Consider the following 68,593-nt stretch of genomic DNA (forward strand, 5'->3'; position numbering starts at 1 on the left):
CCTTTTCAAATATGAACACCACTGCCCGGAAAAAGCCTACAACTTGCCATTTTTTTTAATGAATTGGACTTCGGATTATCGTAACAAATGCCCTGCACGTGGAAAGAAATGCAATAACTGTGTCATTGAAAATCATTTCGCGAAAGTTTGCCGAAATAACAAGGATCCTAGTTCATATCCGAAACCTAAACCGCGGGTCAATAATGTCGAAAAAGATGACCAAACTGACGATGTTATTCAAATCTCGGCTAAATTTGACCCTGATTTGGAATCAAACTACTCATCGGATGAGGATAATTGTGTTGCATCAGTATCTTCAGCAGATTTTATAACCCCTATAGAAGCAATCAATCTCCCAGTGGTATTCGGAAATACAACAACAATGTTCTGGTGGACTCGGGCAGTGTTTGCACGATAATAATTGAAACGCTGGCGAATTCCATCATTTCTCAAGACTCCAATTCGAAGTGGATACGCGAGGCGGCTCCCAAACAATTGAAGACTTTCTTTAATGAACTCATTCAAACACTAGGCATTCTACAAACGTCATTTCGAAGTAACAACTGGTACGCGAATCCAATTGAAATTCAAGTAGTGACAGATCGTTCACTATTGGGTAAAAATCTGTTCCCTGCCCACGGACTTTCAATTCATCAATCTTATAGCCCAAGGACACTTAATCATGTAGAACAAGAACACTGTTCAATCGAAAAACAAATTGCAACCGATTTTCCGGATTTAATCTCCAGAATTGGTAAGTTAAATTACATACAGTTCGCTCAAAATTTCAAAAAATTATACCCCATCACATCAAAAAGTTCGTCGTGTTCCTATAAACTTGCTACACAAAATATCTGATGATTTGAAGAAACTCTCAGATCAAGGACATATTGAGAAGTTACAGGAATGCTCTGATAAAGACTTTTTTCCCCAATCGTAATCACGGTTAAGAAGGACAAATCGGTCAAATTAGCTCTTGATTCCAAAGTCTTGAATAAAGCAATATATAAAAATAAGTATCAAATGCCGAACATAGACAGTCTTCTCGATTCTATTTCACAACACATCAACGGTTCCAATCAAGGTGATTATCTTTTTCTTTCAACAATTGATTTAAAGTGTGCGTATAGCCAACTGAAAAAGCATCCGAATACCACTCATTGTAATTTCAATATCATTTGTGGTGACTGGGCTGGTACGTATCGTTTTAAAACGGGACTTTTCGGTCTTACGGATATGCCGGCAGAGTTTCAAAAGGCCATGGATTACACTTTGGTTGGTTTGACCAATACATATTGTTTCCTTGACGACATAATTCTAGTTAGCAAAGGTCGTAAGGAATCGCATATCAAATACGTCTACAAATGTTTACAAAAATTGACGCTGATAATCTCCAAATAAACGTAAGCAAATGTCATTTTGAAAAACACCAGCTAAACTGGCTTGGCTTCACATGCTCCAAAAATGGTGTTAAACCTATAGAATCGAAAACAGCAGCTATAGCAGAAATCAAACGAATCGAAACAACTACGGTCTTTCTTTGGTAGTGTTCATCATTTAAGCAAATTTATTCCCAACCTGACAAAAATTTGTCATCCCTTTCGGCCTTTATTTAAAAAATGACAAATTTATTTGGACTGAAAATCACCAAATTTATTTTGAACATATTAAAACTGCAATTGCAAATGCTACGGAAAATGCTCATTTCAATCCGACATTGGAAACGCGAGTCAAATGCGAAGCATCTCGTCAAAGTCTAGGCAACGCGCTAGAGCAATTGGATTGTGAGGGGCGGAAAACGGTGGTTTTTGCATCTCGTTTTACTAAGAGCAACGAAGAACGCTAGAGCATAAATGAACTAGAATTGCATTGTGTGATTTGGGCCATCGAATATTTTAAAAATTATGTTTTTGGAAAAAGCTTTACAGGTTTGACAGATCATAGAGCACTCCTTTCTGTTTTAAAATCTCATCGTTCAAATAAACCCTATTATATTCGATTAACTCGGTGGATTGATCGTTTGTTACCCTTGACTTTAATATAGATCATATTCCTGGCACTAGGATGAGATTAGTTGATTATATTTTGCGCCAACCAAATCAGAAAACAAAAAACATCACTCAATATGACAAGGAATTCACAGTAGCAACAATTTCCCGAAATTGCGATGCAATTACCTTTTTATTTAGTCACTTGAATAAAATTCCATTCCAAAAGCAGAACAATACGAGCAAATGCAAGTTACAAGTAAACAAGACGCCCGTCCACTCTTGCAAATTTTCTAAAAGTAGCGCACATACTCCAAATGCCTCAAATAATTCACTCACTACTACAGCAAAAGTAAGTAATTACAATCCAAAATTCATTTCAAGCTTTAATTGTCATGCAAATCACTTGCTCAGAATAATACCGCACCCGCTCCGTGAATCCAGTCACAAAATTTAAAGTTAAATTCAGCCAATAATTCTTATATCAAAGTCAACCATATCACAATGTCTGCAAATGAGTCCTCTCAAATCAACCCCCTGCATCTCAGCAAACTCCCCGAGTAACATTCGGAACTCAATCGACAACGAATTTGAACACCAGCACGAGTGTCAACAATACCCAGACCTCATCATCACCTGACAATCGCGACATCAAACTTTCCCTGGAAGAGATCTTCGAAAACAACTTGAATCAGCTATTTACGAAGTCCTTCTTCACGATGCTCACCAGCAAGGATGCTGTTTTCAAGAAAATCCGGGAATGTGTAATCCAAGATGACGAAGCCATGTGCAAAGAGGTCAGTCCATATTTTAGCTCATTTTGGAAGGACCTCCATGTGAAGTCAGGCTGCCTCTGTGTCGACGAACGCGTCGCGATCCCGAATTCGATTCAAGAGGCTGTACTAGAGTCGATCCACATAATGCATCCCGGTATCTGGGGGATGATATCACTATCCCAATACGCATGGTGGCCATACTTGCACAGAGAAATTCTTGCTGAAACTTGTAATTGCGTCCCATGTACGCAAATTGGTGAGAATCTCAAACTTGGCATTCCTAAGTTCAAATGGCATCCGCACAAATTATGTCAAAAACCAATTGAGGAAATTCAAATTGAATTTGGGGGTCCGATATTGAAAGAAAAAGATAAAGAAATTTATTTTCTCACATGTATCGATTGTTATTCCAAATATCCTACAGTTAAAACTTTTGAAAAGGCTAATGGTGCAAATGTATTTAAATTCATACGTGAATATGCATATAATCATGGGAATCCACGAATAATACGTTCAGACCAAGCAACCTGCCTAGTAGGTAAACAAGTCAGAAATTACTGCAACGAAAAAAAATATTAACAATCTCGACTCTCCTTTAGACAACCATAGGGCCATTGGATTAGTGGAGCGAATGATCCAAACAAAAAAACGGCGTTTATCTTGCATCAAAGCTGAAAATAAAAAATTATTTTCTACTTCCAATGCAATTATACTGATTATTTCAGACCCCGTTTAACAAAACAGAAAACTACAAAGCTAACACCGTTTGAAGTTCATTTTGATCGTCCTTCAAATACTCCTTTAAAGAACATTAGTACAGTTTCAGTGACTGAATCTAACGAACCTACACCCCATGAACAACCTGGACCCTCATTGGTAAGTGTTCTTCTAAGACCAACACCAGACGAACAACCTGGATCGTCATTGGTATCCAACTGTCAATTACAGAATCCAGTTCGCAAGCGTGAACGGCCCCAATTCTATGGTTTTTCAGAGGCAGACATTTCTTCATCCAGCTCATTGGCCTCTTCCAGTTCAGCAAAGACAAAGAAACGAAAAACTAAAAAGCCAGACAAGAAAAGTTCGGCAAACGAACAATCGGTAGCAGCATTAATACAGAATGCAGAGCAATCCCGAATTCCATCTCCACCAAGGCCCGATATACAGATCGGACAAGTATCACCACCCGATTCTCGAATCCGATATTATGAATATGAGCAGGAGAGAGAGAAATGTCACTATGGAATGCCGAAAATGAAATTTGATGAAAAACTGTTAAAGCTAAAAACTGCTAAAACTTTACAAACTGTGAAGAAGTACTTCATTTTATTCATTTCAAGTATTCGCTCTGCGAATCCAATTTAATGTGTGTGCATGTGTGTGTGTTTATTTAATCGTTACATTTAATCCTCATTACCACATGCATAATTCTTCCAGGTATTCGCTCTGCGAATCCAGTTTTAGTTGTTTTTTTCAATTTAAATTGTTGCATTTGCTTCTCAATTTCAATACTACAGTATTCAACAGCATATCTGATGTTTGTGTTTTTATATTTATCAATCTGTATTTGCATTGCAAATCCATAAAATTATGCATTTTCGTTTACTCAATTTAACATTCGCGGCGCTTTTCCACCTAATGATTATGTCATTTCTAATGTTCATTTTCTCGCATAAGTTTGATTTAATTCTGTTGTTCTTTAAAACAATTGTAAATACATTTCATAATTATATATCGAAACTCTTATGTGTACTAAATTTTAAATTACCCTCTAATTTTAATATCCTTATCATGCATTTTATAACAAAGGTTATGATGACTTTTATTACTCACTTATAAAAATATTCGCGCTAGTCTGCTAAGTTATTCCATAGATTGTTCACACTATTTTTTTGTTAGTAATCATAATCTCGATTAATAATCTGAAATCAAGTTATCTCTGCAATCGCTCTTTAAATACACAAACTGAAATTAGCCTGGATTCGCCTTGCGATTCCAATTAGTAAACTCAGTAAAACTCGCTTAAACACGGATTTGCTCCACGATTCTATTGTAAAAATTGAGACAACGTATTTGCAATACGAATCCAATTCAATCAGCTACTCTCAGCTATAAGAGAGGGAAAGAACAATCAAAATTTCTCAGGCACCCAGTAACAATGGGCAAACCGAGCCATCATTTTTGGCAGGGGATATTAGACTTCATGAGACCCTCAACCAAAAACGGTCGTTTCAGATTAATTTTACTTAAAGGAGATTGATTCTCAAAGTGGTACGTAGCACATCCTTTAAAAAATCAAGAAGCAAATTTGGTCGCAAAATTTTTTTGTGGACTGTCGGGTTTTAACAATTTGAGTGCCTCGCAATTTTGCATATTGATAAGGGTTCAAATTTTATGTCAACTCTTTTCAAAAATTTGCATCGAATTGGGAAGTGATCGCGATCTACAACAGCCGTTAACGCCAAAGGAAACTCGCTGACTGAACAAAGAAATTAAACGATTGGGGAGCGTTTTAGCGAAGTGCTTAAGGGAACACCGCGATGCCGGGACTAAGTATCTTCATTTGATAATGAAGCATATCATAGTTTTGTTCACAAAGTAACAATCACAGTCCATATCATCTGCTGTTTGGTTCTCCTTGTGAATCACCTATTGGTTACCTGTACGAAACACCCCAAAATTAAAATTTTGGAATCCCAGGTGAATGATTTGGTACTCTGTATGACAAACTGCAGCTTTGCCACAAACTAGTACGATTAAATTTGGAGGAAGAGCAAGAGAGGAAAAACTTACAACGATCGGAAACAGTTTGGACCGAAGTACCAAATTGGGGACCTTGAAAAACCAAATCTTGCTTTTTTATCGAAAAAAACCAGGGCAAACAAGTTCAGATGTTTCTATTATGGGCCTCTTTTATATGAAAATAAACAAACGTTTTATCACTGCAGACTTGAAAACAAAAGCAACAAAAAGTGTATTACGACATACCCAACAAGTTTGAAGTTCGCTCAAAAGGAATACCAAAACCAAGCCTAAATAGCTGAGAGACCTAGTAATAGCGCTGAATCTTGGCAGAATCTAGTAATAGCGCGGACAACCAATACGAAAAAAATGACGTTAAACAGCACGCCGAAGGAGTCGTCTAGCAAATCAAAAACTGCAACAAAAAAGATAAAAGCAGGACGACATACTCAAAATGAAAATCAAAGAGGCTCAAAAAGGGTTAAACAAAGCTCTACGTGACCCATTGGCAGCTGATCTTAACCCAGCAGTTTAAAGGACTAATTTTTCGCGAAAAAAATGATCTGTTTGAGTAAAATACAATTGTTTTAGTAAAAGCCGCATTAACAAGATGACAGCAGGCAAAATATAATTTTGAAAATAAGGTAAAATCGTCTAGATTTTAAATATGGGAGAACAAATAATTGCACACAAAACTCATAACATGCTTTTTAAATATTTACTGGACACGTATTACATCACGAGAGTATCAGAATCACATTGAATTACTGCATGTTTCAGCTGCATAAACTTTCAGTGGCCTCCGGTAAAGTTCTGCTTTGGATGATGCAGTTTTGTTTCTAGGAAACTCGCATTTGATTACCACATAATGTCCACATACCTGTGAATTTTTTTGCAAATTGCAAAAGGGGATATCGGTATTTTTACCGGCATTGTGAAGTGAAGGGTATCCCTAAAGAACCACACAATTGAGAAAAGTACAAAAGTCGGAAACAGAAACTGAAACAAAAACAAAATTAACCAGTGCATTTCCTCAGGGCCGGAACAATTACGGTAAAAAAATCACGTATCCAATATCCTAGCAAACCCCATTGAAACAAAAAATCATCGGTAGCGTGTTTTTTTTCACAGAAGTAACACATGCGAATTGCAAATCTGAAGTTTTGCATTCAGAATCGGGCTCAAAGATTTGGCTTTGGGCACAATTGGAAACCAATTGGAAACATAACAAAACTTTTTAACCTATTTGAATTCTCGAATCAAAACACATCAGATGTGGTTACTGTGGGTGATCATCGCTATCTGATGGACGCGATCAATATTATAAGAAATTTTCCATACAAGGTCAGAGCCAAAAAGTCAAAATAAACCACCAACTGATGAGGAAAACTGACCATCAATATGTCTATTTTCATCAATTTAGTCTTGATGTAGCTTTTTGTAAACAACATAAACTATAACTACTCAGGATGTCAGCAAAACGGGTTTAGATGCGTTGTCTGTCCGAGCATTCAAAATTTTACATGAAATTGCTGACGAACTCTAGAATATGAGACATAGGATGAAAAAAAATTATCGACAAAACGTATTAGCACTATTGGGGAACGGTGCAGAAGTATTAGTCGAAATGACTACTCCAAATTCTTGTACAGAAGAAGTACTCACAATCTTAAGACAAAAATATGATCAAAGCTGCGTGCGCGAGAAGTTCCCAATATCCAAAGTTTTCTGTAGAAATTACACTTAGCTTTTTTCACTAAGCTTTTTTTTTACCTAGCTAATGGTTCTTGGATGGCATTTGCACAGAATGCGACGACAGTAGAGAAACTACCAATTTTGTCCTATCTTGAACAACCAAACATGGAATTCAACCAACCGAACATGAAATTCCAATTTTTAAAGAGGCATCTGATGGTTTAATTACATGCAAAACTACTAGAAGAAAGTCGGCTAGCACAAATGCCCCCAGCATAATCGAAGAACAGGAACAGGAAGAGAATTTTTCTTAGTTCAAGTGGAAAATATACACATGAAGAGCTGTTAGCCTTCAGGAGATACACAAGTGATTTGGATTGCTATTAAATTCCTTTGATTAAACTCTTAGAAAAAAATTGGATAGACCTCATTGTGAAAAAGGAAACTCTTCCATGACAAAATGTCAAGTCCTTATTGAAGGGCTGAGAACTTTGAAAGCTGCAATGGAATTTTAGTGGCTAACAGTTTGTTTTCTTCAAGATACTCAAGTAGACAATTGAGAGTTGTTAGCTTCTCAGATAATGCAATCAAGTTTTTTGAAACAACCAAAATACGGGAGTTCTTCAGCAGCTATGACAGCAACCAATTAAATGATTTGTTTAAAAGTATGGACAAACCAAGACAACCAAAAGCTCTCTGTATGGGAATTCAATCATTTTTGGAGGGGACAGACTTGATTTGAAATCAGTCAGAACAAGAATTTGCTATGTTCATGAGGCACAACGAAACATTTTCCAGAAGCTCTAAAGGCTTAGGTTTCTGTGACAAATTAAAGCGCAATATATTGCTAGAAAAAGACGGAAAATCTTTCCAATGGTCATATGGCAGTATAAGCATTAAAAATTTGAAAGCAATATTGAAAATTGTAGAAGATTTGGCAAAAAACAGACATTATTGAGCCAGCTAATTCATTCGGGGCTGCACCATGCGTTTTAGTCAAAAAATGTGAGAAAGATTTGACTAGTAGTAGTTAACAGTCTGTAAATAGACAACATGAGAAAGCAAGCTGGCCGCTGCGAAGAATTAACGAGTTGATGACTTGTTGGAGGGGAAAGTTTACATTTCAAATCTCGACTTTACGTCAGGTTTGCTTCAAAGGGACTTAGAGGAGGAATAACAAAATTTGAGAGCATTTATAACTCTTATAATTTTGTATAAGTGGAAGAGGTTGCAAATGGGTTAAAACTCAGCTCCAGGAAACTTCCAAAATTTGATGGAACTAAGCCTGGCGGGACTTTGATACAGGAAACTTTTGATATATTTTGACAACATAATCAATATGGAAGGTCTCTCAAAAAACATTTATCATGATCTGAACTTGTGTTTTGTTGTATCGAAGAAGGCAATCTGAAAATCAATGGCTCAGAATTCCGCGTCTTTTAGAAAGGGATTATTTTTCTAGCATCTTTCATTGGATCATAGAAAATTGTGGAAGTTGATCCAGAAAAGTTAACCGCAGTAACTAAAGTAAAACCTCCAGCTAATCTGAAAAAAGTCCGTACAAATTTGGGTCTTTTGTTGGACGAGTTTTACTGCAGTTTTGGGGCCGTTTCAAAGCAGATTACCCCACTGGACCGCATGCTGAACAAATCTGAAAATTTTGTTGGGACTAGTGAACTGTTGATCCACTTAAGTTAAAACTACAGGAGGCACCTAATTGGGTTTATGAAATAAAACCGTACCTTATACTTTAACAGCAGATACTTCTTTAACTGGAATAGGAGCGATCATTACCAAAAATAGAACTAGAGAAACAGAGTAAATGCCTATGCCAATGGACTCTGAATAATACTCAACAAAACTACTCAGGAGAGAGTTATATGCTATTGTTTATTTCACACACTTTTTTCGGAATTGTTTACTAGAAGAACAATTTTTTCACTGAAATCATGGTGCTCTTATGTGATTTTACAGCCCCATGGAACCCGACGATTGGCTGGTGAGATGGATTATGAAACTGGGACAATTTCATTTTAAAATTCATCACCAAGCAAGCAAGAAAATACCTTATGCCAATTGTCTATCTCGAGTTCCAGCGGTTGAGGATCCATCTCAAGTTGTAGAGAAAAAATTTCAAGTACTAGTTAAAAAACCCATACAAAACAGCTGGTTAAACCTTTTTGCAAACCATAGGAAGAGCTTCAAGAACATCACCAGAACTCGCGAGAAATAAAAGAATTGTTGCTGTGGGTGGAACAAAAGAATTGAAATGAAGGAAAAGAAAAGATTGGGGCGTCAAAAGCAACATAAAAATTGTGAACAGATTGGTTTTTTTTCTAAATTTTGTATATCGTCCAAGGGCTGCTCAGCGACAAAAACTGCTATAAGACAACTACCGAATCCAGCATATAGCTATAAAAAGACCATACATGGATGCCATTCTGCCAATCTTACACGAATACATTGCGCACTATTGTGTGCAGAAGACTCTTCGAAGAGTTCAAGAACGCTTCTAATGGGTTGAAATGAAAAGTGATATATACGGTTGGACAAGGAGCTGCGTTATAGGCTCTAGGATAAGTATCATAGCATATTACCCCACGGTACCGCATGTTGAACTAATCTGAAAAACTTGTTTGGACTAGAGAACTGTGGACCCACTTAAGTTAAAACTACAGGAAGCAATTAGTTGGATTTTTCAAATAAAACCGCCCCTTACACTTTAACAGCAGATACTTCTTTAAGGAGAGAAATATAAGCTATTGTTTATTTCACACACTCTTTTCGGAATTGTTTACTAGGAGGACAAATTTATCACTGAAATAGATCATGGTGCTCTTATGTGGTTTTACAGCTTCATGAAACCCAATGAAGCGCTGGTGAGATGGATTAGGAACTGGAACAATTTCATTTTAAAATCCATCACCAAGCAAGCAAGAAAATACTTTATTCCAATTGTCTACCTCAAATTCCAGCGGTTGAGGATCCATCTCAAATTGAAGAAAAAAGTTTCAAGTACTACTAAAAACAATACAAAACAGCTGGTCCAATGTTTTTGCAAATCATAGAGAAGAGCTTCAAAAACATCACCAGAACTCACGAGAAATAAAAGAATTGTTGCTGTGGGTGGAACAAAAGAATTGAATAAAAGAAATAGAAAAGATTGGGGCTTCAAAAACAACATAAAAAATTTCAAAAGATTGGTTTTTCTTCTAAAATTTGCATATCGTCCAAGGGTAGCTTAGCGATAAAAACTGATAGAAGACAACTACCGAACCCTGCATATAGTCGTACAACGATCATACGTGGATGTCATTCTGCCTCTCTTACACGAATACATTGCGCACTTTGGAGTGCAGAAGAGTTCAAAAACGCTTTTAATGGGTTTAAATGAAAAGTGATATATACGATTGGACAAGGAGCTGCGTTAAGAGCTCTATGATAAAAAAAAGTCTCAACAAACTGACAGGCACCTAATAACCGAGCGATCTCTTAAGCCTAATGGAAACCGAGCGATCTCTTTTGCCAGGCCATGTGGCGTTAGATATCATGGGAAACTTAACTGAAACCAATGCTTTCAGATATATCTTACACAATGAATTCTCAAAATGTTTCCAAGCAATTCTTAATTCTCAAAATGGTAAAAAACAGTTGCAATGCAGAATAATGAAGTAAAAACAGTTAATAAATTTTTTGAGGACTCTTGGGAGTCACGATTTGCGTGCCTTGCATAGTGATAGGGGTACAAATTTTGCGTCAAAGCTTTTCAAAAATGTGTGCAAGGAGTTAGGAACTGATCGCCGCTCTACAACAACGTATCACACCTAAGGAAAAGCGTTGATTGAACTAACAAATCGAACAATAGAGTTTTGCAAAGTACGTAGGAGAACACACACGACAACTGAAAAAAGTATCTTCAATTGATGACGATGGCTTATCGTAGTTCTGTTCGCAAAGTAACACTTCAATCCGTACTATTTTCTGTTCGGTTCTCCATGTTCGTTACCTACTGATTGCGTGTACGAAATAGTCCAAAATTATGTCTTCGCAACCCCAAGCGGTAATGCTGGTTGAGATCTGCATCTTTACCACAATCTAGTACGATTGCTGTGTAGCAAGAGAGACGAGACTCTACTAGGATTGAAAACAGTTTTGACGGAAATACGAAATTCGGGACCTGGTCTTGTTGTTTAGTCCAACAGTGAAACCAGGGCAATCGAAAGATATGAAATCGTTCTATAGTTGTCCTCTTGTTATGCGATAATGAAGAAAAGACTTACTTTCTATCCTTGAAGACTTGATAACAATAAAACAGCAACAGGTGCTTTACAATAGACTCATGAAAATCAAAGTTCGCACAAGGGTAAATCAAAAGCAATCTATTATGACTCAGAGACCTGCTAGCATGGACAGAATTGACGATTTTGATGAAATTAAAGACGAGCAAGATACTGCAGTAAGTGACGACGAAACAAAAACAGAAAAGATCCAAACTCAAGTCGAAAATGATCCAGAGGTAGAGCAATCCCATGAGAGTTTTTTGCAGCCCAAAGCTGGCATCGCGACATTGATGGATAAAAATACAGAAGCAGAACCTAGTAATAGCAGCGCAAAGCCAACCAACACCAACAAAGTAATTTAAACTGCACTTCGAAGGAGGCATTTAGTAAACAAAAAAACGTCAACATAAGGAAAACGCAACATTGGTTACACAAAACTGAGAGTGAAAGCCAAAGTAGCTCAAAGGGGGTTACACGAAGCTCTAGTAGACAAGAACGTCATGAAAAAGACCCGCCTGGAAATGCGGTCCAAGCCGAGTAACAGTCGAATAATCAGAAAAACCAGATACGCGACCCACTGCCGCCCTGTCCAAACGCAGCAAATTTAAGAACTAAATCTTGCATAAAGATCAAAACAAGGTCAAAATGATAACGTTCGAATATAAAGCAACTGCCTAAGTAGAAGCCACATTGACAAGATGACAGCAGACAAAGACTCAATTTTAGGTAAGATCTTAATTTTTGCATTCTCATGGAGTCCAGAAGAAGCAAAAAGTAGAAACTACAGCATACAATTCTGAAAATATTGTATGAACGTCTAGATTTTTTTTGTGGGAATAAAATACATGTCACAAAACCAAAAACATGGTTTTTTACTACCTACTGGAAACGTATTATATCACATGGGTATCAAAATCTAATTGAAATTCGCATGTTTCAAGCTTCATTCACTGTCAGTGGCTCAAAAAGGTCTCTCGAAAAACTTTTGTCGTGACCTGAACTTGTGTTTTGTTGTATGGAAGAAGCCGATCTGAAAATCAATGGCTCAAAATACCGCGTCTTGTAATAACGGATTATACTTTTAGCCCTCAGTGTATCATTGAATTGTGTGGAAGATGATCCAGAAAGGGTAACAGCAGTAACTAAAATAAATTCTCAAGCTAATCTGAAAGAAGTCTGTAAAATTTTTCGTCTTTTGTTTGTCGAGTTTTATTGCAGTTTCGAAGCAGTATCATAGCATATTACCCCACGGTACCGCATGTTGAACAAATCTGAAAAACTTGTTTGGACTAGAGAACTGTGGACCCACTTAAGTTAAAACTACAGGAAGCAATTAATTGGATTTTTCATATAAAACGGCCCCTTACACTTTAACAGCAGATACTTCTTTAAGGAGAGAAATATAAGCTATTGTTTATTTCACACACTACTTTCGGAATTGTTTACTAGGAGGACAAATTTATCACTGAAATAGATCATGGTGCTCTTATGTGGTTTTACAGCTTCATGAAACCCAATGGAGCGCTGGTGAGATGGATTAGGAAACTGGAACAATTTCATTTTAAAATCCATCACCAAGCAAGCAAGAAAATACTTTATGCCAATTGTCTATCTCAAATTCCAGCGGTTGAGGATCCATCTCAAATTGAAGAAAAAAGTTTCAAGTACTACTAAAAAAACATACAAAACAGCTGGTCCAATGTTTTTGCAAACCATAGAGAAGAGCTTCAGAAACATCAGCAGACCTCGCGATAAATAAAAGAATTGTTGCAGTGGGTGGAACAAAAGAATTGAAATGAAGGAAAAGAAAAGATTGGGGCGTCAAAAGCAACATAAAAATTGTGAACAGATTGGTTTTTTTTCTAAATTTTGTATATCGTCCAAGGGCTGCTCAGCGACAAAAACTGCTATAAGACAACTACCGAACCCAGCATATAGCCATAAAAAGACCATACATGGATGCCATTCTGCCAATCTTACACGAATACATTGCGCACTATTGTGTGCAGAAGACTCTTGGAAGAGTTCAAGAACGCTTCTAATGGGTTGAAATGAAAAGTGATATATACGGTTGGACAAGGAGCTGCGTTATAGGCTCTAGGATAAAAAAGTTTCAACAAATTGACAGGCGCCCACTAACAGTGTGGAAACTGAGCGATCCCTTTTGCCAGGCCATGTGGCGTTAGATATCATGGGAAATTTACTTGAAACCAATGTTTTCAGAATTAACTTACACAATGAATACTCAAAATGTTTCGAAGCAATTGTTAATTCTCGAAATGGTATTAAACAGTTGCTATGCAGAATAAAGAAGTAAAAAATTTTTTTTTGAGGACTCTCGGGAGTCCAGATTTGCGTGCCTTGCATATTGATAGGGGTACAAATTTTGCGTCAAATCTTTTCAATAAAGCGTGCAAGGATTTAGGAATTAATCGCCGCTCTACAACAACGTAACAACCCTAAGGAAAAGGGTTTATTCAACTAACAAATCGAAAAACAGAGCTAAGCAAAGTACCTAGGAGAAAACACACGACTTTTGAAGTAAGTATCTTCAATTGATAACAATGGCATATCGTAGTTGTGTTTGCAAAGTAACAATTACAGTCCGTATTATCTGTTTTCGGTTCTCCATGTTCGTTAATTACTGATTTCGTGTACAAAACATGCCAAAATTATGTATTTGCAACCCCAAGTGGTAACTCTGGTTAAAATCTACATCTTTACCACAATCTAGTGTGATTGCTGTGTAGCAAGAGAGACAAAGACCTTCTAGGATTGAAAACAATTTTGACCGAATTAGAAAACTCGGGACCTGGACTTTTTGTTTAATCCAACAGCAAAACCAGGGCAATCCAAAAATATCAAATCCTATATAGTTATCCTCTTGTTATGCGATAATGAAGAAGTGACTTACTTTTGATCCTTGAAGACTTGATAACAGTAAAACAGCAACAGGTGCATTAGGATAGACTCATGAAATTCAAAGTTCGCACAAAGGTGAATCAGAAGCAATCTAATATGACTCAGAGACCTGCTAGTGTTGACAGACATGACGATTTTGATAAAATTGAAGACGACAAGAGACTGCAGTAAGTGACGACGAAACAAAAACAGAAGAGATCCAAATTCAAGCAGAAAATGATCCAGAGGTAAAGCAATCCCATGAGAGTTTTTTGCAGCCCATAGCTGGCATTGCGACATTGATGGATGAAAATACAGAAGCAGAACCTAGTAATAGCAGAGCAAAGCCAACCAACACCAACAAAACAATTTAAACGGCACTTCGAAGGAGGCATTTAGTATAAAAAGAAACGTCAACAGAAGAAAACACAACAATGGCAACACAAAACTGAGAGTGAAAGCCAAAGTAGCTCAAAGGGGGTTACACGAAGCTCTAGTAGACAAGAACGTCATGAAAAAGACACGCCTGGAAATGCGTTCCAAACAGTTGAATAGTCAGAAAAACCAGATACGCGACCCACTTCCGGCCGATCCAAACGCAGCAAAATTAAGAACTAAATCTTGCCTGAAGATCAAAACAAGGTCAAAATGGTAACTTTTGAATAAAAAGCAACTGCTTTAGTAGAAGCCTCATTGACAAGATGACAGCAGACAAAGACTCCATTTTGGTTAATATCTTCGTTTTTGCATTCTCATGGAGTCCAGAAGAAGCGAAAAGTAGAAACTACAGCATACAATTCTGAAAATATTGTATGAACTTCTAGATTTTATTTGTGGGAATAAAATACATGTCACAAAACCAAAAACGTGCTTTTTTACTACGTACTGGAAATGTATTATATCACATGGGTATCAAAATCCAATTGAAATTCGCATGTTTCGAGCTACATTCACTGTCAGTGGCTCAAAAATTATACTCGTTTGAACGGTGCAGTTCGTGTTCTAGGAAATTCGCAATTGATCATCACCTAATACCCACCTACTTGTAAATCTTTTAGCAAATTGCAACGGGGAGGATCTACATTCTTAGCGGCATTCTGAAACGAAGGATTTAAGCTTAAAACCACAAAATTGAGACAATTACAAGAGTCGGAAACAGAAAGTGAAATAAAAACAAAATTAGCCAGTGCCTTTTGTAAGGGCCGGAAGAATTATGGTATAAGTTTTGCGTATCCAATTTCTTGATAAACCCCCCTGAACCAACATATCACCAGTAGCGTATTTATTATTGCAGAAGTAACACGTGGGAGGAAAATTTGGGAGTTTTGCACACAGAATCGGACTGAAATTTTTAGTATGGCACAGTTGGAAAACAATTGGATTGATAACAAAACCTTTTAACATAGCTGAATTCTCGAATCAAAACACATCAAATGTGATTGCTGTGGGTGACCATCACTATCTGAGGGGCGCAACCACTGATAAGTCAAATACAAAATCGAAGCAAAAAAATTAAAATAAGACTACCAATAATGAATAAAACTAACGATCAGAATGTTTATTTTATCAAATCAAGCTCGACATAACTTCTCGGAAAAAAATATACTGTTACTAATCAGTATGTCAGCAAAAGTGGTTAAGATGCGTTGTCTGTCCAAGCATTTAATAGTTTTTGTGCAATTATTGGCGATCACTTGGTTTTGAGATATAGGATGAAGAAAATTTATCGATAAAGTGTCTTCGCAACAAGAGAGAATGGTGACTCTCATTCTCTTTGTAAAAGTAAAGAAGGAGTCTTAAGGCTACATGCGGAGTCAGCAGGTGCAGTAATTTAATCACATCAGTACGCAAAAGTATCAGTCGAATTAACTACTCAAAACTATTTTACTGAGGAAGGACTGATAATCGTTAGAGAAAAAGATAGTCAAAGCAACGTTCGCTATATGCAACCAATATACAAAGATTTCTACTGATATCAAACGCTTACCAAATGCTACCCTCTGTTACCTCAGTTTTTTTTAATCTAGGCAAATGTTTTTGGATGGCATTTGGACTAAATGCGACGACAGTAAAAAATCACAATTGTTGTTTTTTTTTGAACCGACAAAACATAAAATTCCAATTGTTAGGCAGCTGGCTGATGGTTTAATTACACGAAACAAAGTAGAAGAAAGTCGACTAGCACAAATGCAACGGCATAGTTGAAGAAGAATGGCAGAAAGAGAGTTTTTCCTAGCTTCAAGTTGAACATATACAAATGAACAGCTGTTAGCCTTTGAGAGATACACAAGTGATTTGGATTGGCATTAACTTCCTTTGATTTAACTCATAGGAAAAAAATGGTTAGACTAAATTGTGAAAAAAAACTCAATAATGACAAATAAAAAAAAGTCCTTATTGAATGGCTGAAGTCTTTGAAGGCCGCACTGGAATATTATTGGCTGACATGTGTTTTTTTTAACCCAATCAAGTAACCAATCGAGAGTTGTTATCCTCTCAGACAATGCAATGAAATTTTTTGAAACGGTCAAATTAGACAAATCCGCCAGCGCCGATGACAAATAAGAGTAAGGAAAACGGAAACATCCGGAAGTTTGAGAATAAGGCCTCAAGCAACACTCGAGTGTACAGACTTGATTAGAAATCAGTCAGACCAAGTAGTTGCAATGTTCACGAAGCGCGATCAAGTAATTTTGAGAAGCTCAAACGAATAACTTTACCCATTAAATCATTTTTGGAAATTATTCATTGTCCAAAATTGCCCTACAGCCGATTAAGCCCTTAATTTAACTTAATTACATAGCCGTTCTGAAAAATCAACGGTTGCAACATACAACAAGTCATGAAAAAACTTGTTGGAGCGAAAAATTGTCGCGTATCCACATTTTAACAATCAAGCTGGGAGCTGCTAGCTAAAAAACAAAACAAAAATCAGATGGAAAGCGTCAATGGAATGTCTGGAATGGTGTCAAAATTCAAAATTGTGTCTTTTACATCTATTTTCGATAGCGTCATGGAATCAGAAGTAGGAGATTATGTGTATTGTCTGTCACAACTGTGCGAATTAAAAGCAGTAGTCCAACACGGAGTCTGCAGAATCTGCGAGTTCCAATAAGGTTTAAGAGCGTTAGTAGTTCTGGATTAACTCTATCCTACAACTTTAACCCAAAAACCGCATTTTATCATTCAGGAATGAAATCGGATGAAAGGAAGAGTAGAAAACAGCAAAAAGCTGCAGTTACTTCTCTACAAATACAGGAGCAACTGTCAAAATTTAAGAAAATAGTATGCTTAAAGGGCAAGCAAGTTGTTGAGTTAAAGCAACAAAAAGTCGTTGCTTAAGAGCAACGGGAAAAAAATTTTGTGTTCCAATCGAAATTTATTTTTGTTTGTTTGAGTTGGAATGCCAACTCCAGCAAGTCGACTCGAATGCAAATCTGCTCGAACTGAGTCACGCTTTGTTTGAAGAGCTACACACTGCACGAAACGAGGGGAGCGGAAAAAGTTTTGAAAACAGTACAGGTCAAGAGATTAGAAAATAAATTACAGCCGGAGATAAATATCGAAGTGCTGATTGGAAACCTACTGCAAGAGACGAAACAGAGTTCGCCGTGCAATGAACTGCTATCCTTATATGATCTTCACGGGTTTTCAATCTTTGTTCCGAAGTTTTTTAAATACACGGCTATTTTGTTTTCAATTTGTGAAAAGCATTCTCTACTTTCGTTCTTGTCTGTACATACTTACTGCGTATTTGGGTAGATGAATTAACATGTATCACATTTTTTTAAATTTCAAAAGTCAATTTTTTTTATCGAATCCTTTGATGTCAATTGCCGCCCTCGGTACTCTTTGCGCGTATTTAGTCAAAGTTTCAACTTTTTGGGATAGAGCGCTTCATTTTTCATTATTTTTTAATCCCGCGATATGCATCGCGAAAGATCCACTCAGTTTTATCCGCTGTACCACAATATTCAACGAGGTGTGTTCCCAAAAGAGAATCCCTCTTACAATGATCAGAAAATCTAACGGCGGCATGTCGGCTGGTTTGGCCCACATAAGTGGAACTGCATCAATCACTTGTAACTTTTTAAATTACATGCAATTTCAGTTTTTCATTGTAAAAAAGATTTCATGGTAGGCGAACAAGTTTTTAATTCTCTCAAAACGTCTACTCACAAACCTTTGAGTGTTGTTTTCTATGTATTAAACAAAAGACATCGATTTAAGCTCATTTTTTTGAGATTTTTAGTTTTTTTGAGATGTTGTTCATCTCTAACAACCTCTTCTTTTTTGACTATTTCAACCGACGTCCCGTTAACAATAATTGAATACAACTCATTTAGATGCTCATTTTCAGTCCAGATCTGATTCTTCTCAAGGGCTACATCAAGGGATTGCCAAAACTAGCTGCAGTGAAAATCCTAACTATAGTCCATTGAATCACATCTTGTGCACATATGTGGAAATTTAACAATACTCAGGTATCAGCAGATTTCTGATACCAATGGTAGCTAATTTGACTTTCATTATGTAGGGTTAGGTTCAGGAATAAGACGACCGGGTTTTCATCAGCGTTGGGTGTCTCAAGATTGAATTGTAAGTTTTGTGAAGATATAGCAGCCGCCCATGCGCAATACTCTTTGTCTTTGGCTAATTGAGCGTGGTACGTGGTTAAAATGCAAAATTAGAATTTAAATTGTTAAGTAGATCAAAGTGAATAAAAAGTTGATTTAGATAGATTAAGATTAGTAGAGTGGGTGGCTCTGATGATAAGTTGGGTTTTCAATAAATGTATTTAGTCCTCGCTTTGCTCGTTACCCAATATCGGTTCTATCATCGTGTTAAATTAACCAAGTCATCAAAAGTATGTCACTTTCGCTGATTCGCTCAAAGCCCAAGTTTTGTCTAATCACAGGTCTATTTTCTTTTCAGACACTTATCAAACTTTCGTCAGCCATAAATCAGGTAAGAAATCAAGTATTAAACTAAATCCTTAACCTTAAAACCCAATGTTCTCAGTACATCTTTTTTTATATGTGTGACGCTCTCACTGCCTCTCTTAACTAGAATAGAGTGCACCACTCACTCAAAATCAAACAATATTTTCATTCACTAATCTTGTTCTATGAGCGTTTTACTATACAAAAAGTTTGTATATTCATATGGACAGTTTAATTATCAGTTTTGGTTCTTCATAACTTTTTCTGCCTCGCGCAGTCCAAATTTGTTGTACGCTTCCCGTGCCGGATCATTTGTCATAATTTGATTTGCCCAGTTTATGGTCTTGAATTTTTTTTTGTCTCCACCAGCATCGGGGTGCGTCAACAGGCTCATTTTGTGGTAGTATTTCTTGATGTGATCTTTTGAAGCAGAACTTTTATCAACGAAATCTCTTATAGCCTTGCAGACCGGTGCATAATGTTTTTGTTCCAAATCTCGGATAATCATTTCTCCGTGGCCTTTATTTTGACTTTTTCGTTTCTAAAAGTACTTTTTTCTCGATCAATGAGAGAATATTTTTCGGCATTTGTTGGCCAAATATTGGTTTTAGTATTCCAGCTGCTCAAGCTCTGACCTCAATTATTCATTCCTTTTCTCCATAATTTTGACAGCTTCGCCCTTCTTAGCAGGTTTGACTTTCAAATCGCCAACTCTTGCTTCAAAACCTCAATGAATACCTCCTGTTTACTATTTCTGGCTGTTGCTGCTGCTTTTAAATTATCTCGTAACGCCTCACACTCGGCGCTCCATGTGCCCAAAACTTATTTTGTTGCCTTTTTGGACTTGTTGCAAAAGTTATCTAGTTCCTGTCGAAGCTCGACGAGGTTTTTTGGAGTGAAGAATTAGTAATCTTCAACTTCTCTAAAAGCAAGCACTTGTTTTGCAGTTCGACTTCAGTCTGCAGAGCACGCGACCGAATATTGGCTGATGCCAGATGTTCTAGCGTAGATACTTTCCGAGTCCACCACACAAGATTCCACTCGGTACACTCCCGGGGAAATCTCGGAAAAATCTTTCCACATTTCTGGCATTGTGGAATCTCGTTACCCGCTATATTGGGTACAAAAAATCTTTTTTGCTTCTAAAATTTCTGGACATTTTCAATCTTGAACTCCAGATTTTTCTTTTTTTCTTTTCTTTTTTTGGTCTCGAACTCGAGACGTTTCTTCTGTTTTGTCTTGAACTCAAGATAACTTTTTTTTCTTTTTCTTTGTTATCTTTTTTTGAACAACTCAATCCTTTAACTGACCTTTTCAATCGTTTTCTTTTGATCTCGGCATTCATTTATTTATTTACCTACGTGTTCCCGTTTTGCGGTCAAGATTCCGCAATAGTTGTTACCAAGAAGCTCCCTTAATAACTAATCCCAAATAGATGAACAATTTAGGAAAGTTTTTTGAGGTAGACTGTTAAGACTGAAGCAGGAATGTCCTTCACTTTTAGCCAAATGTATAAGCTTTCGGTTCTTAATGTCCGAAAAATTGTTATTTCATTTGTTAGAAAAAAATTCTTGTTGGAACTGGTTGTTCCAGTGAATAAACTTTTCATGAATGTATTTTCCGTCTGAATCTCGGAAAACTTCCCGACTGATAATTTGTTTTTTATTATGGCGAATTGTTCGAGCAATTTGACTCTGTTTTACGTCTGATGTGGAGAAAAGGCTGCCATGCAGGTTTTCATTCTTTACAGTTAAATTACTATTCATCGACCACTGATATATGTCAACATTGAATTTCTTGAGCTTTCTCCATATCGTTGAAAACTGCCGTCTTCTAATTTGGCAACATTTGGGTACAGCAGTTTGCATGCAGCGACAGTATAATTATGACACAAAATATTTGTAATAGGGTTCATATGTCAAATAGAAGAAAAGTTCTTACCCTCTACTAACACAGGAACGTCTTCTCTGCAAAAAGAAAAATTAGTTATTGTTGCTACCATATTTCCACGTTTATGAACATATACATAGCGCCTTCGCGCCCATTTTTTGCCATGAAGCTTTGTTTATGCTCTTCGACATAATTGGTTTTGCTGGCATGTTGTGAAAATGTTTCAGTTACCGACCTGCTGACTTTAAAGGTCCTATCTCGAAAAACTGCTTTGGCAAAGTTTTGTTCTGCGAAATGTTCCTACAAACTCCCTCATTTAAAGGGTATTAGTCTTGAATTTACTGTGAGAAAAACAAAATCGTTAAATACGTTGCTTTTTTTAAGTGCCGACACTCTATATCCCACTTCATCCATGCAAAACATTAGTTTTATCTCAGGATGAACCTCAGCATATATCAACCTACTTTCTTCTGTTGTTTTCGATACTCAAATTTGGTTATCATAATTTGTAATGTGATCTACAGAATAGATCTTGGTTGATACGAAATTCTCAAAATCATAACCGCATAACTTGATACAAGGTGATGAAGAAGCAAAAATGGCTAGCATTGCCAGATAAAAACTTAGTTATACTCTATCACACGATGCTGCGGACAAACTCGCTTTTCTTTTTGATGCCATTATTTTTTTCTGTATTTGCCTGAACCGAAAACATCATCAGTTTCCTGACTGCTAAAGTTTTCTTCATCTTGCTCAGTAAAATAATTCTTTAATTTCTCAGATTTTATTCCGCTGCGAGACCTTGAAACCAGTTTGTGGGCCTTGCGATCACTATTCGTCTTTTCCTCAGTATTTTATGTTTTACTACTAGCGTCTTGTGGTTTTTTCTGGTTTTGGAGTTTTCGTTTCTGCTGTTTCTTTCCTGTGTACTCTGTAGTTTTTGACGAAGTTGTTCCTCGACAAAATTTTTTGTCTTCTCTTGCACTTTCGAGGTTTCTTGCTCTGATTCTTTAGCTTCATTCTCAGACTTATCCTATGTAACAAATAGTGAATCGTTAGCATCCTCAGCTTCGGATTGATTTTTTGTGTTTAGGTTGCTTTCACTGTCTGTAGATGATTCTCTTTCAATTATATCACCATTGTCTGAGTTCTTTGAAACGGTATCCTTCTGTTCCTTAACTGTTGTTTGTCGTTTCTCCTTAGGCTCAGGCGTGCATGGCTTTTTTTGTTTTATTTTTCTCAGTCGGTCCTAATGGAACTTAACAGCTTTCCTCGTCTTTTTTTCTTCTGCCTTGAAATTCAAATCGCTTATAATTTCAACTATTAATTATGGTCCTCTGTAGAAAGAAGTAAATTTTCTTTTTTCTCCATTTTTAACCGTTGGTTTGAAAACTATCACTTCTTCGCCAACTTTTCAGCTCGGTCCATACCTACTGCAATCATAATGGTCTTCTGGCGTTCTTTTTCGACATCCCTATATTCTCGCATCAACTGATGCGTTTCCTGTAGTTGCTGTTTCATTGTGAAAACATAGTCACTTGGTGTTGCATATATTGCGGTCTGTGGTGTGCTATAAATGCAGTCTGTAGGCAGTGACAGTGGACAAACTAGTACCACATACGCTGGGCTGTATTTTGTTACTTTTCTTTACACCATCATCACTAAAGGTAGAATTTTGGTCCCCTCATGTTGATATTGGCCTATGTATTTGGAGACGCATTCTTTTATTGTCTGATTTGTTCATTCAATCATCGCGTTCACTTTTGGGTGGTAGGACGTTTTTGATGTCCTCTGAATTCCTAGTTCACTGCAAAGACTACGAAATATTTTGACACAAAGTTTGACCCTTGGTCACTGTGTAGGTTGACTGGACAGCCAAATCTCGCTATCCAGTGTTCAACAAACGCTCTTGACACGGTTTTTGCCACCTGATTGGATAAAGCTACGGTTTCGTACCACTTACTGAATTGATAATCAATAAACTTAAAATAATTAAAACTAATATAAATTTTTTTTACCTGAAGCTCGGAAAGTGGACCCCTGATATTAAGAGATACTTACAAAAACGGATGACTAGGTTTCCATCTTGCTCAGTAAAATAATTCTTTAATTTCTCAGATTTTATTCGGCTGCGAGACCTTGAAACCATTTTGTGGGCCTTGCGATCACTATTAGTCTTTTCCTCAGTATTTTTTGTTTTACTACTAGCGTCTTGTGGTTTTGTTTCTGGTTTTGGAGTTTTCGTTTCTGCTGTTTCTTTCCGGTGTACTCTGTAGTTTTTGACGAAGTTGTTCCTCGACAAAATTTTTTGTCTTCTCTTGCACTTTCGAGGTTTCTTGCTCTGATTCTTTAGCTTCATTCTCAGACTTATCCTATGTAACAAACAGTGAATCGTTAGCATCCTCAGCTTCGGATTGATTTTCTGTGTTTAGATTGCTTTCACTGTCTGTAGATGATTCTATTTCAATTATATCACCATTGTCTGAGCTCTTCGAAACGGTATCCTTCTGTTCCTTAACTGTTGTTTGTCGTTTCTCCTTAGGCTCAGGCGTGCATGGCTTTTTTTTGTTTTATATTTCTCAGTCGGTCCTAATGGACCGTAACATACCTACTGCGATCATAATGGTCTTCTGGCGTTCTTTTTCGACATCCCTATATTCTCGCATCAACTGATGCGTTTCCTGTAGTTTCTGTTTCATTGTGAAAACATAGTCACTTGGTGTTGCATATATTGCGGTCTGTGGTGTGCTATAAATGCAGTCTGTAGGCAGTGACAGTGGAAAAACCAGTACCACATACGCTGGGCTGTATTTTGTTACTTTTCCTTACACCATCATCACTAAAGGTAGAATTTTGGTCCCCTCATGTTGATATTGGTCTATGTATTTGGAGACGCATTCTTTTATTGTCCGATTTGTTCATTCAATCATCGCGTTCATTTTTGGGTGGTAGGACGTTTTTGATGTCCTCTGAATTCCTAGTTCACTGCAAAGACTACGAAATATTCTGACACAAAGTTTGACCCTTGGTCACTGTGTAGGTTGACTGGACAGCCAAATCTCGCTATCCAGTGTTCAACAAACGCTCTTGACACGGTTTTTGCCACCTGATTGGTTAAAACTACGGTTTCGTACCACTTACTGAATTGATCATCAATAAACTTAAAATACTTAAACTAATATAAATTGTTTTACCTGAAGCTCGGAAAGTGGACCCCTGATATTAAGAGATACTTACCAAAACGGATGACTAGGTTTCCATTTTGTGAGTGAACGCCGATGTTTCTGCTTAATGGGTTTCCTTTTCAGGCGCACGTGAGAGCTTTATATCCGGTTTCTTACGTCCTTTTTTATGCCTGGCCAATAAAATTTTTCACATGCCCTTTGGTATGTTTTCTCAATCCCAAAGTGACCTGCGCTAGGAGAGTCATGCAACAGCTCAAGCATGTTGGACAATCTCTAATGGTAAAATCATTTGGTAAACAGTCTCAAAGTTTGGTTCTGTTTGGTGTCTACGATTCAGAATCCCGTCTATGAGACAAAGACTTGTATACTGACCGAATATTATATTTGTATAACTCCTTTGATGCTCCATTTTTCATTTGTTGTGGTTCCAGTTTTTGTTGTTTAGTATCCAGAAGTATACTTCTTTGAGTAGTTTTTCATTTTGCTGGGAATCTCGCAGTTTTACTCTCTGCAGTTTGTCTAACTGCCAGCCTTGACTACCATAATTGGTGTGATCTTACTCTGCATCCATCGCAAAAGCGTTAATAAAAGCTGTTTGTTTATCGTCCTCTGTGTTTATTCGCGACAGGCAGTCAGCAAGTGGGATTTTTGTCCTGCTCTATGCTTGATGAAAAAGTTAAACTGCCAAAGTTTCTCTATTCATCTTGCGATCAAACCTACTGGTTCTTTAAAACTTTAGATCCTTCAAACAAGAGCCCGGTGGACCGTTTTAATTAAAAGGGTGCTGACAAAGTGAATAGTTTTTAAAAGGTTGAGTAAAATGAATGGTTCCAAATAGTTCCCGCTTAGTGGTTGAGTAATTGCGCTGACATTTAATTAAGTTTTGCTAGCCTTTCCATTACCTCCACGCCCCGTTCCTTGTTTTTGTTTAATAAATGCTCCAATTCATGTCAACGAAGCATCAATTGTTAATGTGTACGGATCCCTATCGTTTGGATATCCTAAATTTGAGGCATTCAAAAACTTTTATAAACTCGGTTACTGCAAATTTGCACCCTGTGCTCCATTCAAATTTGATTGACTTATTCAGTAAACTGTAAAGACGTTCTGCTGTCATTACGAAACAGGGAACAAATTTTCGATAATAACCCGCCATGCCTAGAAGGCCCTGACATCTTTCAGGTATGATGGTTCTTTCTTTCTTTCTATCACTCTTACTTTCTCTGGGTCGAACTCGACTCCGCTCTTGGATATAATGTGCCCCAAGAAGCTGACACGTTTTTGAAAAATATTGCATTCTGATCTTTTAGTCTTTTATTAAATCTCCGCTAAACTTTGGAAAACCAGTTTTAATCTTTTCAGACGTTCGTTGAATATTCTTCCGAAATTGATAACGTTGTCTAGATATACTAGAGCTATTTCGTAAGAGAGGCCAGCAAAAACTAAGTCTATTAGGTTTTGAAAAGTACTTAGAGCAGACGCTAGTCCCATAAGTAGTCTTTTTCACTTTTACAGGTATAGAGGCGTTACAAAAGCTGTTGAGTTCTGACTCCCTTCCTCGATCGCCATCTGAAAGTATCCCGACAAGAGATCTACATTCGGGAAGTACATGTTTCCCTCCAGTGAATCAATAACCTCATCATCTCCTGGTAAAGGCCATCATGTCCTATCTATTTGTTTGTTCAGACCCCGATAGTCTACAACTAAGCAATAGGGTTCCATCCTTTTTGGGTTTAAATAATGATGGTGCTGCCCAGTCGGAATGTGTTGGCTCGACTAAGTTGTGTCGTTCCAGATCTTCAACATTTTTTCTCATGGCTTTTCTTTTCACAAAGCTCATGCTGCGGTATATATGTCTGAATGGCACAGCATCCTTTTTTAATTTTTTTGATAAATTCGGTCGCAAAATTCCAAATGATTTGAGTTTCGCGAAAAATTTTTTCTGGTTTGTGCAAATTGACCTCATTTTTTGTCATTTCCTCACAAGAGAAGCTCATTGAACTTGCGTTCACATGCTTCTCAAAATCAAATTCATCTCTATTTTTTGTAATATTGTCAGGGTTATTTTGTTGTATTCTTGCAATTTTTTCAATGTTTTCCGCACATGCGATTCTCCCATTTTTGTAAACTTTTTTTGGTTCTAATTTGGGATTCAGAACGCGAACTCATACGACATCATCAATCATGTCATTCAGCGATCTCACTAATATTAAATGTGAATTGACTTCAATCTCCTTCACGGATTCGACTAGAGTTTCTGTTTGCTGTGTTATGTTACCTTGTTCATCAACAATTTTTGCATTTAAGGAAACCTTCGCAGCAACAAGTTAATTCGAGATCATCAGCAGCAATTAAAAACAGATTCTTATACTTCTTTGTGATGGTAACAATTGTAATGTTTTCCCAATTGTCCCACAAAAAAATTCGTTCTTCTGGGATTTAAAATACCGTCAAAATTATATAAAAATTCCACACCCAATAACAAGTCGTTATCTCATTTTCGGTCACTAGAAACTCAACTGGTATCTGAGATGTAAAATGGTTATCTCAGATTGAATTTGGACATGAGTATTTGTTGACTCTTTTACAAGCATTTTTCCATTGCTGGCAGCTATTATATTTTTGCACACTCTGATCTGGATCGGTTCTCACAGCTGCTGGTAGATTGTGTCGCTTAGAAGATTAACACTGCTTCCTTTATCAATTAAGGCCATTATCAGTTCGTATTTTATCATTATTTTGGCAAACAAGGCCTCCACGGCAATTCCGGCCACGAAAAATTTTTACGTAGCTAGCTGAAAATGCAGCCTTGTCGTCTTCAGACATTTCTCGTTTAAATACGGGCAACTACATTTGCAATGATTTGTGCTCCCACACTCAAAACAATTTTTGCATTCCTTAGATGCAAGATTTTGCTGACCGCAACGGCAATATTTTTCTCAAAACACACCGCCTCTTTGACGGCTTGGCACAGCTCTCATGCGACCAATCTTGGCCTCTGTTCGCACCTCTCGGAGTTGTCGATTGCGCTCTACTGTCGTAATTGGGTCGCCTATTATCAGCGCTGCTTCTGTTATAGCTATTAGTGTTTCTATTTCCAACTCCGGTTTCTTTTGAACTACGCTCACTTCCGCGCACAATCTCTTTTGGCATCGTTCCTTGCGATTTAAACTTTTGATTATCTTGTCTGATAGATTGATTAGTCTGCAGTGTTAGCACTAAATCGTTAATTGAATTTACCAGTTGAGTGTTTTAATTCGACTGGATAGCAGAAACCCGCGGCTCATTATCCTCCTCCTCAATACTTGTGACTGCTTCAATATGTAGTATTCTTTCTAAAGCTTCGTCTAAACTCCTATCAGCGTCACCCAAGTTCATTCTCAAGTCGATTTTCACTTGACTTTTTTCTATGCCTTCGATGAATCCCCTCAAAATGAGATGTTCTCTTATCTCACTAGACTCCTGCGTACGAGTTTCAGGCTGAAGTTTGCAAATCACCGAGACCATCTAATAGTTTTCATCGGGCTTCTGGACTCTCCTAGCTAGCCTGCCTTGGAATACTACAGGTTTCTCATTATAAAATTGTCTGAAAGCCTTTACGGTCTCATCATAGTTCTTCCTAGTGTCCTTCCAAAGTGTACGATGGAAATCAACAGCCAACTTTTTTAGCCTTATTGCAAAATATTGCGGCCATTCATCAATTTTGGTGTCGGCGTCATTTACTGTTTCTTTTCTTTGCCAGTTCTGAAGTTGTGACAAGCGCTCAAAGTGTGTAACAAAACTTTCAATATAGTTGGAACCAGTAAAAATCTCCGGCAACAGCGTTTTTGAGGAGTGCCGAGCCATCAGTGTTTTATTTAAAAACTGCTAATTCTCAAATTGTTTCAATAATCATGTTTAAAACCCGAAATATTTTTCGATACTCTAACTCAGCACTTTTTGAATCTTATTGACACTGAATTTTTTTTCTTGAAAAAAATTCAAAAATCTTTAGGTTCTATGGTGTTTTTTTAAGTCAAGTTTTGTGGAAAGCAATTAAGTTTTATTTTGACTGCTATAGTAACCGCCCGCGCGCAATTCTCTTTGTCTTTGGCTAATTGAGCGTGGTACTAGGTCAAAATGCAAAGTTGGATTTTAACTTGTTAAGTATATTAAGATGAAGAAAAGTTGGTTTTAAAGAGATTAAGATTTAATAGAATGGGTAGCTCTGATCGTAAGTTTGGTGTACAATGAATGAATTTAGTCCTCGCTTTGGTCGGTACCCAATATCGGTTCTATCGTCGGTAAATTAAACAAGTCAACAAAGATATATCAGTTTAGTTGATTTCAATCAAAGCCCGAGCTTTGTCTAATCACAGATCTATTTTACTTTTTTGACACGTATGAACCTTGTGTCAGCCATAAATCAGGTAATAAATCTAGTTTCAAATTAAATCTTTAACCTTGAAACGCAAGGTTTTTTGTACATCTTTTTTTATATACGTGTGACACTCACAAAGAGAAGTCGCATACTCAAGGTACTCTAGAGTGTTCCCCTTAACAGTTAACACTATGTCATCCACATACCTCCAGCAAACTTTTAATTCTTGTGTGTCCTCGGTTGTAACTTTTTCTGCACAATTGGAACTGATCCATACAGTTTCCTGCAAGTTTTTATACTCTATGTCAGTAATACTTGGCACTTTGCATGAAATAGTATTCGCATTCGACTCCCCTCGGTTACAATCAATGCACATTCACTTCATGTCAGGAGTTTTGTTCTCGCGTGCCTCATTTGGTTTCTGCGAGGATTCTCAAATGATTTTATCCCCAAATCTGCCAAAATTGCCGCCAGTGAAGCATCCATTGCTAATCCGTCCGATTGATTGTACCACATTTTATAATACTTAAAATGAACATTCGTTGCGGCTAGGAGATATAGTTTTATAATTGACTTACGTCGTTTAACAACTGAATATTTTGCCGATTTTCATACAAATGAGTGGCGTGCTTCTTCTTTGCACTCTTGTGCGTGGCAAGTGGAACCTGGCCTTTTGCATGCCGAAATAAACAGTTGAAGGTGTAGTGAAATTTTCAGACACTCGAATTGAGAAAGCTAGAGCCGATTCTATTACAGAACGTGTGAATTAGCAAATCGAGTTGATAAGTATGTTGACATTACAAGTTTGGTTTGATTAAAGAGTGGGCTGCTCAACTTGTTATTGTAACTGCAGCCTGTGCGGAAACAAATGGACACTATTTTTGATCGAATGAAGGGGACCGAATGCGCGCTGCAGCTGTGTGCTGCGAAACAACAACAACAAAATCACATTGCTCTCGCGGTTCCTACTGGCTGCTTAGTTTACGTTTTTCAGGTGGTTAAATTTGATTATATGTTGACACAAAGTGTGCTCACCTGTCTTGTCAGTTTTGATATCAAGCGTGTTTGTTGTATGATGAGATGTTTTTACTTTTTTCAGAAAGTTTTTTTGTACCCATCAAAATGTCATCGCCGTTTTTATTCAAACCAAGCGATTTTCGACAAGATTTAGCCGTGAGCGCGAATTCTGTTCCGGTTGTCAAACCCAAGGCTGCACCGGTTGAATCTTCTGCTTTGAAAACATCAAACAGAAACAACAAAAGTTATACCGCAAGCCATGATGCAGGAGAGATAAATATTGCCCCAATCAATCTCACTGACAATTGGGACGAATCGGAGAACTCCAAAATTTCACCACAATCTGCAGTTTCTAATCTTTCAAATGTGACACCGACGCAGCCTAAAACATCAAGAGCAGCCAACTTCAAACAGCGAATGTCTGACGTTAAAAAGCGATCTTCGGGTTCCGCTAAGTCTTCAGCTGTGAGCGTCGAGGCTGCACCAACAAACGTATCTATTCCCGAGAATTGCTCTAATGTTTCTTTTTCATCTGTGAGTGACATTAAGAGCCCGGAATCAATGAATTCCTCTTTGTCAATGAGTTTTACGAAAGCAGAAGCTGAGCTTATGACACCTGTTGCGACTAATAAGAAATCTACAGCTAAGTCAAATCAAAAGTCAGCACCAAGTGGTACTAGGCAAAAGGGACCGAAACCTTCGATCGGCCTGTTTTGGGACATTGAAAACTGTAGAGTTCCTGCTCTAAAGAGTGAAATGAATTATATCAACGCCATAAGAGACCGATTCTGCAAGGATTACATATGCGATGAGTTTATTTGCGTATGCGCTGTAGATTCATTGTCTGATAGAACTTGCGAGGAACTGAACAATGCACAGGTAACGCTTGCTCACGTTCCATCTGGTGCTAAAAACGCAGCCGACGAAAAGCTACGACAGAAAATAAGACGCTTCGGAGAACTCTTTTCGCACAAGAATGCTGCTGCAATTCTAATTACAGGTGACATTAACTTCATATCGGATGTGACAGATTTAGTCCACCGATGTGGTGTGAAAGTTATTCTAATTCATAACAACCATACAAACGATCAATTAAAATCAATCGCAAGCGAGACTTTTTTGCACGAAGATATCTTAAGCAGCATTCCTGACAGAACTGCCAAACCCGGAATGCTCTATGTGAAACATGAGTTAGTTGTCAAAAATCTACCCATTCATCAACCAGAAATGGCCATAAGAGCCAGGCTAAATAAACTCTGCGATAACTGTGGTGGTAAAATTTTACAAGTCAATATGAAGACGGGCTTCGCATTTCTCGCGTTCTCAAGTCCCGAAACGTGTGAGCGGGCTCATATTCGTTTGCAAAACAAAGACGTGCTTGGAAACAAAATCCAGGTCGACGTTGCCTTAAGGCAATCAAACTATGTTAATGGACCTGTGCTTGGCGCAGCGCCTCCGATGGGAGGTTACAGTGATGGTATGCGCAGTTATCAAGGCAATCATTATCAGAACTTTGCAGCCATGCAACCTCCAGCGTTGCAACCTATTCACGTTGCTGGTAACAACCAAATGAGCCATCAGGTTCCCATGTCCAATTTGCATTTGTTTAACAACAAACCCAGGAGCTTTAGTGGGTCTGCTCCCAGGATGTCTTATGCAAGCCCTGTATACCCATCTAAAGGTAACGCCGTGTCCGGGTTTAAACGAGACGTGAACTCGAACAGCATTCCTCCCGCTGTTGGTATCAAGCGGATAACTGTTCCAGCTAAACCAAAACTGCCGCCTCCTACTAAAAATATTATAAAAGACTCAGATGTTAATGCGATTCTTGTTAAAGCTTCGAATGATTTCGACTGTACTCGGAATGAGACGAAAGTTAGACAAATTTTGAAGCGCCAGTTAAAATCAAATCAACCGCAGCCTATTGCTTATAAAACAGCTTTTTCAACAAATCCTGATTCGTCTTCGTTGTTTGCTATGTGTTTCAGTTCTGAGGTCGAGCGCGATGAAGCTATAAGAGTTATTTCAGGCTTCTCCGGCAAAGATTTTTCTTTCTCGGCGTCCAAGGCCATTTTGCAAGACGATGAGTTAGAAGATTTAAAAATAAATGTTTTAGCTTTACTTGATACCACAAAAACACAATTGCATACATTTATTATGAATTATTGGCAAAAATTTGACAAATTTATAAAACCTAGTTTATTAAATTACCTTATTGATGAATTAATTGTGGTTGATGAACCCAAAAATTCACCAAAAGTAATTTCGCTCAAAAGCGAAGATCCAGAACTTGGAAATAAAGTAATGACTTTCGAATATCTGAAGGCTGCATCGTCCAAAAGTCCGGAAAAACTTGAAAACGATGCGAAGGATTTTAACCCTTATGACCCCATGTCGTTTCAAATGCTTCAAATATCGGATAGTCCTTTTAAAATGGACGCAGCACCCCTGAAGTTTATTGCAAATAACATGGATGATGAATATTCAAATTACATTCTTTACCTTAACTACGATCCTATGCCGTTTCACAGGTGTACAAACTCAGCAAAGAATTTTACTGCAGAGAAGTTTTACTTCAAAAAATTTTCTGAACAGGTTTATGAATTAGTGTCTGAGCACGGAGGTTTTATTCCTATGTCTCAGTTTTTGAACTGTTATCAAACAAAATTCGGAAAATTGTTATCTGAAAATGTCATTTCTTTCGAGCAGTTGTTGCTTTTGGTTGATGGAATTTCTACTTTCATGGAAAATTCTAAATGCGTTTGTTTTTCGTCGCTCGACATCCACTATAAAGAGTATTTTTCGGACGTACGAGCCCCTTTTCCTGTTCCTCATAGTAAAATGAACGAATTTATTACCGAAGTTTTCCGCCAGCTAGAAATGGCGGAGTCTAATAATTACAAAGTAAAAATTTCCGATTTTCTTCAAAATTACTATGAGTCAAAAGGAAGACATTTTGATTCCTCTCGTTATGGCTACCAAGACCCGCGTGAACTTTTTAGCGCTTGTCGTGGTTATTTCACAGTGCTTGGCGTTGGTACTAACCAACAAATTACATATTCTCGACGTATGAACACAAAAAGATTTGGAAGTTTTCTTCGAAGTCGCCTAAGATCAACTGATAAAGACTTAGTTGGGGCTGTTCGGAAATTGAAGTTCAATTCCGTCCATTTTGGGTTTTACAGTAATGACGATATTTGCCAGTCTAGCTGGCTTCAACTAGCAATATCTACCCAGCAACAAAATAACTCGACATCGGCCAACTTTGACTCTGTCACCACAACGGTCAAAGATATTACTAATTTTTCCTTGAAAACTTTCATCATTGTTTCAAATTCGCATAATCAAACTTTATCATATCGTGAATTTTTGACCAGGTTTCAAGAGCAGTTCGGGCGGTCTGTGAAACCAAGTGATTTTGGATTCGTGGATCTGAAAGAGTTGCTTTTAGCTACTGAGCTTGTATGGATCACAGACTCGGTTGACGGGTCAACACAGACCATCATGTTTAGACCTTTAATAAAATTGCTGCATGAGTTGGTACAAATAATGCGCAAAATGAAGTCAAATGTTTCACTGAGTGAATTGAGCCAGAATTACAACTGGGCCAATCAGAAGTCACTTGTGTGCTATCAATATGGGTTCCCCACATTGACAAAGTTGTTAGAGTCACTACCTACTTTTCTTAGTAAGTATTCTTATTTGCTCTCGTGGAGAAGCAATTATTGCAAACGTGTGTGTCTTTTTTTATGCAAAATTTTTTGCTTGACCGTTTTGACTTCTCGAGTGACTTTTACGCCCTTGACATTTTGCGTTTTGCGTGATCTAAAATTCCCTCTCAATCACAATTTCAAGTAGCTGAACTCAATTGGCGGCAATTTAATTCTCAAAGTCAAATGAAAAGTGCGCCGAAACTGGTGCCAGTTTTCACTTAAAATCTTAATAGTGGTATATATATTAACCTCTGATGTGGTTATTTGAAGCCCACTATTGAACTTCTTAGTCCCATCCCTCCCCCCCCCCCCGACTGAAACAGGCTGCAATTGATTAGAGCTCCCACTAGTCGTTCGAGAGCAATTCTTCCGACGTTTAGTCGGTTATGTTTCTGTCTTTTGTCCTGCAATTGGTTTCAGGCAAACGAATTCTCAATCGCTTTCAATTTATTGTTAAATGGTTTTGACAGCAAAGAAAAGATAATTGTACGTCAAATGTCAACCTGATTAATTGCTGCGAAGTTTTTAGCAATTATATTAGTCCTGTGGTCTTTTATGCAATTTTTCGCCTGACCGATTTTTCGTCTGACCTTTTTGACTTTTCGTCCTTGTAAACAGGATAAACAGGTAGCGCCCGAAGGGTATTAAGTGGCTCAGCAGCTTTCTTAGAGCCTTACGCCTTACTAGTCTCTGAGAATTCGATTCACCAAAACTGTTTGGAGACAATTTCAGTGAGTGAAGGGTGGTCCTCAATCTTAAAAGTTTGACCCCTCAATCCCCCATCGCTTGAAAAAATAATAATTAACGCAATGATTGTGTTGCACTACGCAACCTGTTCGCAGTTCTTATTTTTAAACCTGAAATCTTTCTCTTTAGTTCTGATTTTCTAGAGTCATTAAATTCAAAGCAATTATCTATATCTTTAGATTGCTCTGGTCTGTAGCTTTTACACTGATGAGTTTTTTCACAAATCTTTTCCCCATTTCAATGCTCTTAAGTTGGTATTTGTACAGTATGGATTGCAGTAACCTAGTTAACACCTTCTTTGACTGACTATTAATTGCTGTCGAACGAAGTTTGAAGCATTTATTGTAAACGTGAGTGTCCTTTTTAATAGAAAATTTTTGCTTGGTTTTTGCGCTTGGTTGTTCGCTCTCAAGTTACTTTTTCACGCTTGACTTTTTAATTTTTGCGTGATCTATATTTCTCTCATGGCGAAATAAAGTCTATTGCCAACATAAACCCGATTTTAAGCGATGAAGTATCAGAACCCCGATGGCTTAGTGGCTAAGTACATGCGTGTGAAAAGTATTGTGTATACTTTGCATATAAAAATTTGCTTTTTCAATTTCAGTTGCTGCTTTGAGAAAAGTTTGCTACTTCGTTCAAATCTTTGGATCCCTAGTTGCTACAGCATTTCGTTTCCAGAAATTGAAGTTGCTTGTAAAGATTTCAAGATCAGAATTGAAGTTTTAAAATAAGAATAAGGATTCAGATGGGTTTTTGCTAAGGGAACATTGGTATAAAAAGACGAAAATGTTTAAAGTCTTTGTTCTTGTCGGAGTTTACGAAAGCATAGTTTTTTTGAAAGATGTGTGCCATCTCTTGAAGTAAAAAAATGAGTAACCTAATGCATTATATAAGAACTTAATGCCAATTTTGAAAACTTGTTGACATAGATCGCTGTTAAAATTTTTCTAGGATGTTCCTTTACTTTCATGTTCTGTTTGCTTCCATTTAACGGACACAGTAACGATCAAACAGTTTTGGCGCAAATAGTTTACTCTCAATCGCAACTTTATTCTTTGTGTATCAATACTAAAAAAATAGGCATATTTTCTTAAGCAATGACATAATTAAAGAACGGAATTTAAAGGTTTAAAAACTGTAATTGTGGCCACAAAATGTTTAGGAAGAGCGAAAGAAAAATTCAGAAGTTCAAAAAACGTAATGAACAGTTATCAGCAATTAGTTCATAATACTGTTTTAATTTTAGTCAATTTTTGACCGTTGTTCTGAAAGATTTGAAATTTGAGTGACTTTTTAGGCTTGTCTTGTTTTGGACTTGATTTTGGTCGTTCTAATTCAGGTTTCTTAAAATGAACGAAAAAAGAAAAGCAAATATAAATTGCGCCGAATGACGTTACACGACTCGAGTTTTGGTGGTACATCTTAAATGACAATATTTGAAGCTGCGAACTAAAGCTCTCCACGCGGGGTCTAATTTTAATTAGTTTTTTCCTGCGACATCTGTTTTCGTTTGCAGTATTTTCGCCCAAATTTATGTGACGTTAACTTTTAAACTATTGTCTGGCGTTAGCTAGATGTTCATGAAACTCTGCGGAGAATTTTTACCTGACGTATGCATAGTTTTGAAGACTGCACAGATCTTTAACATTCTGGGTTTTAAAATAAGTTTTTTTCTTAATTGTGAGCTCCAGTTGATTTTCAAATGTGAGGAAATAATTAACAGGTTTTACGAGGAGAAACTCGATGAGCTTTTCAAACGGAGACAACCAGCAGATCTCTTTCACACAACAGTTCAGTGCTTTACTGGCCAACTATGGAAGTGAAATCTCGCCCACAAACAGCACTCCGGTAAGTATTTTCAATAATCAAGTTGTAGTGAAGGTCTCAAAATGCCTCCTCTATTTTAAACAGCAATTTTTTAGAAGTGACACTTTAGATGTAGTCGGGCAGTTTTTGATCGAAATGAGAGGCCTATAGATCGAAAACAGAAAAGCTGACGGAGGGTTCTGATATATTCAAGTAAAAACTTTATGACTTTGAAAATTTATGACAGCAAAACTAAAGTTGAAATGAAAGAGCTGCATTTCAGAAATCTATATATTTATTTACAATATATGATGGTTTTAGCACAGGTTTGTACGGAAACCTGTTATAGCTGTTAATTTGCCCAGATTAGTATGAAGTTGGAACCAAACATGATACTTTTATGCTAATATTTCTGCTTTTCTTGCAAATTATAGCTCAGATATTTCGAAATTTTGACAAATGCTAATTTCAGTTCCCGTGCGGGTGTCGTTCGCTTAAAAGTGCCTGATTAACCAGAGAACTAAATTTGCTCTAATTTTGGTCAGATGTTATTTATATCACTCAAGTCTTGCACGATGTTAAGCAATGAAAACGCATACTTTTATACGTCATATAACAGAAGAAAAGTTCAAGTTGGTTTATCAAATAGTAAATGAATTGTTCAATGCTAGCTTTTGTAAATCATGTAACGAAGTCGCACCAAAACTGACAAGAAACTTGAAGTCATTCACATGCGAAACCTGCTCCTGCAGCTTGGCTAGTTGAATTCAAAGTGTGTTCAATTGAAGAGGCCTTTATACCGTTCTCTAGCTATCATCCGTTTTTGCGCATTTTATTTTCTTACCACCCCCCCCCCCCCCCAAAAAAGCATAACAATCCTTAACTCATAGTAATATGTTGTATGGATGCCTATTTTGTAAGGTGGAGTATAACGCTATGACGAATGAGTGAGGGGAAGGGGGGCTGGGGGCTGTTTTTTTATCGGAAATCTTAGGTTTAGGTTTCTATAAACCAAAAATTTCAGACTCTGAAGAGACGCTTTGATTTGGAGCGCGTGGAAGCTGAAACAACTTTGTCCCTTCCAGTTGCAAGTCCACCGCCCTTCACCCCAACTAGAAAGTTACAACAGGAAATATCAAGCAAGAAGAACCCAAATGCACCCAGACATATGTCACCCTTAAATAGAAACAACTCTTCCGCTAACAAGAAACTGAAGTATCCTAACAGTGCTAATGGTAATCATAGATCGTCTGTCGTTTTGGACGAATTTGATGCACTTGAAGGTCCTCGAATGCCCGCGGGAGGGTCGAGTTCTCCGGAACCCAATTTACCTTTCCCGCCCCCGCATTTCTTTGAAAGGCCATAAATGTTTTCTTTTAAATATTCGAACTAATCAGACTTAGATAATCTGAATAGATGATAAACCCCGCTAATTTGTTAGTTTTAATATTTCACTACTATTTATTGTTTATGTTTTAGTCACTACCGTTATATTATGCTATTTTGCTGTACTAATTAATTTAGATTAAGATGAAAATCGAATTACATATATTCTTTGGATGATGCTTTATTCAATTGGTCGTCTAGTTTTTTTTGTACTATTTTTTGAAATTAGAATTAGAAAAGAAAACTCTGTAATTTTAGATGTACTTTTGGTTAGGCTTGCAAACCTGCAATTTTTCGTTGAACAATTGAAAATTTAGCATTTCAAAAAGCCAAACTTTAGCGGTCTTCAACTAGATTCTTCAATTATTGAATGTCCACGCTTATTACAACGGGAGTACAATTTTTCAATATGATATTGGAATGTTCTTAGCGGCATCTCAGCTCTAACTGGGTCTGAGGTAGATTAAAAAATGGACACGTTTTGCTGAAATATTTCAGAAAAAATCTTATCAGAATTGTTTTTGAGAAAACGATTTTTCAACAAATGTTGGAATGGAACAAAAGTGTTTTCTATGTGAAAAATGTGAATGATCACTTCAGTTAAAATTTGAAGTGTCGGCATGGAGTCAATTTGCCTAGAATATGAGTTCTTGAAGTATTACGTACAAAAATGTAAATATCAAAGATTTATTGGACGCGCGCTTGAGGAAAATTAATATGCATATTTGTAATAAAGAATTCTTATTTCAAAAGCTTTTTATTAAGTTTTTTTTTAATTAAACTAGAGTTAATAGAAGTAAGTTTTTTCGCCAGCAGAGACCATCCGCTCTACAGAATTCTTACTAGTTGCTCCAAAACAAAGTTTGAATCCGTTAATGGCCGCCATATGCAAATTATCTGTAGTTTTTAGCACTTAACAATGAAGAAAGTAGCACGTGCACTGGGGGCAAAAATAGGTCCCCGGGTTTTCAGCAACTGTCGTAGTTGAGTTTGTGCACATTTTATGATTAGGTTTCTGATTTAGTAGATTTGATAAAATTTGTTTTAAGTGTTCGGGTGGTTTAATCGATTGCACGGTATTGAGTTGGAGGCTGAACTTGTTTTGGAGCTATTATTCGGATTGTAGTAAGATTTTTTAATGGTCGGCTTTCGAACCAAATGTTTACAAGAAATAAAACAAAAAAATAGTTTTCCTTTTGAGAATTCACCAGACAAGATAGGGTTTTTTCCGATTTGAGCGAAAGATTAATTAAAGATATTTCTATTATACAGACTGCAAGGAAACATATTGGATGTATGTCGTTGTTCTTAGCTGCTGAACTTTTGGCAATCAAAACTTAATCTGAAAGGCGCCAAAATATAATGGAAATCAAAACGTTGTCTTTTATGTAAAAACTCGTATTGAATTAGAACTTGGTTTTATCGATCAATATTTTAAATTGGTTATGCTGTTTTAAATTTAAAATTTTAAGTTTGTCTCAGAAAAATAGCTGATTATTGCTGTTTTGGTCACAGAAAAGAAGAGTCTTGAAAATGACGTTGGGTGACATGTAAAAGCAAGAGGTTTCGAATCGGAAAGACATTTAATTTTTTCAGGCAAAGTAACGTTTTTTACGGCAGTTTTCAGAAGCAATGGAAAGTTAAGCTCAGATATTTAAACTTTTTCAGTGCTGAATGTCTATCTTTTACGTCTTAGTCAATTTATGAAAATAGGTTACCTGCCATCTTGATATTTGCTAAGATGTGCGTTAGATTTGGCGATATAGTTGTGTGACATTTGTTGTGTTATAAAGATATCATTTCTATTTCGTTTAAAAACAAAACTTTTCATTTAAAACATTAACTCAAAAACAGAAATGTTGCCACCTAAAACAATAGATCAAAAGTGTATACGTGATGTTAACTGAATTAAAACAATGCTTTTTGAACCAGAACGTTATTTTTGCTGAACAATCTTACTATTTGCAAATTTCTTTTACTATACAGTTACAAAATGCTCAGGCAATATAGTGTCAAATTTCAGCTTTCAGTTGGAAGCAAACTAGACTGCCATAAGCGTATGAAGCTATAGCCTCGAATAACGTTTTTTTTGTTTTGGTTGTCTGCTGCTTATTGAAGTCAATCTCAAATTAGAATGGAAGAGTTTGACATTTTTGGGCTCAATTTAATAAGCATTTCAGACAATAAGTGGCTTTGCTAAAACTCCACTATTTGTAGTTTCCATCGAGTTTTCAAGCAGAGTGAAGTTTTCGACAGTTAAATATAGACCTTCTTGTAGGAATTTTTTGATGATGGCGAATACAGGTCATTGCATTTGACTCTAAAATGTTTAATAGCCGCGGAGCGATTGCTGCTGTTATTGGGGACATCGTGGTTTTTTAATTCGTCGTCTCCATCGATGATTCTTGTGACCATTGGCTTTTTCAATTTCAGTGACTTCTACTGCTTTGCAGTTAAAGTTTTTGTGCTGCTTTTACGTCTGCTTTTACGTCAATAGCGTGACTTACCTCACACAAAAAGTGACTTCTGAACTTTTAATGAACTTTAAATTTTTGAACAGTTACTAGTTAAAGATCAAAAGTGTGCATCTAAGTAGTGCCAAAGCATTAGAGTCTTGAGTTTTTAATTTCGAATATTAGTTTTGAAAAAGCTCTTTTAGGGCTTTTTCCTTATAGAGCGTACGTGTATCATAAAAATGACTGTACGAATCTAACCCAAAAGGTCTAGTGGTCTATTAAAGGATCGGTGGGCAATCTGTCTATCTTATTTCTTTAGTTGTTTCAATTCCATGGAAGGCCACAAGTGTCTATCGAGGCTATTTTACGGCAATCTGCCGGCTATGTTGCAAAGATTTCTGCCTTCTTGTTAAGTTTTTTTATCAATTCTTGACTCATCTCATTTAGAGTGAAATGAAATTGTTCCTCTCCATAGGTTTGAACAACAGCGAAAATCTTTATTTTTGTTTTGCAAATATTAGAAAGTATGATTTTGAGGACAACACTGTTTTGAATCTTTTAAGCAAAATGAAGCGTTTTAGTGTTACATCATAAGGTTCTTCGCGGGTATTTTTCTTAGCAATCTTGTGCTTGGAAATTTTTCCTTGTCAAAAACCATAAGTCACAATGATAAATGTAGCAGGAGTAGTTGATAGAATTCTGCATTGTTTGTCCAACACTAACTAAATTCATTTGTAACACTTTCTATGAAATTTTCATCTCCAAAGCAGCACCGCATCGTAAAATTTTTTGTCCCTAGAGTGAAATCCCTAAAAAAGTTGATAGGTAAGCTACTGGAAAACCAAAGCTGGTTTTATATCTTTTAGTCAAAATTTTTTCCATAACATTGTTGGCACGGCATGAAAATCGAACTGGCGCAGTGATTGAGCCCTATTACGTGAATCGAACTGGCGCAGTGATTGAGCCCTATTACGTGAAGATAATCAGAAACAATGTACATGTGATTTTTAAGAAACAACTTTTAACATTATTTATTTATATTCTCATCACTCGTTGAACTGTATCAGTTATATCTTTAATGCTGCAACCAAATTAAGTTTTTTAGAAAATTTGGTAAACGTTTTTTTTCGTGAAGGTTTCATTTATTGTAAAAGTGTTAACAAAGTTTGGCTTTTCATTCGCTAGAATTACAGTATTCATGCTACTTGTTATTTAAACTTTGCTAATTGGAAGACGTGATGTGGCCTCTATTTGAAATTAAACGAAGAAGCAGTGCTCAACGCAAGAATGTCACCGCATATATAGCTGAAAACAATTCATGGCGTTAATGGCGTCCTTTCTGAGCGCATTTGAAATATTAAAAGCAAATGTTTAGATAAATTGAATGATCCTTTGAAAGATGAGGATCTGTAATAAATTCATCATGGTCTGATTAGAGCTGTTCTGGGTCACGCCCCTCAGCCTGAGTAGGCTTGAGTAATTAGTTTATAAACAGAGTTTTCTGATCTCTTGTTCTTGATTTAAATTTTGAGTAATCAGTGGTTTTGCTTGACTTGATGCAGTTTTCTTTTTTTTCCAGTTTGATGTTTACTCCCTTGCTGGTTGCGCTTTGTAGGCGAAGTCACATTTGCCAGCCCTGAAAGGAAACCATTCAAGCGGCAAAGCTACGCCGGAACCCTATAACCAGAGTTGAGTGAACACAAGACCCAGGGAACCTGCAAAAAACATGCAGGCCAAGTCCCTGAGGTCAGTTATCATTACCCAGAGGGCTGGTGGTGGTGGTGGTGGTGGGGGGGGGGGGGGGGGTTGGGGATTGAGGATGTGGCTTAATTTTAATGTTGCGTGTTGCAAAAGCCGAAACAGAAAGGCAGCAACGGAAAGCAACATTATTTGAATCAGCAATTTTCGAGGGAATTATCTGTTTTCATAAACTGCTATTTTTTGTTGAAAATTTTTATTGAAATTACAGTTTTTGTGTCGTATTCAAGAAGAAAATTATCTGTGCTCTGATTTGGAACTTAAATTTGATGCCAATAAATATAAAGTTATCTCATTTTTGATTGAGATACATCATTTAAATTGCATCTCCAAATATGTTCGTGTTCAGCAGTTTCATCCTACAAGATCAATTCTGAAACAGACGTGCAGTTTGATAAAAGCACGAAGGTGATGAAGTTTCTGTTCGTTATTTCTTCAAATACTTATCCGGATGTTATGTTATATCACTGATGTTATGTTATATATGTTGTCGCTTTTACTGTCGTTTAACATTCAATATATACAAATTAATTCTTTCTGGAAGAGTTTTCAGTGCATATTAGAAGAGTTTTCAGTGCATATTAGTGTATAATATGGCAAAGGTTTTTAAAAAATAGAATTTCAATTCGAAAAATTGATGAATTCTAAAACGTGTTTTGCCATAGCAAACGTGAAAAAAAGTGTTGGAGAAATTTCGTCTTTCGTATTTGACCATTGAAAAAGAACATGATCAAATGGGAGCTCATGATTTCAATATACTCTGACAAAATTTTAATAGATGGCACGAAAACATAAAACAGTTTTGAGATATGCATTTTTAATTGCTGTCGAACGAAATTGGAAGAAATTATTGTAAACGTGTTGGTCTTTTTTATGCAAAATATTTGCTCGACCGTTTTGACTTCTCTGGTGACTTTTATGCGGTGAGTTTTTCGTTTTGCGTGAGCTAAATTTATTCACAAGTGTCAGAAGCTGAACTCAAATTGTGGCTGTTCAGTAGTAAAAGTCAAATGAAAAGTGCGCCAAAATTCGTATAACTTTTTTCACTAAATATTAATTAGTGATTATAGTGAAATATAATAACCTCTAATGACGTCATATGAGACCTCTTTAGTGAACGCAAGACCGTAGTTACACCCCCGACTGAACCAGGCTGCAATAGATTCCAGTTCCCACTAGTTCGAGAGCAATTGTTCCGGAGCTAGTGGGGTATGTTTAATTGTTCAAATGAATTTGGAGTAAAGTTCAGTCAGAAAGACTGTTCAATGTAATGATTTTAACAGTGACTATTGCAAAATAATTTACGTGATGAAATTTGGATGCGTTTGCAAATTTTTTTTCTTTTAAAAAAGTATTTGTCCATTTTGAATTTTCTGGTGTGTGTCCTCGGTGGAGAATCAGAAAATGTAAATATAAGCTTCAAACGTAATTTTTAAGGGATTGTCAATGATCGATTTTGCCCACCGTGATTTGCTGAGCATAAATTTATTTAATCTTTTTTTTGACGCAGGATGACGCATAGTTTGCTACTTTTGACTCTTTTTCAACAATCATACTCTGAAGCTATTGATAATAGAGATTGAATGAAAAATAATTGTTTCAGGCAGTCAAATTTTAATTTTCAGCTATGGTAAAAATTTTGTATTTTACACTACTCGTTAACTTGTAGCGAGGTTAATTGTTCTTTTTTGGTGTGGGGTTGAAAGTAAATTTAACCGTTGTTTTTCAGAAATATTAACGTTCTACGGTCGTTTTGCTGGAAAATTTGTTGATTTCCAGCTTGTCGTTTTTGATTGACACAGTTGTACCCGCTTGATCTCCAGATTTTATGACGATTGATTGCATGATTACCTAAGGAAGGGATTGGGCAAAATTAAAAAAAATCAAAAATTGAAAATAACTTGAACACAATTTTTTTTTCAAATGTTCAAATTCATTGTCTTGCTGTTGCGCATTATTCGCCTTTCGCTTATAAATCGCTGGTGTGCAGCATTTTACAGTGCTAGTAGAAAACCAACAGTACAGGCACTGCTGGACGTTGCTTGTTTGTGACATTCAGTGCATATATGATAGTCGCCCTAAGATATAAACTTAGCTGATACAAAGCCATGTAAATTTTGAATTTGAATTCTTTGAAATGAAGCAGTGATTTTAAATGGACTGCAATTAATTTACGATTAAATTTTGGGTGTGGAATATGATCAATTCTGAGATAATTATTTGTTCCAGAAATAATTTTGTCAAATATTTCAACATTCAGTTGGAAGTGGGAGCACTCAAATGCTTACGCTCTTTTTCTTTCATTAAGCGAAGATAAAATTCGGACCCTAACCATTGACAATTGATTGATTGAATCAGTTCATTTTTTTGATAAAAATTACCTGAGCTTATCAATAAGATCTTATGATAAGCAAAAATGTAAGAAATCGAAGTTGTGTTCTCGTCTCCGTAAAATAGTTGTAAAGAAAATATTCTCCATTTCAAGGCAATTTCATGGTGTTGATGCTCAAAATAGGTGAACCAGACTTCCTAGATTTTGTTTTCCGCGTTCACAAGACGTGACCTAAAAGCGGGATTTCAATTGCAAAATTGTTTGTTCTCTTTTAAGTTCTTCTGTGCAAGCGTTCTAAAAGTTGACGTCATTTCTTTAAAGCACAATTAGGCCATACCAATTCGCCTTTGAACTTAAGATGAGCATTCTTTATCAAAGTTAGCATCAAAGTGATTATTGTTATTATTACGATTGGGTATATTGGCATTGGGTATTTTGGCATAGGGTATATTGGCATATTGAGTATAATGGCATTGGGTATTTTGGCATTGGGTAGAATGGCATTGGGTATATTGTCATGTAACCACGTTTTACCTAACAGAAAAACACACGTTTGTTGTTGCCATCGGAATTGCATCAGTTTCTGTGGTAAAGACAGGTTGTTGTGTAACGTCAATAGGGCTATAACAACCGTGTAGAAACGTCTTAAATACCTTCCTATGACTACAATTGCTTAATTAGACTAATTTTTTAACAGCTCTTTTTTCGATACTTCATATCGAAACAGCTGCAGGAGAAAAGCATCTCAAATAGTAGGCTAATGACAAAACAACAAAGCGGATTATCGGCAATGATTCAGATTTTATTAGTCTTTAGCCACTGCTAACCAATTAATTAGAGAATCAAGTATAAAATATTCACTCAACAAAACAACAAGGCAGCTCAACTTAGTCAATTAGTATGCAATTATGTCTTAGGAGCGCAAACGTACGCAATATGAATATCTTGAATGTCATATTTTTTGAGAGCGTTGCCAAAGAAGACTATTTTTTACCCTTGGATACTCTAAAACGTCAAAATATAAACCCTAGTCCAACTCGTGCCTCGTGCCCAGAAATCGGGCGCAAGTGTGCTGATGTCATAGCCCTAAGTCCCTTGGGCGATAGAAGCATTTGTCTCAACATTTTGTTTCACACCGCAGCCCGACTTTGTGAGCATAAAATTTTCACGGCACCAATCTCACGTGGTACTTAGTACTCTAGCCGTCGATCTTTTCTGTTTTGGCCTCCAGTGTGTTTATGTACCCTCTCACAAACTATGTGTTGTTATATAATACGTTACCATATAAAATAGCAATTGTTATAGGGCGTAAAAGTGATATCCCCACTAGGCTATGGGGCGAAACAGAATAGTTCCTATCTCGCTAAAATGGTAACATGCTATATAGCAACACATAAAATGTAAGTGATGTTCACAAAAACCCCTTTGTGGCCGGAACAAAATGGATGCCATAATTGGTCCATAATTTACTCAACTGTTGTTGAGACAAGGAGCGTTGATTGATATTACAACTATTGACGTTGCTGGTTGAACTGATTAAGACTTTAATCAGATCTCGACTTGATAACAGCAGTTGCATAACTTACTGATAATATAAAGTGCTAACGCCCCTTGTATGATATAATAATCCCAGACAGTGATAGAATTCTGCTTCAGGGTTAGACTATCTTTTGCCGCCACTGGATTTCTGAAGCGGTTGGTTTATGGTGAGTGGTGAGAAAAGAGTGGTCGAAAAAGGTGGTCTTCTCGCTTTCATTTAAGCTGAACATACGAAACTGTTAGTTTCGCACAGAGAGTTGGTTAAAAACGGTTGTTATTGGCCCTTTCGAGGTTATGCAACAACTCGGCTTCGCATCGGAGTTTGACTGCTCCTGGTTGGCGAAAAAACTGTGGTACTGAATATTACCAATAGATTGTTATCGCCATCGTGAGGTCATGAAACTCCGGGGCGAAGCCAAAATGCTGAATAACTTCAAGAGGGGGAATGTAACCGTGTTTTAATCAGCTCTCGTTACGATTACAATAGTTGCAATGCTTACTATTGTGAGCTATACCCACATAGTTTATGTTTACTGTACACTTAGCTGCCTTAGTGGGCTAGCAAAATGTCACTTCTCTCGACTCTTTCTTTTTAACCGTTTGATTCTATAACCTCAGAGCATAAATCCTAGTCCCTTGTCGTACCTTCTGTCCAGTATTGGGGTGCAAGCGTGCTCATGTCATAGCCGTAAGTTCTTTGGGCAACATGAGTGATTGTCTCAGCAATATAATACATTCGTCTTTGTTTTAGAATTCTTTTGACAAAAAATGGATGAATTTGTCCTCGAAAAGTTTCATTACGTTTAATTTGGCCATAGTGTAACCAATGTTTCACAAAATTCTGTTTGTCCCATGAGTCGAGCAAATTCGTTTCGGCTTCTTGAGTCATGTGCGGACACAGCTTCTGTTCTTTTCTTTTTGTTTCAGAAACTTTTTGTTTCTTTTTGTTCTAACAAAATCGAGGTCTAAATTTGAGCACACATTAACTTATTCTGAATAGGCATCCATTTTTTATTAGAACAGAAATACATTTCGCAGTTTCCAACTTGGTTTCGATTGTACTTCGAAAAAGTTCCGTTTAGTGATCTATACCCCAAAGTTCGCATTCTTACAGTAGAAAACTTCTTTGAGTCATCCCTATATATGCTATGAATTAGCCGAGATAATTTTGTTAGAACAAAAGTATTGTTAAGAATCTGCAATTTTGCAACAAAAGGCTCAGATGAAAGAATATCATTGTTGCCCCAGTTTAAGCAATTACTTTGCTATCTTCTGAAAAATTACTAACTTTTCTTGTTGCTTTGGAAAATGAGCATTTCACGTTGTAGCTCTTTTGGACTAGCATGGCTTCCAATTCTCAGTTTTGCTCTTATATTAACTACACTCATTGTATCCACTGCAGGAATTTGTTTCCTTTCTAACCTATAATTGAAATTTGGTCTTATAACAGTAAATTTTTGATGACAAAAATGAATAATCAGACTGCGCTCGGTCAAAATGGGTTTTGAAACGACATAATACACCCTACATTGACAATGTAAACTAATACAAAATCAATCTTTACAATTTCCAAAATTTTAACCAACTTTTATCACCTTGATTACATTTAGATGAAGTTTCCGGCTATCTAGAGTTTGCTGAAAAAAAATAACTACTGGAAGTCTAAAAACTAAATAAAATTAACTTATTGTCTTTTTGAAATATTTTCAATTCATAAGAATTTCTATGGAACAGTTACTGCCGTTATTGCCTTAATGTATGTCGGTTTTTAGTTTTTCGGATGAACAAGCTAGCAGAATGGCTTTTAAATTGCCCTGGGATGAGTTCTTCAGGTCAACAATGAGTAAGATTTGGTTAAGTTTTACGAAAATATTTGTCTTGAAAAATTCAATTTGCTTAAAGACGTTACAAAAATAATTTAGTTAGTTCTACTTAAATTTGCAAACTGCTGTAAGACTTAGCAACCGTCATCGTGTTCGAGTTTTCACTTCGGGTAAGTAATGGCTTTTGCGAGTGTCACTAATTTTTTTCCTAGGTTTGTCAACTTTCCCCTGAAAAATAATAATTAAAAGTTTGAATTAAAAACGAAACAGTAAATAATTATCAAAAGTGCAAATAACTTTTGTTTTTAGTTAAAATTTTTTTTCAAAATTTGATACCGGCTATAATTTTCATTCAAATTTATTCAGTGAAAAGTTGGATGTAAATGAATGCAAGTTTATATCAATTCAGCTCGAGTTTGTGATATTTAATTTTTGATTGGCTGCAATTTCTACAAAACAAAGTTTGATTATTTGGAAAAAATTGCAGATTTAAGAAGAATAATTTCTAGTGTTGAAATTGAGTAAGAAATTAGGGTTAACATTTATGATCAAAATTGTCTGTGAATTTTCTGATTAAGAAATTTCTATCTGCACTCAAAAAATTGCTCGAGCCAAAAAGGAATCAGACCTTAAGCCTTGGAAGTATTTTTGTTTTGATCAGGTAAAGCATATCGAAGATAATTGTTTGTCCATATGAGAAGAAGTTATCACTAGTTGCAATTGTTCAATTTTTTTAAATCAAAAATTTCTCAACTGTCAACTCTAAAGTTTCCTCCAAGAATTGACGTTGACACATGTCTGTAACAATTTTACAACAAGATGCGACGAGATCTATTGAAGTCGTAAAAACTTAATTTCTTACAAACTTTTCTGACACCATGAAACGTTTAATGGTTATCAAAAATCAATATGATATCAAAAATCACTCACAAAATTCTCGTTCTAACCTTAATTTGCTAATAAAGGTACGCAAGGCATATCACAAGTTAACATTTTTGCTTATCAGAATTATATCAAGCAAGTTCTGTTGATATATTTAGTATAGTAATAGAGTAGGAATATTTTAGAACGATGGTAAGATATTTGACATTAACAATTTTAGTACCAGAAGTTTTAAGGGCCAGATTTTGCCAGATAAATTTTGTCGCGTATTATCTTATAAAAATTTACAGATAACAAATTTCAATTTTATCCTTCATCTCAAGAGACTGAAACCCATTTAGCGTAAAAAGGAATTGGAGAGATTTTTAACAAGTATCATGAGGTTGGTAGCAGAACAAATTAGTGCTGAATCAACCTAAAGATATTCTGTTTTTCTCGGATGGCCAGTACTCTGTTCATTCACAAAATATATTGGTTATCTTCGATAGACAAGTAAAATTTACGCAATGAAAACTCTTATGTCATGTTTAATTTCTACCTACAGGGATTTGGTTTATGTGCGATTCGAACTTCGCCTTGTACGATGTTGACATTCAATTTGTGTAGCTAGTCGAAACTACTAAGCTAACTGGGCTCAAAAATTTAGTACTTATTGCCAGCCTAAAAATGGAGAGCTTATATGGTACTATATGAATTTCTATCCAAGTGAAGTCCGCGACTATACCATCATTATAATGTGAAAATATCAAATATAGGTTATTTATGGCAAGAGAACGATGTTTCTTTAAATTTGTTTATATGTGCGAGATAGGTCACAGTGCTTTCCGATTAAGCATAAATTTGTTCTCAGGGAAAGACGGTAGTCAAACTATGGCCTATTATATACAAAATTTCATAATTTCATAAAAGTATCTAACGTGAAAAGAATATTTTTGAAAATTTAAACCAACGAATTGTTTACTGTTATGCTTCTTTTTCAATTTTAGTTAAAAATTTTGGATCTTTTCTATGTGCCCCCCCCCCCCCCCCCTCCAGCTATAGAGAACGTGTCATTACAAAGTAAATCCTTATGTAACAATATGGCACGTGCGTCGGCGGGGGGGGGTTTGCAAATAATATGCACCCTTTAAGCTGGAGGGTGAGGAGAGGGGCGTAAACGGAGGAGGGGGAAGAAGTTAAACGTGTGAATCTTTTTTAAAATGAAAATTGATAAAAAATTTCTAAAAAATGGTCATTCATGTACAACTGAAGTTAAAACGGAAACAGATTCGATTGCAGTGTCTCAATCTTACGACCTTGTTGACTCGTACATTCCCTTTATCAGCGACACTGGGGCACTGGCTCCTGCTAGTTGTTGGTTCACGTTTCTTCTCAACGCGACTTCATTCAGTTTCATTTTAGTTATAACTATCCGATTTCTCGAAGTTCGTGAACATTTAAAACACGATCAACTGAAGATTAAAGTTACTAACATTGTTTCTTTTGTGTTTGGGTTAGTTGGGACTGTGGGTTTGTGTATCGTGGCTGCGTTTCAAGAAACGGGCATCCCAGCATTGCATGTTATTGGAGCTTACATGGGTTTCCTAGGGAAATGTTTCCTTGGTTTTAATAGTAATAATAACAATCCCTTGTGGAACTTAGAACTGCCCCCCCCCACACGCGGCAGAATATGACCCACCATAATTGATAATAGATGATGAAGCAGCTGTTTGTTAGAAGAAATTATTAAATCCCAGACAATTGCAGGTATCTAGGTATTTCAACTGATAAAAAGCTTTTCAATGCTCAATTATTGAATAAAGCTCTAAAAAATTGGTCCCATATTTTTACACAATGGTTTATTATGTAATGGCACGTGCTCTGTTACCGGGGGTGCATAACGTACTGGGGGCGGGGGTACAAACGGAGGGAAAAGATCAATTTTTTGACAAGTCATCCATTTCCCTTAAACATAAGACTAATGCTTTTACAATCACTTATTTTCATCACGTTCGGACTTTACCAGACTTTTTTCAATGCCTATGAACAGAAAACTTTGGACGTCGAAATCGGCAAACAGATTCCGGATCTTTTCCGTTTGCGCCCCCCTCCCAGTACGTTATGCGCCCCCCAGTTACAGAGCACGTGTCATTACATGTTAAATCCTCATGTAAACTATCGCACGTGCATCTGAGGGGTGCAAATAATATGCACCCACTAAGCTTGGGGGGGGCACAAACGGAAAAGATCCCAGTTTCCCAATGAAAGTGTACGTAAGAAATACCACTTTGCTAGAGATCTAATACAGGCAAAATTACTGCCAGATGAACTGCTGATAGCTAAGGTATCATTAATGAAATTCCGTTATAACATTACGCAAAAACATTTTGGATCTATTCTGTGGTTCGCCCCCACTCCCCCAGTGTTTTTTATGACCCCCAGTTACAAATTATATGTTGTTATATAGCACGTTACTATATAGGAAAATAGCACGTGCGCCTGGGGTTCATAAAATATTTGTGCTCACAGAGTAGATCCAAAATTTTGAGAAGTTCCTCGGATATTTGACACCAAAGCAGATTCCTCGAACACAATAGTTTAAATTTAATCAAAACTTAAAAACAAGATATGAACGAACTCAGTTATCAGCTTATGTGTAACAAAGTGGCATAAATTACCTGAACATCTTCAGCAAACAAAAGAGTATGAAGTTTAGCTGAACGGTTTCTGGATCTATTCTGTCGCCCCCTCCCCCCCCCCCCCCCCCAGTTTCTTATGACCCCGATTTACAAATTATGTGTTGTTATTGTTCCGACCCCACTTGTGGGGGGAGGAACTATATACTCAAATGGGTTTTTTTTGTTCAGTCAATTTTGGCCGATCGATATATTCATCGCAGAGAAATGTGAGTGGAAAAAGCTGGTCCAGCGTAGAATTCAAAATTAAAAAGATTTTATTTTCGTTTTTTTCGAGGAGTTATCGAGCATTGAAGTTTTGTGTGAACACGGGATATTTGTTCTTTTTTAGTGTGATTTTTCTTCAAATTAAGATATTTTCTAGTATTTCAAACTTAAATTTCTTGCCAAATAATGAACCAATTTTGTGTTCCTGATAGACAAAAGGCGATAAAAAAGACTAGTTTTGGTCTCATAGGGAGCTTCAATATAAAAAAAAATTCGAAATCTAATTGAGAGCTCTTTTTTATAAAACTTTTCTACTTTTTTGCTTTTTTATGTCACCTAGAGACAAGTCACTTTTTATATCGAGATTCCTCTAATGACAAACCATCTTTACAGTCAAACGAAGCCCATTGAACAAAAATCGCTTTCAAGGAAGTGCTCAGGTTTTTTTTTGCTTCGACTCTGAGTTTTCGTGATTTTAAACGAAATTTTGAGTTTCTTTTTAAGGTTTTACTAATTTTTGGAGTCTTATGGCATGGAATCATTGACTAACTGTGCAATATGTTCCGTAATGATATTTAAGTGAAAATATCTAGTGCTTTGAGTGGACAGCTAATGGCTGTTAAGACTTTAAAGATAATTTTTCTAATTTTTTTTGAACTTTAACCAATCATAAAGTTATTATCGTGAAATATAAGTCATTCTCTGTAATGACAGCACCATTTTCTGTCATTATTTAACCAAATTTGATCTTGCTGGGGGTTTTATCTTCTAGCTTTTAGTAATATGAGTGTAATGACACAAGATTTCAAAAAGTTTTAAAAATTTTTTTGGATATTTCCGTATTAATGGTTACTTTTGAAATCTTCTCACATTATCCTAAAATTGACAGCTTCTATTGGCCTAATAAAGACGTTCACTGGATCAGAATTAAAGTCTTCTGAGAAATAAGCTTCTGTCTTCAAATGGCTTCGACCTTTTCTTCTCGCACTTTTCTACTGACTTTTTGGTTTTTGCCTGATTTTGTTGTTGTTTTCATAGTCTTAAGACTTATTGTGATGTCTTATTGGTTTTCTATGCATGATAAACATCCCCATACTCTTATTGAAGCATATATGAGCGTATTTATTGACTCCCCTTGAAATCTTTTGAATTTAATGGCTGTTTAGAGTTTAAAAATAATTTTTCGAAATTTTTTTTTTGAACATTAATAAATCTTAAATTTTTTGTGAACCGTTAGTCAGTCTCAGTTTTGACAGAACCCACTTACTTTCTACTGCAACTAAAATAAATCTCGTTAGCGACTTTATCTTCTAACTATTGATTTTATGATTTCAAAGACAAAAGAATTCAACATTTTTAAAAAAAAATTTTGATAATTTCGTATTATTGATTACTTTTGAACTCTTATCTTATTATCCAAATGTTATACACATTATCTAACTGTTATTCTAATCCCGTTGGCTTAACGAAGACATTATGTGGATCGCAGATAAAGTCGTCAGAAAAAAGCTTATGGTTTAAATGGCTTCGACATTTTCTTCTCGCACTTTTCTACTGAATTTTGGTTTTCGCCTGTTTTTGTTGTTTTCATAGTCTTAAGACTTATTGTGATGTCTTATTGGCTTTCTATGCATGCCAAACATCCCCATAATATTATTGAAGCATATGTGAGCGTATTTATTGACTCCCGTTGAAATCTTTTCAACTTAATGGCTGTTGTTTTTATAGTCCTAAGACTTATTGTGATGTCTTATTGGTTTTCTCTGCATTAGAAAAAAATTTTCCTGCCACGGTGTTTTTTAGCGTAGTTATTGATCTCCGGTTTGAGTTTGAGTTTTTGAGTTTAATGGCTGTTGAGTTTAAAAATAGTTTTTCAAAAATTTTGTTGAACATTAACCAATCCTAAGCTCTTTTTTCGTGAACTGCCGGACAGTATTAGTACTTTAGGGATCCTTTTTTATTTCTAGTGCAGCTATAAATAATCTGGTTAGCGATTTTTTTATTCTACCTATCAGTTTTAGGACTTCAATGCCACTAGTTTTCGTATATTTTTTTAAAAAAAGTTTCGGGTTTATTATTATTTTTGGATACTTTTGAAATCATATCACATTATCCTATTATTGATAGTTTTTATTGGTTTAGGAAAGACGTTCAACGGCTCATAGATAAAGTTTTCTGAGAAGAACTTATGATTTAAATTGCTTTGACACTTTCTTCTGGCACTTTTCTACTGAATTTTTGGTTGTTGCCTGTCTTTGTTGTTGTTGTTTTCATCGTCAATAACTTGTTGTATGGTCTTATTGACAAAATCTGAACGGCAAACAAACTTGTTGTCCCATGGAGGCATACTTTAGCGTATTTAGTGGATTCGGTTCAAAAAGCTAATGAAATTAATGGCGTTGATACTACGAGTTTTCTCAACAATTTTCTGGTTCTAAAGTATTTGTTCATATTTGATTTTTTGAAATTATATTGATAGAAAAGTAAGGTTGCTGTTAAAAAATTAATTGAACATAAAAAGTTTTTAGTGAAAAGTTTATTTTTTGATGCCTTCGACACTTTTCTTGCTCAATTTTTTCTTGAAAATGCTGTTTTTGCCTGTTTTTATTCTTTATGTAAAGTGCTGACAAATCTCTTAGGCTTGTAATTGATAATTGAGTTAAGGATGTTACCCGAATCAGTTATATGGTGTATAGCCTTTAGTCTTAAAGTTTATGATATTTAATTTCAATATTTTTCAAACTTTTCAGTTTTTATTGTTCTTTTTGTCAAATTGTAACTAATTTTCATCAATGAGAGGTCACATCCAATTTTTTATATTTCAAAAAATAGCATATCTACTGATATTATTTGTCACCGACACTTTGTCTGTGGGATAATATGCGTTTCTATAAACAATTTTTGAGTGCTCTTTTTTTGCGTTTCCTTTTCTCTTCTTTCAGAACAATCGCGTAGTAACAGATCTCAATGGTTTACAAATGTGGTCCAAATAAATTTATTGAGTATCTCAGTCTGTTTCCTGCAGCTGAAATAGTACAAAAAATGAATTGAATTAAAATACATAATTTTCAGATTTTAGCTAATGATTTTAATGGTAGCAGTTGTTTGTGTTTTCGCAAACCGTTTGTAATTTTTAAGTTTTTCTTTAGTTCGTTTCTAAGGCTTAGTCTACCCAAAGACAAAGCCTTTTGGTTTTGTGAATTTTTTTTTAGTTTATCAAGGATAATTTAGTTAAAAGCTATTGATTTTTAAGACTTTTAAATTTTCTTGGTTTAAAAAATGTTGATTAATTTTTGAATTTCGTCTTATTGATCATTCTTTTTTTACTTGTAACATAGTTTTATTGAGAAAACTTTCCATCCGCTGTATAGTTTAAGGAAAGTAAATTTGAGTTGTTAAGGTTTTATCTGACTGCATTTTGACGTTGTTACTATGTGCTTTTAAATTTAGATATTCAGTTTTTACCTTAAAAGTTTTGTTTTTGCTAATTTTTTGGTTTTTTGTCTCGTAGTCTCTTTAATGTCACATCTAATTGGCGCTGTAATAAGGCATGGCGTTATGTAATTCAATTAGTAGATAGGTTGTGTAACGATTGTTTTAAACTCAAACTTCTATTTTTGTTATTTCTTCATTTGGTTGACAATTAAGTCAAAAATGTAGATGAGCTCGGTTCGGAACATAATGTGCAAACGCACATTAACGAGCCGCCTTGTTGTTATATAGCACGTTACCATGTAAAAATAATGCACGTGCGCCTGGGGGTCGTAAAACATATATTCTACTAAGCTGGGGGCGAAACGGAATAGATCACGTTTTCTTTGTTTTTTAACATTATTATTAGGAAGTGAACAGAAAACTTTTAATTTTAATTAGTTTTTCAATTTGATTTCATGCTTAAAATAATATTATTGCATGCATGGATGTTTTCAAAAAAGGTTAACAGGAGGAGGGACACGTGCGTCTGGGGGTCATAAAACATATATTCCTACTAAGCTGATGCATTTGTGTGTATAGTTACACAGTTTAATCTTACGATCCTTCGTTTTTAAGATAACGTTTTCATTTATTATAACCAGATCTGCGAAGGAACAAGTTGATATATATGTTTTTGTAAAATGATGTTATTAACGTTTCTGTTATTTAATTAATTAATTAATTAGAGACATTATGAGCCCTCAGAAAGTTATTTTAGTAACGTTTTTTATCAAAAATGTTGCCACAAAATGATAGGAAACAGTTCTCTCCCCTAAGGTGCTACAATTTATGCCTTCATTCAAACTTACCTGACCTACCTACTGATTACAATATCATTTTTCCAACATCAAGTCATTTTGTTCATTCGGCTTTGTCTGTCGTTAGTTGCTTTCATCGCTATATTCACAACATCAATTCCAAGTCGAGAATCCGGTTACAAGTTGCCTCCATACAACAGCACCAAAAAGCATGAGCTAAAGATTATTTTTGAACAACTTATATTCATTTGCGAGATTTTCCAGAGTACCTGCCAAGAAACGAACTAGAGTATGATTAGATATTACTTTTGTCTGGACGCTCCTGTCAAAAGCATGTATTTACCTGATCAGAGATTTCGCGTGATCTCTAATCTGTGCACACTCGAGTTGAATCAGAGTAGGCCTTAAATGCATAAATAATACAGTTAAATTTGGTTCAAAATTTCATTTCAGTTATTCGAAAACCAATCGTTTTGACTATTGAAGTTATTTGTGATTTTAAACCCTCCTCTCTTTTTACAATTCAAAGAATTTGAATTGTATTGGGGCACTGTATTTTTACGATGTGAAGAGCAGTAAGTCCTTTTTGATTGCTTCGACTCTGAGTTTTCGTGATTTTAAACGAAATTTTGAGTTTCTTTTTAAGGTTTTACTAATTTTTGGAGTCTTATGGCATGGAATCATTGACTAACTGTGCAATATGTTCCGTAATGATATTTAAGTGAAAATATCTAGTGCTTTGAGTGGACAGCTAATGGCTGTTAAGACTTTAAAGATAATTTTTCTAATTTTTTTTGAACTTTAACCAATCATAAAGTTATTATCGTGAAATATAAGTCATTCTCTGTAATGACAGCACCATTTTCTGTCATTATTTAACCAAATTTGATCTTGCTGGGGGTTTTATCTTCTAGCTTTTAGTAATATGAGTGTAATGACACAAGATTTCAAAAAGTTTTAAAAATTTTTTTGGATATTTCCGTATTAATGGTTACTTTTGAAATCTTCTCACATTATCCTAAAATTGACAGCTTCTATTGGCCTAATAAAGACGTTCACTGGATCAGAATTAAAGTCTTCTGAGAAATAAGCTTCTGTCTTCAAATGGCTTCGACCTTTTCTTCTCGCACTTTTCTACTGACTTTTTGGTTTTTGCCTGATTTTGTTGTTGTTTTCATAGTCTTAAGACTTATTGTGATGTCTTATTGGTTTTCTATGCATGATAAACATCCCCATACTCTTATTGAAGCATATATGAGCGTATTTATTGACTCCCCTTGAAATCTTTTGAATTTAATGGCTGTTTAGAGTTTAAAAATAATTTTTCGAAATTTTTTTTTTGAACATTAATAAATCTTAAATTTTTTGTGAACCGTTAGTCAGTCTCAGTTTTGACAGAACCCACTTACTTTCTACTGCAACTAAAATAAATCTCGTTAGCGACTTTATCTTCTAACTATTGATTTTATGATTTCAAAGACAAAAGAATTCAACATTTTTAAAAAAAAATTTTGATAATTTCGTATTATTGATTTTTTTTGAACTCTTATCTTATTATCCAAATGTTATACACATTATCTAACTGTTATTCTAATCCCGTTGGCTTAACGAAGACATTATGTGGATCGCAGATAAAGTCGTCAGAAAAAAGCTTATGGTTTAAATGGCTTCGACATTTTCTTCTCGCACTTTTCTACTGAATTTTGGTTTTCGCCTGTTTTTGTTGTTTTCATAGTCTTAAGACTTATTGTGATGTCTTATTGGCTTTCTATGCATGCCAAACATCCCCATAATATTATTGAAGCATATGTGAGCGTATTTATTGACTCCCGTTGAAATCTTTTCAACTTAATGGCTGTTGTTTTTATAGTCCTAAGACTTATTGTGATGTCTTATTGGTTTTCTCTGCATTAGAAAAAAATTTTCCTGCCACGGTGTTTTTTTAGCGTAGTTATTGATCTCCGGTGAAAGTTTTTGAGTTTAATGGCTGTTAAGACTTTAAAAATAGTTTTTCAAAAATTTTGTTGAACATTAACCAATCCTAAGCTCTTTTTTCGTGAACTGCCGGACAGTATTAGTACTTTAGGGATCCTTTTTTATTTCTAGTGCAGCTATAAATAATCTGGTTAGCGATTTTTTTATTCTACCTATCAGTTTTAGGACTTCAATGCCACTAGTTTTCGTATATTTTTTTAAAAAAAGTTTCGGGTTTATTATTATTTTTGGATACTTTTGAAATCATATCACATTATCCTATTATTGATAGTTTTTATTGGTTTAGGAAAGACGTTCAACGGCTCATAGATAAAGTTTTCTGAGAAGAACTTATGATTTAAATTGCTTTGACACTTTCTTCTGGCACTTTTCTACTGAATTTTTGGTTGTTGCCTGTCTTTGTTGTTGTTGTTTTCATCGTCAATAACTTGTTGTATGGTCTTATTGACAAAATCTGAACGGCAAACAAACTTGTTGTCCCATGGAGGCATACTTTAGCGTATTTAGTGGATTCGGTTCAAAAAGCTAATGAAATTAATGGCGTTGATACTACGAGTTTTCTCAACAATTTTCTGGTTCTAAAGTATTTGTTCATATTTGATTTTTTGAAATTATATTGATAGAAAAGTAAGGTTGCTGTTAAAAAATTAATTGAACATAAAAAGTTTTTAGTGAAAAGTTTTTTTTTTGATGCCTTCGACACTTTTCTTGCTCAATTTTTTCTTGAAAATGCTGTTTTTGCCTGTTTTTATTCTTTATGTAAAGTGCTGACAAATCTCTTAGGCTTGTAATTGATAATTGAGTTAAGGATGTTACCCGAATCAGTTATATGGTGTATAGCCTTTAGTCTTAAAGTTTATGATATTTAATTTCAATATTTTTCAAACTTTTCAGTTTTTATTGTTCTTTTTGTCAAATTGTAACTAATTTTCATCAATGAGAGGTCACATCCAATTTTTTATATTTCAAAAAATAGCATATCTACTGATATTATTTGTCACCGACACTTTGTCTGTGGGATAATATGCGTTTCTATAAACAATTTTTGAGTGCTCTTTTTTTGCGTTTCCTTTTCTCTTCTTTCAGAACAATCGCGTAGTAACAGATCTCAATGGTTTACAAATGTGGTCCAAATAAATTTATTGAGTATCTCAGTCTGTTTCCTGCAGCTGAAATAGTACAAAAAATGAATTGAATTAAAATACATAATTTTCAGATTTTAGCTAATGATTTTAATGGTAGCAGTTGTTTGTGTTTTCGCAAACCGTTTGTAATTTTTAAGTTTTTCTTTAGTTCGTTTCTAAGGCTTAGTCTACCCAAAGACAAAGCCTTTTGGTTTTGTGAATTTTTTTTTAGTTTATCAAGGATAATTTAGTTAAAAGCTATTGATTTTTAAGACTTTTAAATTTTCTTGGTTTAAAAAATGTTGATTAATTTTTGAATTTCGTCTTATTGATCATTCTTTTTTTACTTGTAACATAGTTTTATTGAGAAAACTTTCCATCCGCTGTATAGTTTAAGGAAAGTAAATTTGAGTTGTTAAGGTTTTATCTGACTGCATTTTGACGTTGTTACTATGTGCTTTTAAATTTAGATATTCAGTTTTTACCTTAAAAGTTTTGTTTTTGCTAATTTTTTGGTTTTTTGTCTCGTAGTCTCTTTAATGTCACATCTAATTGGCGCTGTAATAAGGCATGGCGTTATGTAATTCAATTAGTAGATAGGTTGTGTAACGATTGTTTTAAACTCAAACTTCTATTTTTGTTATTTCTTCATTTGGTTGACAATTAAGTCAAAAATGTAGATGAGCTCGGTTCGGAACATAATGTGCAAACGCACATTAACGAGCCGCCTTGTTGTTATATAGCACGTTACCATGTAAAAATAATGCACGTGCGCCTGGGGGTCGTAAAACATATATTCTACTAAGCTGGGGGCGAAACGGAATAGATCACGTTTTCTTTGTTTTTTAACATTATTATTAGGAAGTGAACAGAAAACTTTTAATTTTAATTAGTTTTTCAATTTGATTTCATGCTTAAAATAATATTATTGCATGCATGGATGTTTTCAAAAAAGGTTAACAGGAGGAGGGACACGTGCGTCTGGGGGTCATAAAACATATATTCCTACTAAGCTGATGCATTTGTGTGTATAGTTACACAGTTTAATCTTACGATCCTTCGTTTTTAAGATAACGTTTTCATTTATTATAACCAGATCTGCGAAGGAACAAGTTGATATATATGTTTTTGTAAAATGATGTTATTAACGTTTCTGTTATTTAATTAATTAATTAATTAGAGACATTATGAGCCCTCAGAAAGTTATTTTAGTAACGTTTTTTATCAAAAATGTTGCCACAAAATGATAGGAAACAGTTCTCTCCCCTAAGGTGCTACAATTTATGCCTTCATTCAAACTTACCTGACCTACCTACTGATTACAATATCATTTTTCCAACATCAAGTCATTTTGTTCATTCGGCTTTGTCTGTCGTTAGTTGCTTTCATCGCTATATTCACAACATCAATTCCAAGTCGAGAATCCGGTTACAAGTTGCCTCCATACAACAGCACCAAAAAGCATGAGCTAAAGATTATTTTTGAACAACTTATATTCATTTGCGAGATTTTCCAGAGTACCTGCCAAGAAACGAACTAGAGTATGATTAGATATTACTTTTGTCTGGACGCTCCTGTCAAAAGCATGTATTTACCTGATCAGAGATTTCGCGTGATCTCTAATCTGTGCACACTCGAGTTGAATCAGAGCAGGCCTTAAATGCATAAATAATACAGTTAAATTTGGTTCAAAATTTCATTTCAGTTATTCGAAAACCAATCGTTTTGACTATTGAAGTTATTTGTGATTTTAAACCCTCCTCTCTTTTTACAATTCAAAGAATTTGAATTGTATTGGGGCACTGTATTTTTACGATGTGAAGAGCAGTAAGTCCTTTTTAACCACTTTAATGGAGTGAAACATTTTGGAGTGGTTTGGGTGCTGAACAAAATTGAAGAGTGGAGCGAAAAGAGTGGTTTTTGTTCATACTGGTGTTCTCGAGAGAGCAAGAAATTAAGGTGTGAGAAAAATTTTAAGCGAACGATTTTTTTTTGTGCCCGTGCGGCTTTTTAAAACTGTTTTTATTTCCTAATTTTTTTGTGCAATGAAATTATGATATTGTATGGTTTTTAAAATTGTTAGACAGTGTATTGAAGGTTTTTGGTACTTAATATGATTATTATGCCAATTTGTATGTTTTCAGCTATTTTACTGAATTTAAGGCGAATTTTAGCCATTTTCCTCTGATTGCTTTGTTTTACTGCGTTAAGTAGGATTTGAAAAGATGCCATTTACTTACAGAGTTTTGAATACCAAGTGAGTACAGTTTTGTTGTAACAAAAAATGTTTTTGCTGAGAAATATGACACAAGTTTGAGAAACTTTCAACTGTTTTTCTTAATTTTGTTTGCAGTTTTTCGCGTTTACTATAATCTTAGACACATTTTGAAGGCTATTATGACTTTCCTATTGTTTTACGATCAATTTTTTACTCTTATTTGCTAATTGATTTTTCTTTGAATTTATGTACTCTTGTAATACAAAAAATATCTTTTTTACTTTTTTCTAGATATTTATTTGAAATTTTTTTAAGAACTTTTTCATTAAGATTCTACTTCAAATATTTTTTTCTCATGAGTAGTTTAGGTAAGTTCTAGGCACTAGTTTTTTGAATGGGCTGTCTTTTTGTTTTCTTCGAATCGTCTGCGGAATTCTTCCGGCTTTTTTAAGATCTGGTTACACATTTTTATGATTTTTGAAGTGAAATTAAGGTGATTATTTTATTCACGCCAAAACAGGAAGTGGAGCTGAAAAGTGAGTGGCTTTGCCACGTGAATTTTTTACTCTAATTTTAAAGTGAAGTGAGAAAAGAGTGTTTGAGCAAACATTCGCTTTCTCGTTGGTGGTTTTTCGACAATGATATTTATATTTTTTTAAAACTTTTCTCTGATTTTTTCAGATAGTTTTCTCAATTCATTTATAGTCCGATAACTGATAACACGATTGGCGTAAAAACTATTAAGTCACTCACAAATGTGGACTGGAGGTGACATGTGACGGAAATTGTTAATTGGACAAAAATTGGTTTTTCAATTAGTCCCGCACGCGAAATTATAGCTTCCGCATATGGTAAATTACTTTGATTGGGTGTAAAAGTTTCATGATCACTAAGCTTTGGAGGCTGTAAAGTGAAAGACCAAAAAAACATACCATAACAAGTCCATATAGAATTAGAGTTCAAAGAATTTTTAGCTCCAATATTTTGCCCTCAGTTTTTTTATGTCCCCATTTACAAGTTATGCGTTGATACATATGGTCTGCAGTAAATTTATCGGATGTGTTTTGTTTGGAACATCAGTGGTTTTTTTGAAATATGTATTATTATAGATCATTTTTTTTATTATAGATCAATTATTATTTTTATACCCACTGTGTTTGGGGGAAACAAAACAGATCCAAATTTTAATGTGAAAAGCAAAAAATTGACTAGGAACGGACTTTTGAAACCACATAAAAAACCGCCGCGATAAAAATACCGAAAAACGCAGAAAAATCAAGTCCAATATAGCAAGTGAACAATAAACCTACTATGGATTTTTTTTCCTCTCGACCGCTCGTTCAAAATATTCACTCCATTTTGAAGTCAGGAATAATCAAAAGGTTTACACAGATCTTGAAAAGAGACAGCGCCCCAATACCATGACATGTGACGGAAATTGTTAATTGGACAAAAATTGGTTTTTCAATTAGTGCCGCACGCGACATTATAGCTTCCGCATATGGTAAATTACTTTGATTGGGTGTAAAAGTTTTATGATCACTAAGCTTTGGGGGCTGTAAAGTGAAAGACCAAAAAAACATACCATAACAAGTCCATATAGAATTAGAGTTCAAAGAAATTTTAGCTCCAATATTTTGCCCTCAGTTTTTTTATGTCCCCATTTACAAGTTATGCGTTGATACATATGGTCTGCAGTAAATTTATCGGATGTGTTTTGTTTGGAACATCAGTGGTTTTTTTGAAAAAAATATGTATTATTATAGATCAATTTTTTTTATTATAGATCAATTATTATTTTTATGCCCACTGTGTTTGTGGGAAACAAAACAGATCCAAATGTTAATGTGAAAAGCAAAAAATTGACTAGGAACGGACTTTTGAAACCACATAAAAAACCGCCGCGATAAAAAAACCGAAAAACGCAGAAAAATCAAGTTCAATATAGCAAGTGAACAATAAACCTACTATGGATTTTTTTCCTCTCGACCGCTCGTTCAAAATATTCACTCCATTTTGAAGCCAGGAATAATCAAAAGGTTTACACAGATCTTGAAAAGAGACAGTGCCCCAATACCATGACATGTGACGGAAATTGTTAATTGGACAAAAATTGGTTTTTCAATTAGTGCCGCACGCGACATTATAGCTTCCGCATATGGTAAATTACTTTGATTGGGTGTAAAAGTTTTATGATCACTAAGCTTTGGGGGCTGTAAAGTGAAAGACCAAAAAAACATACCATAACAAGTCCATATAGAATTAGAGTTCAAAGAATTTTTAGCTCCAATATTTTGCCCTCAGTTTTTTTATGTCCCCATTTACAAGTTATGCGTTGATACATATGGTCTGCAGTAAATTTATCGGATGTGTTTTGTTTGGAACATCAGTGGTTTTTTTGAAAAAAACATGTATTATTATTGATCAATTTTTTTTATTATAGATCAATTATTATTTTTATGCCCACTGTGTTTGGGGGAAACAAAACAGATCCAAGTTTTAATGTGAAAAGCAAAAATTTGACTAGGAACGGACTTTTGAAACCACATAAAAAACCGCCGCGATAAAAAAACCGAAAAACGCAGAAAAATCAAGTCCAATATAGCAAGTGAACAATAAACCTACTATGGATTTTTTTCCTCTCGACCGCTCGTTCAAAATATTTACTTCATTTTGAAGTCAGGAATAATCAAAAGGTTTACACAGATCTTGAAAAGAGACAGCGCCCCAATACCATGACATGTGACGGAAATTGTTAATTGGACAAAAATTGGTTTTTCAATTAGTGCCGCACGCGACATTATAGCTTCCGCATATGGTAAATTACTTTGATTGGGTGTAAAAGTTTTATGATCACTAAGCTTTGGGGGCTGTAAAGTGAAAGACCAAAAAAACATACCATAACAAGTCCATATAGAATTAGAGTTCAAAGAATTTTTAGCTCCAATATTTTGCCCTCAGTTTTTTTATGTCCCCATTTACAAGTTATGCGTTGATACATATGGTCTGCAGTAAATTTATCGGATGTGTTTTGTTTGGAACATCAGTGGTTTTTTTGAAAAAAATATGTATTATTATAGATCAATTTTTTTTTTATTATAGATCAATTATTATTTTTATGCCCACTGTGTTTGGGGGAAACAAAACAGATCCAAATTTTAATGTGAAAAGCAAAAAATTGACTAGGAACGGACTTTTGAAACCACATAAAAAACCGCCGCGATAAAAAAACCGAAAAACGCAGAAAAATCAAGTCCAATATAGCAAGTGAACAATAAACCTACTATGGATTTTTTTCCTCTCGATCGCTCGTTCAAAATCTTCACTCCATTTTGAAGTCAGGAATAATCAAAAGGTTTACACAGATCTTGAAAAGAGACAGCGCCCCAATACCATACAATATAAAGAATTTTTTGAATTGTAAAGAAAACATCAGCCTTAGTCCAATAGCATCGCTATCGTTCTGTGACTCTCAAACAGACGGTTTTCGACAGATTTTAAGGATGAAGGTTTTAGATCAAGTTACTTTCCTAAATATGATTTTGTATTGAACAGTATTCTCGGCTTTGTCTTATGGCAAATTTCTTGCTTTCCCAAAATGTAGTCAGAAGTTCGATTTTTTGTTGCAGTGTTCTGTAAACTTAAATCACAAAACATAACCGGCAGATTGCTAGAAAATAGCTGCAATAGCTCCGTAGATCTGCAATCCCAAAAAGTTAGTGAACGAAAGAGACGAAAAATGCAGAGATGTTATTTTTTGGTTAAGAATCTGTATAACTAGTACCTGCTTCTATTAGTTGCTCTTGAATAACCTTCAATTAGAGTGACATAAACTCAATTGAGCTCATCAATTTTCATTAAATTTAGAAAAGTCAATTTCAGATCGAGGAAGTCATTTTCGAGAGTGAGGTAGGTCACGTGTGAACAAAATTTTAACTACGCACATGAACAAAAAACTAGCTCTATAATGGGTGAAAAATGACCTCACGCACTCAATTCAGTTGAAATTGCATTAACTAATGAACAAGAAGCAGATTTGAAGTGGTTGTGACGTCATATGATCGTAACAAAAGTGTTGACGACGAAATAAAAAAAACATAGCCAGAAGAGGTCCGGAAACGACTCGACTCGAAGAGTCGTCTTTATGAAAGAATTAACTTTTAATTCAATTGATTCCCCCTAAGGTGACTACTAAGACAATGAAAAGCAGTCAAAAAATGAAGATAGCCCATAAAACCAACTGAACCAAAAATATATTATACACCTCTTTATAAAAAAGGAGAATTTTTTGTATGCAGTTGAAATTATCAAAGTAAGCGAGCAGCAAAAGTCCAACCACGTTAACCTCCAAAACTTTATTTTGGAAGATAAATCTGAACACAGCAAGAAACGGACAGAAATTGTTTTAAAATTTGTCAATTTCCGTAAGTTTTCTCAATTGGAACACTATTTTACAAATTAAAAACAGTAATCATTTCGTAACCAAAAAATTTTGTCATTTTAACTATAAACATTAAACAAACAATGACCAAAATAATCAAATCAGTAATAAAATTCGTGTTTTAACATATTCAAGCCCGAAGAGTATTCGCAGAAAATAAGTGTTGTTCAAAATTTGTAAAAAAAGACGCTATCAAAACCTAAGTGCAAAATTATGTCAAAAATTCAATTGCAAACAAAAAATTTACGGAAATCAAAGGAAAAAATATAAAAACTATCACTACAATTTTTCAATTATTAGATAATTTTCAATATAATAAAGACAGACCGCATTAATTTTAGGTCTTAAGAGAATGTTAGAAAAAACATGCTAGAACGTGGCGAATACATACAATGTGAAAAAGATTTAAAAAAACTAATTCGCAATTTCTGAAAATCAAAGACCTAAATTGAAACTGCAAACTCTATATAAAAATCAAAATAAAAAATGAGGTTAAGAACATGGTCTTTTTGTTATTAAGCAATCGAGGTTTAAAAAAATTACGTAGCCATCTTCCTGTCTCATTAAAAAGTGAAGACAGCTCAATTGCGAAACAGTTAAAGAATTGTAAAAAATGTTCAAAGTATGTTAAAAAACTTCACTGAATTTTAAAAAACCAAAACCAATTCAATTCCAAAAAAATTGAAAACTTTGACAAAAACCGCCTAAATTGGATTAGTTTGTGTACAATTTTTGAAAACAAAAACACCGTCAAAAGGCATCCAATTCAGGAATTATCAGAAAGGCGTTGACATATTTCTTAATTTTATGTAAAAAATCCACTCAAAGAGCCAAAAATGAACAAATTATTGAGAAAGAACAAAGAGTGACAAAAATGAGAAATATGGACCAATCTGGCACTTGAAACTCATTATTAGGTTCTCAGAAACATTGTGGTATCAATTTGAGATGGTTGCACATATATGCGTCATAGATCAAAAATTACTTTGACAAAAAACCAAGTTACAACAAAAAATGGGCCAAATAGACAAAAACACGGCTAAAAACGGTCATCTATATGAGCCAATCTCTCAAAAACTCTTTTCGAAGTCAAAAATCATTCACTGAACGCAACGCGTGAACAAAAAACTTCTCTCGCTCAGACAAAGTTAGTTCACATGGCAATTTTTCTCACTTTCACTATTAGGTCAAAGCGCCGCCTGAACAAATAGTACTTCCGTTTAAAAAAACCTTAAGAAAACCATATTACTCCTCTTCGAGTCATAAAATACCAAGAGAAGGCCAATAATAGCCCCAGCTATTGCTTTGCGGCTATTAAAAACAACGTTTTCTAGGTTTTTCTACAACTTTGAAATCATTGCGAGGAAAAATGTTAAAGTCGAGGCGTCGACCAGGTCACCTATACGATCTATTTTAAGTTTACCGTGTATGTATTCTGTCCCCCCAGTGTTTTTATGCCTCCCATTTGAAATTTATGATTAGTTATATAGCACGCTACCGAAAAAATCAAGTTCGTGCTATTTAAAAATATAGCACAAAAGTTATATACCCACTAAGCAAGAGGGGGTGCAGAATAGATCAATTTTGCCAACTTTGCTCTGCTTGTGTCGTTAATCTATAGCTCTACAAGGATTTTGTTGTCCTAAATAGACCCTACGAGAAGGCAGGATGGTACTATTTAAGTACAGTTAGTGAGTGGACTTTGGGAATTTGTGTGTTCATCTACATTCTCTCATTTGCATACGAGTTCTCAACTATCAGAATTGTGGCTGTTGTTGGCACTGTTCAGAACAACTTCATAGTGAGAAGGAACAGACACGACATAGAACAACATACTGAAAACGAGGACAAATAAATGCGATGCAGTAATGAGCGTTTGTACATCAAGTTCCAAAAACAAACACAAGCTAAGTTTCCTAAAATTTAGGGGTCTTTCCCATAACAGCCCCCCCCCCCCGCTTATTGGTCAGATAACCTATAGCAACCCCCCATCATGGTAATTATACCAATATGGGGGCTTTAATTTCATGGGGGGGCTATAATGGGAAAGACCCAAATTTAGTTTCCGTTCTTCTCAGCTTGAGGTCTTTGTTCAGTACAGCAACTAACTTTGAAACATGCACCTGTTCATTTTAAAATGCCGAAAGTCTAAAGTGCCAGAAGCTAAAATGCCAGAAGTTGCTACTTAGCCAGAAGTTGACTTCCGTTGAATTTCGTCATTTTAAAACATGCACGTTTCATGTTTTAAGCATGGTTAAGTGACTCTGCAGAAGTCACTTCGAAATTCTGACTTAATATCTCGAACCGCTTCGCGGCTCTCGATAAACGCCAGAAGTTCTCAGTGATTTCGAGCAGAGTCACGTAACCATTACTTAAGCGTTACCTTAACTTATATAAAAATAAAAAAATAATGTGTTCCTGCGTAATCACAGCGGAACAGCATTAGGCCACAGCGGCCTGTTCTCAGCTGCCCTTTTTCTTATTATTCCCCTTAACTTACCTTAAAAGTTAAGGGGGTGCTACCTTAAATTTTACCTCAATTCTAAAATTTACCTTATTTTTTCTACAATAACAGTTAAGGTAAAAGTCAAGCTATTAACATTAATGCCGCTACATGAAAAATTATGGTAATTAGAATTGAGGGAAAATAATACCTAAACTGTATTTATTGTGTATATGATACATTACAAGCCATTTTGGTATCATAATAATGATAATAGATTTGTTTTCAGTACCAAATATTCAAGCTTCGAATAATTAAACCAAATAAGAGTAGTAAGCGTCGTACTGAACGAATGCTAGGAAGCAATTTGCCTGTTTCAACACCGTATCATTTATTGCAATAACTCATGATCACATAATCGAGGTAATGATCGGTTATTATGAGGTTTTGATTCGTTCATCATGTTCACCCGTTTAGGCACGTTCAAAATTGACCCCGAAATCAAGGTCACAAAATTTCAAACGAGATTTGTCTGACTATAGGAACAAGGACCTCAATTTGGAGTGCTTTTGGATTGAGTTGGTGGTGATGGTTTACATGGCTTCCATTTTTATGTGAAACTAGGGGTTAAAATAGAGAAATTTAGGTTTGATAAACGAAAAAAAATAGAAAATCACCAATAATTCAGTTCGCAAACTAACTCAGAAACAATTCTTCAAAACAAGAAAAAATTGTTTAATAATTAATCTTTTACATAAAATTGGAAAAATTCCGAAACCATATTTGCTGAAACATCTGATTTTCAACCAACAAAATAATTTGGTGGAAACATCTGATTTCAACCAACAAATAAATTTGGTGGAAATTCCGGAAATATATTTGCTGAAATATCTGATTTCAACCAACAAATTTATTTGGTGGTATTAATTTCATTGTACTCTTTTACCGTTTAGGAGTGTATTTTTTTGTTTATCACGGGTCGAGGTGTCACCGCCATTCAACGCAAAATTACGTAAGACAAGCGGTGAAAGCGGTA

At 35.4% G+C, this 68,593-nt stretch overlaps 1 protein-coding gene across 1 annotated transcript; it reads left to right on the plus strand.

Annotated features, from left to right (window-relative positions):
• Positions 1–29,853: 29,853 nt before the first annotated feature.
• Positions 29,854–37,657, plus strand: LOC142343242 (meiosis regulator and mRNA stability factor 1-like). Its single transcript, XM_075395022.1, has 3 exons — positions 29,854–33,465; positions 35,964–36,088; positions 37,071–37,657. The coding sequence occupies exons 1-3, from the start codon at positions 29,883–29,885 to the stop codon at positions 37,410–37,412; spliced, it is 4,050 nt and encodes a 1,349-aa protein (XP_075251137.1). The 5' UTR covers positions 29,854–29,882; the 3' UTR covers positions 37,413–37,657.
• The last annotated feature ends 30,936 nt before the right edge of the window (positions 37,658–68,593 follow it).

Source organism: Convolutriloba macropyga, chromosome 1 (genome assembly GCF_964194025.1).
Source record: "Convolutriloba macropyga chromosome 1, txConMacr16.3, whole genome shotgun sequence".
NCBI lineage: Eukaryota > Metazoa > Xenacoelomorpha > Acoela > Convolutidae > Convolutriloba > Convolutriloba macropyga.

Coding starts and splice junctions, on each gene's coding strand:
- LOC142343242 (XM_075395022.1), top strand. CDS start 29,883: ATGTCATCGCCGTTTTTATTCAAACCAAGCGATTTTCGACAAGATTTA. Junction 33,466..35,963: donor GTCACTACCTACTTTTCTTA/GTAAGTATTCTT, acceptor AATAATTAACAG/GTTTTACGAGGAGAAACTCG. Junction 36,089..37,070: donor CGCCCACAAACAGCACTCCG/GTAAGTATTTTC, acceptor CAAAAATTTCAG/ACTCTGAAGAGACGCTTTGA.